General features: G+C 42.8%; 1 protein-coding gene across 2 annotated transcripts; it reads left to right on the top strand.

Annotated features, from left to right (window-relative positions):
* Nucleotides 1-24,097: 24,097 nt before the first annotated feature.
* Nucleotides 24,098-66,145, top strand: EGLN3 (egl-9 family hypoxia inducible factor 3). 2 transcript variants are annotated; one of them, XM_063118895.1, is made up of 5 exons: nt 24,098-24,425; nt 57,134-57,253; nt 59,451-59,587; nt 63,453-63,526; nt 64,483-66,145. In XM_063118895.1, exons 1-5 carry the CDS (start codon nt 24,138-24,140, stop codon nt 64,518-64,520), a joined length of 657 nt encoding a protein of 218 aa, XP_062974965.1. In that variant the 5' UTR covers nt 24,098-24,137; the 3' UTR covers nt 64,521-66,145. The 2 variants fall into 2 exon arrangements, with proteins under 2 accessions (XP_062974965.1, XP_062974964.1); XM_063118894.1 differs by lacking the exon at nt 24,098-24,425 and adding an exon at nt 26,145-26,501.
* The last annotated feature ends 5,944 nt before the right edge of the window (nt 66,146-72,089 follow it).

The raw sequence follows: 72,089 nt of genomic DNA, 5'->3' as shown, positions 1-72,089 counted from the left end.
AAATAAAAAGCAAAGAAGAAGAGGAGGAGGAGGAGGAGGAGGAGGAGGAGGAGATGATTTAACTTCCAGCCAGGCTGGTTTCTGTACATGGAATTGGGGATGTGGGAGACCAGTCTAAATGTGCTGTTGCATTTCATGTGGCTGTTGTGTGTATACAGCAGGTGCAGGATGGTGGGAGGATTTCAACCCTTTCCCCCACTCCCTACCATGGTCCCAACAAAAATGCTCCTCCCCTAAACCTGCTATTTACATTGGGACGAAAGCTTCCGTTGTGTAACCGTATGTACATTTTATTTCTTTATTTAGAAAATTAATGCCCTGCCTTTCTTAATAGCAACATACCTGGGGCTTCCAGATAGTCATCCATCAAAGTAGAATCATAGAATAGTAGAGTAGGAAGGGACCTATAAGGCCATCGAGTCCAACCCCCTGCTCAATGCAGGAATCCACCCTAAAGCCTACCTGACAGATGGTTGTCCAGCTGCCTCTTGAATGCCTCTAGTGTGGGAGAGCCCACAACCTCCCTAGGTAACTGGTTCCATTGTTGTACTGCTCTAACAGTCAGGAAGTTTTTCCTGATGTCTAGCTGGAAGTACTGAAGAGACTGCCCTTTGAAAAAAAGTTAGAACATCTGGAACTTTTTAGTTTAGAGAAAAAGTGAGGGGAGACATGATAGAGGTATACAACATTATGCATGGTGTGGAGAAAATGGCTAGGGAGATATTTTTCTTCATCTCATAATGAAGAATCCATGAAGCTGATTGGTGGGAGATGGAGGTAAAGGGAAGAACTCCTTCACACAGCTATGGAATCCACTTCCACAAGATACAGTGATGTTCATCAATTTGGATGGTTTTAAAAGGGGGTTAAACAAATTACTGGAGGAGAAGGCTAATCAGTGGTTACTAGTCCTGCTGACTCTGTTACTTCCAGTTTCAGAGACAGTATGTTGATGTACACCACTGGTGAACATGGGTGGGAGGGTGCTGTTGCACTCATGTCCTACTTATGGGTTTTTGTGGGCAGCTGGTTGGCCACTCTGTGTACAGAATGTTGGACTAGATGGACCCTTGGTCTGATCCAGCATGGCTCTTATGTTCTTCTGTTTCCATAATTCCCAGTCAGCATAGCCTTTGTTTTGTCCAATTCTTCAATGCTCCTTTATCATAACTTTCTCCTTTTCCTTGATTAGGACAGACTTTACAGACTGTCCCAAAGGTGAAGTTTCTGCAGGATCAACCAGTTTATTTCCTTTATCACAATCTCTCTCTCTCTCTCTCTCTCTCTCTCTCTCTCTCACACACACACACACACACACACACACACACACACACACACACACACACTCACAGACTGCTTTAGAATGAGGAACTAAAATCCTGGTAGCCTACTCACACAATGGTTGCTGGCAGTTTCACACGTCTGCACAGTATGAAATGTACTTTGCTACTTCAGCTTTTCAGAAAGGGCAGGGCTCACTTGCTTTTCCAGGAAAAGAACTATTACCTAAAAGGTGTGGTAACAAGTTATCATTAAACGAGCATAATTTTCATTATAACCTCAGGAGAATGGCAGTAGGTATAAATTACAACAGGTGAGCCTTACATACCTGAATGGTTAGGTCACTAGTGGTTCTACTTTGCAAGGGTCATGGGGGGAGGTCTAGCATCCTAGGACAGGGGTGAGGAGGTCTTGTGGGATTTACTGCAGGGATATGCCCAGGTAGACTCTGGGATAGGTTGCAAAATCACCAAAATGGAGAAGCAAGAGGCTTAATGAAGTGAAGTTTGTTTCGGGGGAAGATAGGTCCACACAAATGTCTACGTGGTGAAAAGAAAGCTGATATAGGGGGTTGGCAACTTAAATTTTGGTACCTATACAGGGCGAGAGGAGCAGAAGATGGAGCTAGTTAAGAGGCAGCAGGGGAGAGTGTGTGTGAGAGAGCAATTCCCACAGTGGCTGCTGACCAATCTCTGCCACTAACTGCTCTAACCCCTGCTCAGATCAGCAGAGCCTGTGACAGGCAGCTGTGCCCTCCCTCTGGGTGACAGTGCACCCCGTAACCTCACATGAAGCCGTATATGAAATACCATGCCGGAGCTGCATTCTTTCGATCACCTATACTATCTATTCCATAGAGAGAGAACATGGATGGGGAGAACTTTTAATCCTGAGGGCCAAATTGGCTCCTGTCAAGCAGGTCGTGGGCCACATGACAGCAGTGGGTAGGGACACATCTCAAAGTCAGTGGGGCCCCACTGCTGGCATGGGGAACCCCTGAAATGTTTGCTTAGACCCCATTCAGAATGGTGGCCACATCCAAATGCTTGACTCTGAGGTATCCTTCCTCAGAGTCAGGCTTTATGGAAGTAGGGGTGTCCCAGGAAATCGTGCAGAGTACAGGCAAACTCTAGGGACACCCCCTCCCACAATATCTGGCTCTAAGAAAGGACCCCTCAAACCAGGCATTTGGCCATGGATGCCTCTGAAGTAGGGCTGTGCACCCCCTACCCAAACTGATTCGGATCCAGATCGAGATCCGGAGGTCCGGATTGATATTCAGGGCCCATTTTGCCCCCCCCCTTCCCGACTTACTTGCCTCCGCGGCCGACGGTGGAGGCAGGTAAGTGGGGAAGGGGGGACAAAATGGGGCAAGAATAAGCCCCCCTCCCCCTTACTTGGCTCTGCCGTGCGCCGCTGCATGGATGAATAAGCCCCCCTTCCCCCCACTTACCTGCCTCTGTTGTCCGCCATGGTCTGAGCAGCGGCTTCAACTGCTGCCTGGACCGCGACGGAGCCAGGCAAGCCCCCCTCCCCCCTTACCTGGCTCCACTGCCGTCGCTGCACAGACTGTGGTGCCAGCGGCGCCAGGTAAGCCCCCTCCCCCCCATTTACCTGGCTCTGTTGCAGTCTGGGTGGCGGCTTCAATTGAGGCCTGGCTCGCCCCCTCCCCCTTACCTGGCTCCGCTGCCATCGCCTAACAGACTGTGGCGGCTACAGAGCCAGGTAAGCCCCTGTCCCCCCTCCCCTGGCTCGCCCCCTTACCTGGCTCCACTGCCATTGCCGCACGAATTGTGCCGCCACTGCCAGGTAAGCCCCCCTCCCCTCCACTTACCTGGCTCCATTGTGGCCTCACTTGAAGCCGCCACCCAGACCGCGATGGAGCCAGGTAAGCCCCCCTCCCCCCTTACCTGGCTCCATTGCCGTTGCTGCATGGACTGCAGCGGTGGTGCCAGGTAAGCCCCCCTCTTCCCCACTTACCTGGGTCTGGAGCTTCGGACCGTTCCGCGCCGATCTGGACCTCCCCCGATCCGCTCCAGAACGGGGCTTTGGAGGTCTGGATCAGCCCACTCTGCTTCAGTTCCGGGGATCTGTAACGGAGCAGAGCACAGCCCTACTCTGAAGGGCTATGCCAGCTGCTTTTCTAGCTGACATGTCTCGTCAGAGAGCTCAGGCACCCTGCAGAGCGGGCGGTTGGAGTAACAGTGACAATGTGATAGGGAGATAGGGGGCTAGAGAGGGAGCTTAAGGGAGATAGATGGGAGGCAGACCAGGCGGGTTGCAGGGAAAGGCAGACAGATGAGGTGAAGAAAGGCAATGGCAAGCGACAGCCTTAGAGTTTGCACCAGCACTGTCTAACATGGGTATTTGGAGGTTTTTTTTGGAGTGTGTGTGGAGCATTTCCTCTCATGGCAAATGCTAGCTTCAGAGGAGGGATTTCCTACAGGATCGCATAGCGGAGGGAAGGGATAATTCCCCCTCCACACCTCCTCTGATCCCATTAATTATCAACTTCCCGCTCCCAGCAGATGCAATTTGTATTTTTAAAAACCTGCAGGTTAGATGCAAAGATGCATTTATTATTACTTCTAGTTTGGCCCTGAATTGTATTGTATTCTCTTGCACTAGGATAGAGAGCTTAGTCTCCACTGGAATGGATCAGATCAGGCACTAAAACAGCCTTCCCTAACATGATGCCCTCCGGATGTTGAAGACTACAATTCCCATCATCCCCAACCACCATGTCTAATGATCAGCAACAATGGAATAAAGGCTACTACACCAAACAGTATTTTTACCCTTACGTCGAAGCAAACCTTTATTTTTGTACATATCTAATTAGCAAATATCTTCAATAGGATGCATGCATCACACATGACACGTATATCAGGACAGCATAACAGAGTTCGACAGGAGATTTCAGCAGATGATATTTACTTAACAAGGTGTACTCTCTCTTTTTTAATTATGAGCAAACCAATGTTTCTACCATTCTGAAGAAAGGAGATAACAACATGAAATGTTTGTCATTTAAGACTCAGCACTGACGTTCTGTTTGGCTTCTGAGTTTATTTGGAAATAGGTTCATTATTCTTGAAACAAAATCCCAAGTGTGTAGATGGAAGGATTAGAAGACAAGACAGGAAGGGTATACAGAGGGATTTAAGGATGAGACAAATTGAATAAGAGATAAAAGACAGAAAGAGGTGAAAATGAGAGTGGAGAAGTCTTGAAGCCTGACCTACCTTAGGAAGTAAATTATATTTATTAAACTTATCACATCCTATTTTCAACAAACTAAGACTGGAACAGCAGGTTATATGTGCCACAGGGATGCCAATCAAAATGGAATTCACAGGGCAAACTTCCTCCCATAATATGCTCTATGTATTGTCCATTTTCTCATGTCCAACAGCAGCAGCCAATGAGATCAAGTTGCCCATAGCATGTAGTTCTGGCCTGAAGCAAGCTAGATTGCTTGGAACTAAAGCAGCCTAAATAGGACACATTGGCCATAAAGAGAACAGGCACACTGAACACGCTCAATCTTCATTCGGCTGTTTTTCATGGGTCTTTCCTGCAGGTTCCACACCCACACCCCAAAGGATTTTTTGTCATTCTGTAAACTTTGGCGGTTTCTCAAAGCGTTATGCATGGATAGTGCCATTTTGCCTACATAGGGATCCACACTCACCTCTGATCTTCAAAAAGAGAGCATGATTTACATTCAATATTCTTGCTATCATTTCACAATCATCCCACAGTTCAGAAGACACCAAATTAAACCAACCTAAATATCACCCCCACCCCAAATCTTTTGGTTGGCCTAACAAAGGTATTACACTAACATGGGTTTTGGAATTTTACTTATGGTCAACACAGCTACCTTCGTTTTTTAACATCATCATCATCATCATCATCATCATCATCATCATCATCATCACATAGGAACCTAGGAAGGTGCCAAATACTGAGTCAGATCACTGGTCTATCTAGCCTAGTATTATCAACACTGACTGGCAGTTACTCTCCAGTCTTTCAGGCAGGAATCTTTCCTTACAATACCTGGAGAAGCCAAGGAGCCCTTCTCCAGGGGTCCTTCTCCGTGAGCCCCTGCCAAAGGAAGTGAGGCAGGTGGCTACTAGCAGGAGGGCCATCTCTGCTGTGGCACCTCGGCTGTGGAATGAGCTCCCCAGAGAGGTCCACCTGGCACGTACACTGTACTCCTTTCGTCGCCAGCTGAAGACCTTTTTATTCTCTCAGTATTTTAACACTTAATTTTAACTTAAATTTAGATTTTACTGTTCTAACTCTGTATTTTAATCTTATATCAATTTTTGCTGCGTGGTTTTATCCTGGTTGTGCTTTTTATACTGTATTTTGTATTTGTGTTTTTAACCTGTTGGTTGTTTTATTATAGTTTTAATTTTTGTGAACCGCCCAGAGAGCTTCGGCTATTGGACGGTAAAAAAATGTAATAAATAAATAAAGGAGAGAACCTAGGACCTTCTGCATGCAAAGCATGTGCTCTCTCACACTGAGCTATGGGCCCTTATTGACATTGGCCCTGTTCAGAAGAAACTAAGGCCCCTGTCATCCAGGACTTGTTTATCTCTAGGTCTCTCCACCTCCTTGCTCTTACTGAAACCTGGCTTCCTGCCCATGATACTGCCATCTCTGCTGCCCTCTCTCTTGGAGGACTCTCTTTCTCTCACACTAGTCGCCCAGAGGGTCGGGGTGGTGGTGTGGGTCTTTTATTATCTAGTTTGTGCCAGTTCCAGCCTCTTTCCATTCCACCTTCACATTGCTTCTCCTCCTTTGAGGTACATGTGGTGAGGCTCTTCGCTCCACTGCGACTGCGGGTTGCAGTTCTGTACCGCCCCCCAGGCTCGTCCTCAAAATTTATCTCTGATTTTGATTCTTGGCTGTCCTTTTTCCTCTCTGACAACTGTCCTACTCTTATCCTGGGTGATTTCAACATTCATGTGGATGACCCTCAAGATGCTGCAGCTCTACGATTTCGCTCATTATCTTCCTCTTATGATCTTAAGCTTTGGTCTGATGCACCCACACATTCCCTTGGACACTGTCTGGATCTTGTTCTCACCCGGAATTGCTCTGTGTTGGACTTTTCTACTGCTCACTTTCCGCTGTCAGATCATCACCTAGTTTCTTTCAATATTACTCATAATCCTCCTCCTTCACGTCCCGCTTCTCGCTCTTGTCGTGACTTGCAATCTATCAATTATGAGGCTTTTTCCCAGTCTCTAGCCTCCTCCCTTCCTTCTGTCTGTTCGGCTGTCTCCTTGGACTCAGCTGTCTCCTTCTTTAATTCCTCCTTATCTTCAACTCTTGATAATCTTGCTCCATCTACAACTCGGATAGCTCGCCCTTCTCAACCCCAACCGTGGCTCACCTCTTCCCTCCGCTACCTTCGCTCTTGTTCCCGGGCAGCTGAACGCCTTTGGCGTAAGACCAGGGACCGGGCAGACTTTGTCCATTACAAATTTGTACTCTCCTCTTTCTCTTCTGCCATCTCACTGGCCAAACAGCAGTACTACTCAACGCTGATCCAATCAAATGCTAGGCATCCTCAGCGGCTCTTTGCGTCCTTCAATTCTCTTCTGAAGCCTAATCCGCCATCTCTCCCCGCCTCTCTGTCTGCTAATAACTTTGCCTCTTTTTTCAATGCTAAAATCCAAACTATCCACTCTGATCTGGCCAGCTCTGCTCCTCTTCCAGTTCCTGTTCCTCATCTGTCAGCTCCTCCTGCAAATTTCTCTGCGTTTTCTTCGGTCTCTGCGGATGAACTGTCTACAATACTGCGCTCTTCGAAGCCTTCCACTTGTTCTCGTGATCCGATTCCTTCTCGCGTCTTTATTAATCTTATTCCTGCTATCCTCCCTTCCTTGCTACATATTATTAATCTTTCTCTGTCCTCTGGTTCATTTCCTTCTGCTTTTAAACATGCTACAGTCTCTCCCATTCTCAAGAAACCTACTCTTGATAGGCTATCTCTATCTAACTACCGACCTGTCTCTTTGTTGCCGTTTGTTTCAAAGATCCTGGAGCGTGCGGTCTACTCTCGCTGTCTTGACTTTCTTTCTAGTAACTCTGCTTTGGATCCATTTCAATCTGGATTCCGTCCTCTGCATTCCACCGAAACAGCCCTTACTAAGATCACCAATGATCTCCTTACTGCCAAGTCTAAAGGCCATTATTCCGTTCTTATTCTCCTTGATCTAACTGCAGCCTTTGACACGGTTGATCATGATCTTCTCTTAGATTCCCTTCATGACCTTGGATTTTGTGGCTCTGTCTATAACTGGTTTGCCTCCTATCTAGCGGGTCGCTCTTTCAGCGTGTTGGCTAATGGCAGCTCGTCTTCCTCCTTTCCCCTTTCAGTAGGGGTTCCGCAAGGCTCGGTGCTTGGCCCGTTGTTGTTTTCCTTATACATGTTGCCCTTGGGCAAGCTTATTCAATCTCATGGCCTCCAATATCATCTGTACGCCGATGATACACAACTATATCTGTCATCTCCGGAACTTTCTCCTGATGTTCACGATCGTATCTCGGCATGTCTTTCAGATATCTCAGCTTGGCTGCTTCATCGTCGCTTGAAGCTTAACATGGCAAAGACTGAATTGCTTGTTTTTCCTCCTAAACCTTCTCCTCATCTCTCATTCTCTCTTACTGTCAATGATGTTACGCTTACTCCGGTCAAGGAAGCTTGTAGCCTTGGCTTTATCTTCGACTCCTCGCTCTCCTTTATTCCTCATATTGAGGCAGTAGCTAAATCTTGTCGATTTTTCCTGTATAATATTGCCAGGATTCGATCATTTTTGTCTGTCTCTTCTGCCAAGACGCTTGTTCATGCACTGGTTATTTCACGGTTGGACTACTGCAACCTTCTTCTCTCTGGCCTTCCTTCTTCTCACATCAGTCCGTTGGTTTCTGTTCACCACTCTGCCGCAAAGATCATCTTCTTGGCTCGCCGCTCTGACCATGTTACTCCGCTTCTGAAATCTCTTCATTGGCTTCCAATTCACTTCAGAATCCAATATAAACTTCTCCTGTTAACCTTCAAAGCTTTTCATGGTCTAGCTCCTTCCTATCTCTCCTCTCTCATCTCACACTATTGCCCCGCTCGTGCTCTTCGCTCCTCTGATGCCATGTTTCTCGCCTGCCCAAGGGCCTCTACTTCCCTTGCTCGGCTTCGTCCATTTTCGTCTGCTGCCCCTTACGCCTGGAACGCTCTTCCAGAACATTTGAGAACTACAAGTTCAACCACAGCTTTTAAAGCTCAACTAAAAACTTTTCTTTTTCCTAAAGCTTTTAAAACTTGATGTTGTGCAGACTTCTACTGTTACTTTCTACTGTTAGTTTTTCCCTACCCAGTGCCGCTTACCCTACCCTGTACCTGTTTGCATTCTCTTCCCCTCCTTATTGTTTTACTATGATTTTATTAGATTGTAAGCCTATGCGGCAGGGTCTTGCTATTTACTGTTTTACTTTGTACAGCACCATGTACATTGATGGTGCTATATAAATAAATAAATAATAATAATAATAATAATAATAAACCTTAAACCACGTAGTTAAGTTGTTGTTGTTAAAGCTTTAACCACCGTGGTTTAAGGTGTCTTCTTAACAGGGCCATTGTGTTATTGCTCTCTTGTATTTTATGTTTTAAGCTGTACATTGCCCAGAAAACTTTGGTTATTGGGCAGTTTAAAAATGTAATAAACAAATAAATAAGCATGCTGCAAGAGAGTTGCTAGTGTGCCATAGTAAATTAATTAATTAAGGACTCTAATAAGCCTTAAGTACTCATCCACACAAACACCTGCCTGCTGCATTTCTTATGACTTATTGCTCTGGTCTGGCTCTTTATAGTAGGTGAGTAGGTATCACATAGAAAGCGGCCTTAGGTAAGGCAGGCCTTGGTCCCTCTAGCTGAATATCTTCTACACCAGCAATTCACAGCCTTTTTGGGTCACTGGGCACATTTGGAATTTTGAGTGTATCATGCTTACTTTCACAAAATGGCTCCCATGGCTTGCCCGTGCATAAAATGGCTGCTATGGTGAGCATGAGTAGTCACAAAACACTCATTTCCCAGAAGGCAAACTGGTGAAATGAAGAAGAAAAAAGTAGCTTTACCAAAAACTTAAATACAAAGCAGAGGTATCTAAACTCCAAAACACAAAACCATGCTTTTGAACCTGAATAAAGATGGTGCTGGAGAGCAGCACTTTGCCTTGCAGTATGCCAGCTTCCTAGTTAAAAAAAACCAATTAAAAAAAACTTAAGACATACGATAAAAATCAGGAAGGGCAGGGTAAGAAGCCTGTCGATGCCAAGAGAGGTGTTCAATGGTTCCCCAGTGGTCACTAATGTATTATGTCTGTGCTATGTTGGAATTCCTAGATCTGCAATGACTGACAGTGGCTCTCCAAGGTTTCAGACAGGGGTCAGCCCTCCCTGGAGATCCTGGGGATTGAACCAGGGACCTTCTGTATTCAAACCATGTGCAGAGAATGTGCTGAAGCCCTATTTCAGGTGCCTCCTTTATTGGAAGAATGGTATTCAGCAATGGTACAGTGCTTTTTCAGTGGTGGCTGCCAGCTATGTAACAACTTCCCTACCCAATGCCAACTTCACAATATTTTCAGTGCCAGGCAAAAATGTTTTTTGTTTACCCAGGCATATTAATCTACTGTAAATTCAATATTATTGACTTTAATCACTGATGTATTATGATGTCCATGCTATGATTGTTTATTGTACACCACCATGAAATCCAAATAGGAAGAAGGGTGCGGTCTAAAAATGTTTTAAATAAATAAATGAAATCACTGAGCTACAGCCCTTTCCTGAAAGGAAATTAATCCTGGGTAATTCTGCCCATGAATTGGTAATTCTGATGTATCTTTGCATTGGGTTATGTGATTGGATAATTCAGTTACACACTCTGCCATGACAGACAGGGCTGACCCTACCATTAAGCAGAGAGAGGTGGCTGCTTCAGGCAGCTGATTTGGGGTGGCATGAAAAGGCAGCAGCGTGCTAGTTGTTTAATTTATTATTGTTGGGTTTTTTACTGTCAGGGAAGGAGAGAGCTACTTCAAGGTTTAACCACCCCAGGTGCCAAAATAACTTGACCACTGTGGCAACTATGGATTTTAGCGATTTATTTATTTACTAAATATAAAGAATTAAGCATGCTAAATTAGATCATTTTTTAGGGCATCAGAAAAAAAATTCATTGCAAATGGGGCAGTTTTCAAGGCAAATGATCCTTTACTATTTATTTATTTATTTACTTACTTACATTTATATACCGCCCCACAGCCGAAGCTCTCTGGGCGGTTTACAACAATTTTTTTAGCCTGAAAATTCGTAATTTTCCAGAAAACCCACATCATTGTTTGGATGAGGGCTGCAGTGCAGGAAGAGAGTGCAGTCTAACCCTTTCCCTCTGCCCTGCGCCCCTGATCAATACTCAAGAGAAGATTTTGGTCAAGCATAGCCCTAGTACTCACAGTCTTTTAACTGACTCTTGAGTGCCCTCAAAGGCTTTACACACCTTTGCTAAATTTATTTATTCATTTATTACATTTATATACCGCTCCATAGCCGAAGCTCTCTGGGCGGTTTACAACAGCCTGGTAAAATATATTGCTACCCAGTTAGTTTGAGGCAACATTTTAAGTTGACCAAAAGGCTTTCAATTCATTGATCTAACCAAGCAATCAATTTAGTACTGCAGTTGTAATATGAATGTTAAATCCTCCTCTCTCAAATATATGCAGGAGTTCACCTAGCCTTTGTTGGCAGTTGTAAACCGGCAGTTGTAAACCGCCCAGAGAGCTTCAGCTATGAGGCGGTATATAAATGTAACAAATAAATAAATAAATTTTAGCTCAGGCTGGTTGTGGCCCCAATCCTATGCATTTTACTCAGACTTGTCCCTGAGTAAATATGCATAGAAGCAAGTTATGGATCAATTTTCAAAAATCCATATTTTCCTTGCCCAGGTACAATGAGGTGAAACATAAAGTGTAGTGTATTGGAAAGACAAAGGCAATAACTTTAGAACTATCATTTTCTAGAAATTATGGCATGTACAAGATGGCTACCTGATGACCCCCTTACACTCCCATTTACGAAGTTCTATGGTCTCGTTTTAACTTGCTCCTGCTTTTATAATTCCAACACTAATATTATACATGAAATAATGTACATTGTTGACTCAATGTATCTCACACGGAATTCGCAAATCCATCCATTCTATTTCTGTCAGGCATGACTGAGTGGACAACCTCTATAAATAAGCAAAGATGTGACATGAATAATTCTGCCTTGAACTAAGGCCCAATCCTATTCTCATGTGGCCTACATAAACCTGGGGCCATCACCAATGCCCCAGTGCAGGCACCAAGTGTCAGAAGTCCAAGCAAATACTTAACATTTATTTTCAGTCTTACTAGAACCAATGTATTCTTGGTACAAATTTAGTACTGGAGGAACTTCTGTTTGGGGGCCTGTTCTTCTAATGAAGCCTTTCTTTTACAGCATATATGAGTGGGTATTTCAAAATTATTAGATAGCTTCCCAGTTACATTGTCAGTTCAAAGCTTTAACCAATTTCCTTTGGTGTTTTTTCAGTTATACTGAAGCATCAGTTTATGCATATATTTGTACATAGCCAAAGAATGTAATATATTGTGCCTAATATAAATCACTATGGATTTTGAATATTCAAAATAGTAACTGACAGGCAATGTAATAAGAACTCATGGTGCAATTTTTCAAATTATGAAGCAAACAGAAATTGTATGCATCTCTGAATTCATCTTTACATGCTAGAGAAAGCATGTTTTATTCATGCCACAGTGATAAATTAATAAGGATATGACTTATTAATAAACATATTTATATCCTATTAATTTCAACAGGAGACATACAGTGCAATCCTATATATGTTCACTCTGAAATAAGTCACATTAATGGGACTAATGTCCAGATAAAAGTGTATAGGATCGCAGACTCAAACTTTCTCACTAAAATCGACAGGATCCCAAAGGGTTTAACATTGGCTGGATTGTGCCTGAAATGAAAATGAAGTTTAGCACAAGCCACTCATCTGAACAGACTTGAAATTATTATTTTCTGCTTTAACCAGAAATAGAATAAATTGAGTACTGTAGGTACAAATTTGCTAAGAACATTTTCTCATTGGTAGTATGGGTATGCTAATATGATCAAGATGTAGCCAAATAAGGAAACGTCTTGGTATCAGGAAGGACAATTTCTCTGGATCAGATGAATCATAGCCTATTTCTCTTCCTGCCTTCTGGTGTATGTTGCATGAGAAACAGGATGGCATCTTAATGGATCCAGCCAATTGTGGTCTTTTAGTTATCTCTTTTAAATGGTGGTGGAGGATTCAGAGTAGAAATATGGTCAGAAATGAGGAACATAAACAATAGCGTTCAGTATGCAGAGATTTACAATTGAAAAGATTACTTTTATTGCAATTCTATAGTATTAAGAGTAGCACAAAACTACTGATAGAAACAAACATCAGTTCAAAGCATGCCTACAGCCCATCTCTTCTGTGTGAATTTGCTAAAGAAAAAGTAATATAACGTGTCTGTTTTCCTGGGACCTCTTGGATCCTATTCTACGTGTCTGTCTTGTTCTCAACTTCTCTGGAAAAGGGGCACACATATTACCTTGTGCTTCTTTGGACCTACCAAGAGACTGTGGTGCACACCTGTATCTTCTCTAAGAAAATATGGTGCACACCTGTAAAGCTGTCCTCACTATTGGTCTCTAAGGCAAAGGAATATTCCCATTCTCAGTCTGTTCTGAAAGTACAATAGAAGACACTTTGATCTTTCATACAAGTTAAAGCAGCTGTGGAATAGATGCAAACTTGTCTTGGTTTTCCAGTCTTCCACCTAGCATCAAGGAAACTGGGAATTGTAAATGTAAGCTATGCCAAATATGTTCTAAGCCAGAAGCAGGGTTTTTTTTAGTGTGCAGTTGGGGAAAAATGTGCAGTTGGAAATCTGATAATGTGCAGTTGAAAAAAGTGGTGGAAAAAAATAAGACACGTGTTATGTGTTTATTAAGAACTTAACAATAGACAAAGTCAGGGATGGCATGTAACACAAATCATGTAAGGATGTAGGTGAAAGAGTCCTTGATGATGTGACTGAAGTTGTTGGGTCCTGTGACAGTTTTGCCTGAATAGATGTGGGGGCAGAGTTGGCACTTGGGTCTATTGCATGGTCTGGTCCCTTTGTCTGTGTCTTTGTCCTGTTGCTGGTTAGCATCTGCTTCAGGTTGGGAGGTTCTGTAGGCCAGGACTGGTCTGCCTCCCAAGGCCTGTGAGAGAGAAGTGTCTGTGCTGTTGATGGGTTGGAGTTCACTGATGATCCGTTGCAGTGGTTTCAACTGGGGGCCACAACCAGTGGTGTACTTCTCTTGGTCTGTCATCCTTCCTGGGTATCCATATGTCCCTGTCAATCTGTCTTTAAGTTTAAGGTTCTACTTGTGTTGGTGATAATCTGTCCAGTTGTGAAAGAGAAATAATGTATTTGGCTTGGATAGGGGTTTGTGTGTGTCTGACAGGGCATTTGTGCAGTTGGAAAATTTGCTTTTAAAACCCCCCTGGCCAGAACATGTAATCAATAGCCTATTGGACAAACTAATGTTCTTACACTTGCTAATTGCTTGAGCTGTAGTCATCAAGGATCCTATCTGAACTCTAGTGGTTAAAGTTTGAAACTCTAGATGAATGTGATCAATTCAAGTTAATAAAGGGGATGTTTTAATTATAACAAAGATGTTTTACATCTGGGTCTTGCTGCCCAGAGATAATGGCTTGGCTCACACAAAACATGAAACCCTAATTAGGCACCACAAGAATATGCCCTCTGCTCATGTCCTCCCTCCTCACCCACTCTCCTCCCCTCATGGCACCACTTCAATTAGTTATTTCCTCACGTGTTCAAAGCATAGTTTGCTGTCACACTCAATCCCAGAATCTACAGTTTGTGCAACAAACCAAGATCGTAAATCAGCTTGAAGCTGGTTCACAGAGAGCAGGGACGTTCTGTGGTTGTGAAAACTGAAAATAAATATATTCCTACTTGTTTATTTTTAACACAAACCTTCTGGATTTAGTTGTTCTTTACTCCTCCAAGGAGCAACCACCTGTTACTTAGGATATATGAAGACCACTGCTGGATCAGACCACAGGCCTATCTAGTCCAGCATCCTGTTTCCCACAATGGCCAACTGGATGCCTATAGCAAGCCCAGAAGCAGGACATAAGTCCAAAAGACCCCAAAACTAGAATTCAGAGGCATACTGCTCTGATTCTGGAAGCAGCACATGACTATTAAGATAAGTACGCATTGAAAGCCTTATCTTTCTTGAATTTGTCTAATCCTGTTTTAAATCCATCTAATTTGGTGGCTATCACCACACCCTGTGGCTGCGAATTTTGCAATGTAACTATGTGCCGTGTGAAGAAGTACTTCTTTTTTCCCCATTCTGAATCTCTCACTGTTCAGCTTCGTTGGATGACCCCAAGACTTCTTTCCTAGTCAGTCACCGCCAGCTCACACCCCATCCTTTTACACTAAGGCTGAAGGTTTATCCTGGGATCATCCAGCGTTCACCCCAGCCTGAGCACTGGATCCCCTGTGTGTCACCTAGATGAACAGGTTTGACCCCTGGACGATCCAGGGATAAACCTTAGGTCTAGCTATGGCCTAACATACACTGAACTGTGTTTTCCATTGTGTTGCCCATTCACCCAGTTTGGAGAGATCCTTTTGGAGTGCTTCACAATCTTAAAAAATCCTGAGTCTTCTACAGATTTTTCCATCACACTATTCACCTCTTGACAAGTTAAAAAAAACAAAACAAAAAACAGAAAACCCACTAAAATCATAGAATAGTAGAGTTGGAAGGGGTCTATAAGGCCATTGAGTCCAACCTCCTGCTCAATGCAGGAATCCACCTTAAAGCATTCCTGACAGATGGTTGTCCAGCTGCCTCTTGAATGCCTCTAGTGTGGGAGAGCCCACAACCTCCCTAGGTAACTGGTTCCATTGTCGTACTACTCTAAGAGTCAGGAAGTTTTTCCTGATGTCCAGCCGGAATCTGGCTTCCTGTAACTTGAGCCCATTATTCCGTGTCTTGCACTCTGGGAGGATCAAGAAGAGATCCTGGCCACTAGTCTCCATATAGATCCTAAGGGGACTTTATATCCTTTCATTATGAGAACTGCCCATTTATTCCTGCTTTATGCTTCCTAATCTTTTACCGGTTACTGATCCATAAAAGGATCCATGCTCTTAACCCATGACTGCTAAATTTACTCAGGAGCCTTTAATGAGGGACTTTGGCTTATTAATATTATATTGGGGGAAGGGTATAAATCACTGGATGAGAACCTGTGGCCCTCCAGAGGTTGAACTAAAACTCCCATCATCACTGACCATTAATCACAATGGCAGGGATGATGGGAGGAAATTCTACAGCACCTGGAGGGCCACAGGTTCCCCACTTCTGGTATAAACGAAAACATATATTCACATGTGAAGAACACAGTCTCAGTGGTCTTCAACTGGTCCAGACCTGAGATCCACCTTGGACTCCCGACTTGCAACATGGGACTCACTTTCACAATTTCACAATTGCCCAACATGGTGACAACAGCTTTGCTGTGACCCACCTGGACTGATCTTGTGACTCACTTTTGGATTGCAACCCACCAGTGTAACTGATCTCAAGGACAGCTTCAAACTCTTGATAACTTACATATTGTAAAGTATTGCACCTAAGAGTGCACATTTTAAGAACCATTTGAACAACTAAAGTATTTCTGATTCGAATATGACTCTTTTCTAATCTGCTTAAATAAGTCCATGGGATAATTATATTAACTCTTATATAATACCCCTTTACTTTAATAAAAACAGATTAATGCTTACTTGAATAAGGACATCATCAAATAAATTAATGGTGTGTTTTTCTTGTTATTTCTGTTGTTCTAAGAAGTCTTTATTTTTCAAAGCCTCATTTTTGAACTTGTCCCAATCCTGTCTGTAACATGTCAATTCCACTTTGTTATTAGAGGACTGTGATGCCCACTCTTCACTAGATTTACTCTGGATCAGTCTTAATCTTTCTAGAACCCAAAGGACCCAGCTCGGGTGCCTTTGTCAAGGGTTTGGGATGCTAAAGCCATCCGTGACACACCTACTTCTGCTTAGGCCCCACAGCTATACAGATCTGCACCCTCGCCCCAAACTTCTCCCTTCCGCTGCCACCATAGATCGACCTGTACCCTCCCCAGGTACTCCAATGACCACACCAGGTGTAAATGAATGTAATTTATTAACAAGACGTTAATGCAGGTTCAACAGCTTAATGGTTTCTCTCAGTTTACAAGCGTATGGTTTCAAAGTACAATGCGTAATGGTTTCAGATGGTAATTTCACTTCAACGTTTCAAATGTAACTGTATAAGTAGTCCTACCTACTCTACCCGTTCTAAACTACACTATTTTCCTTCCCACACACTAATTCACCAGAACAACAAAACACGCAGACCCTTCCTATCTGTATTCCAAATCTCTCTCTCATATATATCCCTCCACATACCTGTCAGCAGCAGCATATATATCACGCAGTCCTCCGACTCCTCCCATTCTTTCAAACCAATCCAGGCACTCCACACAAACATCCAATCAGCACTCTCCTTCCATCCAGCACTCACTCCCCCCTCTATGGCTTCATACTTACCATTCTGCTACACACACATAGTGAGTACCTTCTTTAAATATTCTTACTAACTAATAAACCTTTATATTAAATTTAACATCATAGCCATATGCAGTAAAACATCACAAGGACAAAATAAATAATTTCAGCACTTACAAAAAGCTATTTGATACTGATAAATCAATCATGGAATATAGTCTCTCTCTTTCTCTCTCTCTGTGTGTGTGTAATTTCAATGATCCACATTACTAGCAGTGGGTTGGGGTTTTTTGGAACCACATTTGAAAGTGACATTTATTAGTATACACGAACCACAGAATTTATTTGATGAAAGACAGGCTGTGATTAGCATCAATCATTTTCTAAGGATACTGGGGCCTACATGCTGAAAGGTGACATCATTTGGAAAGTCAACAGCCTGTGAACCAAATGTCAGAAACTCTAATGCTGTTTCCAAACCGTTTAAACATTAGGATAAGAACTTTGAGGTTTCTTATTTTTCTGAAAGTGTAATATTTGCTCAGCGTGAGTTGAAAGCTGTGAAAGCATGATAGCTGGCCCCAAGTGCTGGCTGCTAACTTTTTACTTATGGTAATTACCTAATAACCAATTGATTTCTGTTGCTAATAGGGCAATTTGTTAAAGCTCTTGAGACAAGAAAAGATTAAAAGAAGGGGAACGAGCCCCGTGGCTATCCGAAGATCACATTTATGAACAGTGGGGTGGCCAACAGCAGAATTTTCTGAAGTGCAGAAATGATGCCTTACTTTCAATCCAGGAATTTTTGGACACACCACAGAGTACTAACTACTGTGTGAGGACATCAGGCTTTTCATTAACCGAAATCGATGCGGCTTAATTTTAAAACCAACACTGCTGTCATTTATGCACAGTAAGCTCCATTTAGACTGTACGTGATTATTAAGGGCAGCTACTCATATTTAGTATCCATAAATTGGTACCCATTTGGAACAGATGTGGGGAGAGCAGGGAGGGAAATGGACGATTGCCTTGATGCTATGCTCTCTTGAGGTTTGGTCTGCATACCCCAAAATGAGGTGGTTGCAAGCTGCGATGCAGGGGAGGGGGATTTTTGAATGTTCTCCTCCATTAAAAGCTCCAAGCAAATAAAAAATGTGCAGGCAAAGGATTGGGTTAGAACTTTTCTCCCTGATGTGCTAGTTTTCAATCTGTGCAGACTTTTGTGTGTGTGGGAGGGGGATTGTTTTGATTTTTACGCGGAGGTGCATTCAAAAGTGGTATTCCCCACTATAATTTTAAGTGGTACACTCAATTCTACTGTCTCTCCTCAATCTACCTCCTCTTTACCACTTTAATATGCTATATGTACAGACCTGGCTTGAGACAGCACCTCCAAAGATCCAGTGAAAGAGTCCTTGAATACAGCCCAATGAGACCACTTGCCCCTCTGCACACACAGGATAGGATTCCATTTCAGCTACAGCAACACAAGGCATAAGCCTCAAGTCAGTGCAGCATAGTGGTTAGAGCAGCCTTCCCCAAACTGGTTCTCTCCAGATGTATTGAATAATCTTCATTCTCAGCATGGCTGGGAATCAAGGGAATCACAATACAGAAGGCAGCAGTCGAGAATACCAAAGTGGGATAATTCTAAGCAGCACACAACTGCTACAAGATCTAAGCAATGTCAGAAAAAGAGGTACACAGATTTTTACAATACCATAGTTATAATGTACAAAATCACATAAGCGTAAGTACATATATAATCCCGAAGTGAATATACATGAGAAAGGTTCATAAACATGATATACCATATTTCTTCGATTGTAAGACGCACACTAATTTCAGTACCACCAACAGAGAAAAAACCCTAAGACACACCCACGATTCTAAGACGCACCCCATTTTTAGAGATGTTTATATGGGGGGAAAAGTTCGTCTTAGAATCGAAGAAATAGGATAATAGCAATAATATTCAATAACTGAACAATGCAAAATGTGTTTTTCCCCAGTAACTGAGCAAACCAGAATTACAGGCCTGCAGTTTCTTTTAACCTGTTTCGCAGTCACTTCCTCAGACCATCTCAACTGTTTACACCATCCTAGTGCTTAAGTCATGGGAGAAAGGAGAGGAAATGTTTGATTCGCTCCTCAGTCTCAAAGATTTTTTTTCGTCCTCCAAAAATTGATTGACTTGAGTCCCAGGCAAAAATGCACATGTGGTAAAATTCCCTCTTCATCACGACAATTAAAGCTGCAGGAGCTATACTAGAGTGACCAGATACAAAAGAGGGCAGGGCTCCTGAAGCTTTAACTGTTGTGATGAAAAGGGAATTTCACCAGGTGCTGCATGCATACAAATGACACCTGTTGAAATTCCCTTTTCTGTTCAACTGTTAAAAGATACAGGAGCCCTGTCCTCCTTTTCATATGGTCACCCTAATTAATGTAATAAATAAAGAAGCCATGGCATTCATCACTGCCTCTTACGCCACTCACAGAATTCCTATGCTAACAGGCTCCTACTAAAGACAGTCACGTATTCTGCCCAACCATTATAATAAGCTTGTAATAATATCCCATATCCGTTTCAGGGGATTTTAGAAGTTTTGCAACTGGCTCCAGAGAAAGCAAGAAACTCCAAGTTGCCATAATATCTTCTCTACTGGTAATTCAGGCTCTGTTCTGCAAAAGGTTGAAGAAACTACTTTTATTTTCTTTTTTTAGTGTGCTGTGAAGGAAGTATTTATGACACAACATTTTTTTTTCTTCCTCAGAACTCGATGTGTGCAGAGGAGCACGTATTTGGATGGCTGCACTGTGTCTTTACTGTGATTAGACACGGTAACAGATCAATTGTACATGCTGTGATTATGAGGCCAACTATACCAAAGACATAAACATGCATAAGGCCACTGCAGAATGTATAACAGTTAGTATGGTCTGAAGTGAGATGCTCAGAAATCTATAAAAGTCTTCTGGAATGTAGTAAAGTAAATGTTCAGAAGGTCAGAGTTAGAACGGAGTAAGGAATTGGAACGCTCTATACAGTTTAATCAATGGAAAGTTCCGTTAGCTCCCACCAGTGAGGGAGGAAGCAGCAGCCAGGCCCCTCTCCACCGTGCCTGGGTCCAGCTCCAGCTGAGAGCCCCCTCCCTCCTGCTACCAACTGTCTCTGCAGAGGCCACCAGTGAGGGAGGAAGCAGCAGCCAGGCACCTCTCCACCATGCCTGGGTCCAGCTCCAGCTGAGAGCCCCCTCCCTCCTGCTACCAACTGTCTCTGCAGAGGCCACCAGTGAGGGAGGAAGCAGCAGCCAGGCACCTCTCCACCATGCCTGGGTCCAGCTCCAGCTGAGAGCCCCCTCCCTCCTGCTACCAACTGTCTCGGCAGAGGCCACCAGTGAGGGAGGAAGCAGCAGCCAGGCACCTCTCCACCGTGCCTGGGTCCAGCTCCAGCTGAGAGCCCCCTCCCTCCTGCTGTCAACTGTAACTGCTGAATTTTGCAACTCAGATTGTAGTGCCTGAATTTGCTTTCCTTCCCCCCCCTCCTCCTCCTCCTCCTCCTCCCTCCCAATCCCCTTTCCTTTTGTGTCATGTCTTTTAGATTGTAAGCCTGTGAGCAGGGACTGTCAAGAAATACCTTTGTAAGCCGCCATGAGAGCCTTTTTTGGCTGAATGGCGGCATAAAAATCCTTAAATAAATAAATAATAAATAAATATGTACTATATCTGTAGATTTAAAATTGCTGCAGGGAATTATGGGAATGTTTAAATGGTAGCTTCCTACCCACCTGATGCCATCTCTTGGTAAATTTGAGGCAACTAATGGAAGTGCCAGCAGCTGCCCAATGCCAGTTGCTGCTCTCGCCCCTGGTATTGTTGCTTGCCTTTGACCATGGTATTTAGGGTACCATACAAAGGTATTTGCACAACACTGGAGTAGATTAATTTGTTTGGAATCTGCAACAGCCTCCCCACAGCAGGTATTCTGAGGGCGAATACCGAGAGAGAGGCGTTCTATGTGTGGAGGAAGTGGTTTCAACACATATTCTCTGCAATGAAAACAAATGCTTTGGAATGCAGAGAATGTGTCTTGAAACCACCTTAGAATATATGTCTCTCTCTTCACACTGAGTATCCTAGGAGCAAATTGATCTGTACCTGAATAGTAAGAGGTTTGAACGGGAAGGCAGCTATGCCCTATTTGCCAAACTCAGGATGTTGCTTTAGCTACTAAGTGCACACCTCAGTTCACACTGCTGTGGCTCAAGGAGACTGATATCAAGGAGGCCCCAATGATTTTCTCTTAACTGGGGAATCTCATTTTGAGACACCCAGAGAAACTGTGAAATCTATTACATTACCAAATTAACATATGATGAGAAGTAGTTGTTGCTTAGGTCTGTTTTTAAGATACTGTTTAAAAATCAGTATCAATATATTTCATACCAAGTGCACATGCTAAGTATATAATTCATGGTACTTTGGTATCAATGCTTGATCTTTAAAAAGAAGTTTGAAAAGTCAAAAGCATTTAAAGCAACAACAATGAACATACCCAGTAATTATAACTACCAGGCTTCAGCACCTGAAATGATCTTCAGGTCCATCACGCTATCCGTGATGCTTATAAATAGAGGCTTTCATTGGTGAAGTATGTGCACATCCCAGCAGATAGTTTGTATGCTGCACCATATATCTATCAGTAGGATTTAGTGTTCAGTTTCTGAAACACTAGTGCACAATGCAGCAGACAAGGAGATTGAAGAAAAGCATATTTAAAAAGAAACCTAGATCTTAACACAATCAAATGTGATTTATAGTAAGCCTCTATTTCTCTCTTTTCAAATTTAAGCACCAGCGCTGGGACCTGTTCTTTAAGTTGCCACTATAAATCAAGAAAGACAGGCAAAACCCTTCAAAGACAAGGAAATACACTTATTGAATTTCAGCTGTTCAGATTCCAAATTGACACTATTTACATACAAGACATGATTTATTAATTGTAGATTTTTTTTCTATTTAATGTGCTGATACTTTTCAAGCCTGGAACATACCACTGTAGATGAGAACATTTGTACACCCAGTTGTTATGAGATATGCCTGTTACATTCACAGCCTTATTTTAAGCAACACTTAGGATAACAGAGTTCTAAAATGTGAACAGGACATAGAGGATCCAGAAGGTAGTTGAAGAGTAATAGTGGCCAAGGAAATAGTCAGCTCTTAAGTTTCTACCTACAGCACGACCATCTTTATGTCTACAAGATCATATATTAAAAACTGTGGAGGTAGTAAACTCACCACAGTGAAAATGTAGAAAAAAGTTGGGAGGCGTATGTCCTGCTATGGACCCCATACAGAGATTCCCCTAATGTAACTAAAAGCTTCCTATCATTCACTAAAGAAAAAAAGTGGTTGTGAAACTTGTTTCATACTGGATACCAATTTGTTTAATGCAAAATGAAAGCAGTATGTATGCTGCTTGTTTTGTTTAAAAGGCTGGCAAACCCTGGTGAGGCCTTGATACTTGTTTTGTTCATTTTGTTATTAAATAAAATAGGATTATCTATGTTGCACTTTATACAGTTGAGTTCAAGGCTGGTAACCAAAGCATTGTGGTACTCAACAGGATGTGTGTGTGTGTGTGTTTGATATGCTCTTATATTAGGATGTGTCAGATCCTGGATTTGTTTACAGTGAAACAAATATGCGAACTGGTGTTGCTTAATTGGTGAGGCTGGTATGAGTTTGAACGCCAAGAAAAGGCTATGAATCTTCAAGGCCACAGTTGAGGTCATAAGGAAGAGTGTCTTTGTGCATGTGCAGACTGCAATTTCATAACAACAAGAGTAAGTTATGACTAGGGGCTGAGTTCATGCACTAGGCTTAGTGGGCCCAGCTGAGAGAATGGTTTCCAGACCAGCATGCATGCCCTTTTCTTTCTAGACATCGAGAAGTGCCTCGTTTCCTTTAACTCCGGCGGAGTGACTGTGAAGAAGTGCCCAGAAGTATTGCGTTTTTCAAGCCCGCCAATAAAGTCATTAAGGGCGCAATCCTATGCTTGTTTTGATTGGGGTGGGGGGGAGAGTCCTACAGCTCCCAGTATTCCCCAGCCAGCCACGAATGGGATTGTGCCCTAAAGGCACTTTTGTCTTCCGTCTACACGAGGAAGAGAAGTAAATTGTGGAGAGTAACTACCTTTTCTTGATCTCCAGAAAGAACGGCGCGGGATGGGGTTGGGGTGGCGCCTGGGGGAACATGTTTCTGGGACAAAGGCCGGGTTCATCCAGGTGAATGAATGGAGACAGCTCCAGTATTTTGGAGCTTTCTTTGTGACTCACGTCCGTCGTTCCCAGCAAGAGAGGGCACGTAACAATCCCAGACTCCAGTCATTCCCTGCACGTCCAGCACTTGCCCGGGAGCTTTTTCGTGCGCTTCGTTGGATCTCGCGTGTTCCCAGCCCGTGTCCCCAAGGGATGGCTGGGGGAGGGGGAGGAGGCAGCAGGAGAGGAAGAGAGGAGGGAGGCGGGGAGACGCGCCGCTCGCTCCCATTGGTACGTGTGCACGCTCCCGAGCGGCATGTCCTCTGTAGTATCCGGCGGTGTGGGGCGAACATGGCATTCCCCGCGTGGCGCTTGCTCGGGCAAGGCCGGGCTCAGAGGCAGCAGCTGCAGCAGAAGCAGCGTGTGGTCGCCGTGGTGAGGCGATGCCGCCTGCCAGGGGGATCTGATCCGCCCGCAGATGGCCTCCGGCGGGGAAACAACAGCAGCAGCGGCGGCGGCAGAGCAGCCCCCGGCCGAGCTCAGTGGAGACTCAGTAGAAAGCATGAGGAAGATTTTCATCCGTCGCCCCGAGGATGGCGGCCGCGGCGGGCGAGAGGAGCAGCCCGAGGGGCCGCCGAGGGGCTCCGTGGGAGCCGTCCGACGCCCCACCGGCTCGGGAGAGGCCCGGGACGCCGAGGACGCGTTGCCTTCCAGCCCTCCGCCCCCTAAGCGGGCTCCTCTCCGTGAGCACCGCAGAGATGCTCAGAGGCTAGTGTTACACTACATAGTGCCTTGCATGAACGCCTATGGCTTGTGCATTGTCGACCGCTTCCTGGGGCACAGGATGGCCGAGAAAATCTTCCAAGAAGTCCTGGCTTTGCACCTGAGTGACAAATTACAGGACGGCGCCCTGGCGAGTCAGAAAGCAGGCGGCAGCAAAGCCATTCGCGGGGACCAGATTGTGTGGGTAGAGGGCAGTGAACCTGGCTGTGAACACATAGGCTACCTCCTGAAAAGAATGGACAAACTCATCATGTACGCAGATGGGAAGCTGGGGCAGTACAAAATTAGAGGAAGACACAAGGTTAGTATCTTCAGGCATCAGGACTCCCAGGTCCACCTGTGCAAAGTTCACTTCTTGGCTTCTGCAAAGTTTCCGATCTCTGCCATGTCATGCACTCAAGATCTTAAACTGGGCACTTTCTGGGCACTCTTGCACGCTTGGCATTCTCTCCTCCCCCCGCGCCTCCGCCTCCTTTTTCTAAATCCCTCTCTCTAGTTCGATCGCTTTTAAAATACATTTAAAATCTGGCAGCGATCACACGACGTCTCAGGACACGTGTGATTTCGTATTTGTGAACTGGACAAGACACAGAACTATTGTTTTTTGGTTCTCTCTCTCACGCCACTACAGCAGAAGTTACTAAAATTTCTGAAGAATAGCTTTAAAGGGGAGAAAATCGAACCCAAGCCACCGGATATAAAAGCCTTGCTAACGTTTGTATATAGTACCGGTCGTTATTCTTTCGGGCTATGGAAGTGAGCGTATTTTCCTTCCTTTTAAGATTTAAGAACCCGAGCGGTTACAATTAAAGAGCTGCTTTCAAATACGTTATCTGTAACGAGCAACTTTTAAAAACCGAGATTTGTTACTACGGACGGCTGACGTTGTTTGCAAAGCAATTTCCAACTGCCTAAAACGTTTCGTCTACAGACAGCCAGGTGTGAAGAATGGGGAGGACGCCTCCCGAAAAAGAAAAGAAACTGACCATAAGCACTTGTAAATTCCTTCCCCTTCCCAAGAGTTGCCAAGAGAAACTCCACGGGCACTTGCGCACTTTACACCCTTTCTCCCACCGTTTGTTTACATTGGCCTGTAGTATGTGACCGTAGTAGAAGCGTACATGCTGGGGGAGAATTCCTCAATGGCGGAGGCCACGCCCCCTTTGGGTGTGGGGGCGGTGCCTGCTGATCCATAAGACACGCCTCTCCCAGACACGCTGGTTTCTCTCCCCTCTCCCCTACGGGTTGATTCCAGCCGTGAACTCTGCGGGGGTTGGACATTCTGCGGCCAAGCCGCGCCCCGTCTCTCCTTTGATTGGCCGGGTTCGCGCTCCCGCGAGCTGGCGGGCGGGCGCGAGGAGAGAGATTGTCCCTAGGTCGGGGCTCCACCCACGTGCCGCTCGCGGTTGAAGTGGGAACACATTCTGCACGTAGCAGACGTATTAATCAGAGAGGGGCCATCTGCTGCCTTGGTAAATAAATTGAAAGGGGTTTGCCGGACACGGCTCCAAAAAGAGGGGGGGAAAGGGTGGTGGTGATCCCATTAGCAAACGGGGTGTTCACTTCACACAATGATCTTCCGTCCTCCGCGCAAATAGAAAAGAGCGTCAGCGGCTGGCATTTGCAGCCATTATCTTTCCGCCAAGGTGTAACTCCTGCGTATGGGTGGAGGTCAGTTCGGGGGAGGAGCGTAGTCACCGTTCACGCCAGGATCAGCCCTGTGTTGCCAGGGGCTGGGAGGAACTGAGAAGGCGGCTTCTGACTGCGCTGAAGACAAAAGTAGTAACTTCAGCAAAACTTTTGGACCCACCGAACTCTTACTATCCGGGTGCAGACTCGCGTTGCTCGCTGGCTTTTCTTTGAAATCCAAGAGTTCAGAAATGCTGGCGCTTGTGGCCGGCCCGGTTTGTTAGAATTCCTCATACACCCGCACCCAACAACTCCTGGGGCGGGCAGCCCACTGCTTGGTTGCTCTCTTGGCTTTATAGAGGGGGCAGAGGAATTGTTCTCATTTGCTAAAATGCCTTTGGGCCATATCATGAGGTTAGATCTAGAGAAAATTGCCCTGGACTACATTGTACCTTGTTTGCACGATATCGGCTTTTGCTACCTGGACAACTTTTTGGGCGAGTTAGTGGGGGACTGTGTCCTGGAGCGCGTGAAGCAGATGCACTATAACGGGGAGCTGCAGGATGGCCAGCTGGCCGGCCAACGCAATGGCATCTCCAAAAGGCATTTGAGGGGAGACCAGATAAAGTGGATCGCGGGCACTGAGGAGGGGTGCGAGGCCATCAACTTCCTTTTGTCACTGATAGACAGGCTGGTGATGTACTGTGGAAGTAGACTGGGCAAATACTATGTCAAAGAAAGGTCCAAGGTAAGAGTTTTAAACGGGCTTCTTGAATGCTTGGTTTAAGGGGGTCATTCTCTTTGTTTGCTTTAGTGTGGCTGCTGGAATTAATCTTTTCATCCTGAAGTGCCAAATGCAGGTAACTAATACCAGACATCTTTATAATGACCCGTTTCCTCCCCACCCCCAAGTCCTAAGGAGCTTCATATAAATAAGCTCCATTGTAGCCAGTAGGACTACTTCCAAGTAAATGTTCTTAGGGTTTTAGAATCTTCCACTTTAATTGCAACACGTGTAGGCATGAACTCAGTTTATAATTCATTCTAGGGCAACCAAGTTGATTTTAGGGAGACTATACTAGTGTGATTGGCAATCTGTCTCCTAGAAGTACAAATGCTGTGTGTTTTTAACCACAAACAAACTTTCTCTTACATAGTTAGCAGGAATTGCAATGTAGCTTTGCCAATAAACCAGTAGAAGGTTTTTCTAACTCTGTTTTGGAAAGCAAAATGATTTTGAATGGTGTCAAAAGTTTGTAAAAGTCCATTGCATAATTAGATTAACAAGTTTCTTTCCTGTCACTTTCCGCTAAGCTCCAGGTTTGTTCATTGTGGTGCTCATATGCTGTCTACTTGTCGGGCTCCTGAGCAGCTTTATCTTGTCTTTAGAGAGGTAATAAAGTTAATCCCTAATTTATGCACATATGTACCAGCAGAGGCCACTGCACAGCTGAGTAAATAAACAAAATCCACAGCAATTAATAAATTGATTTCTGCTGTAAAGTGACAGAAGTGTGGGTCCAAAGCATGCTTTGCTTCTGGGGTTTGATGTTTGCATTCATGGAGCTACTGTACTACTTCAATCTATTAGTTTCTTACATCCTGAGACTATGCATGTTTACTCAGAAGTAAGTACCACTGAGTTCAATGGAGCTTATTCCTTAATTGTGTGTTTAGGATAGCAGTTAGAAAATGTTGGGAGATATCTAGAAAGGGTTAACACAATTCCTGATTAAATGGGCATGAGAGAGAGGCTAATAATAATAGCTATATTGGTAACTTCCTCTGTTTGTTTCAAACTTTGTTGAAGGTATCAGATAAATCTTTTCAGTGATTTTGCTTCCTTTACTATTGAAGAGGATCACATAGAGACTTGAACAAATGTTCCTCACTCCTATATGGTGTATCATTTTGGGAATCCATGTGCTAATGAACAAACAAAAAGGAGTTACTGCAACTCTGAATTAGGTAGGAACCAAGTCTGCAGAAGGGTACCCATAATTTTTATTTAAAAGTAACTTTTTTAGGTGAATGCTGGGAGTTGTAGGATTTCTGACTAAACATGCATAGGATTAAGAATATAAGGGCCATGCTGGATCAGACCAAGGGTCCAGCCATCAGCCAGGGATGAACAAGCAGGACATGGTGCAACAGCACCCTCCCACCCATATTCCCCAGCAACTGGTGCACACAGGCTTCCTGCCTCGAATACTGGAGATAGCACACAACCATCAGGGCTAGTAGCCATTGATAGCCTTCGCCTCCAGGAATTTATCCAACCCCCTTTTAAAGCCATCCAAATTGGTGGCCATCACTACATCCTGTGGTAGTGAGTTCCATAATTTAACTATGTGCTGTGTGAAGAAGTACTTCTTTTTATTTGTCCTGAATCTCCCACCAATCAGCTTCATGGGATGAAAAATGTCTCCCTATCCACATTCTCCACACCATGCATAATTTTGTACACCTCTATCATAACCTTCCCTCATAGGGGAGATGCTCCAGCCCCCTTAATCATTTTAGTTGCCCTTTTCTGCACATTTCCCAGCCCTTAAACTCACGTGTGGAACCTTCAACGAAAAGTTGTGTGGTGGTGTCCCAGCTAGCCATACCCTTTCTCAGAATGTTCCATTCCTTTCTCCCCCACCCTCATTTAATTCTTCTCCTCCTTAAAATCAGCCTGCATTCCGTTCACATTGCTCTTGATTGGGCAGTTTATGAATTTCCCCCCTCCCACCCATAGGGATTCCCCCCTCCCACCCCCACCCCACCACGAAGATGTTTTGTACTTTGCAAACCTTGGGGTTTCCCCAGCCTTATGATTCCTCCCTCTTGTACATAGTTAGTGCTGTTAGGGGTCATAAGGATCCACACTTGGGGAATTGAATTCACTATTAGTAAAAGGGGTACTTTTTAAAGTCTACTTACCATGGGAATAGAATTGAAGTTAAAATAAGGTATGCTGGAAGTTTCATTCCCCAGAATGGTATGCTGGAAGTTGTAGGACTTTTTTCTGTTTAAACTTGCATAGGATTGCACCCTTAAAGTCATAAGTTCTCAGGCTAGGTTTGTGCCAGCATGGCCATAATCTCTTCATGTTTTCAGCTATGGAGAATTACCTAAGGTGGCAATTTACTAGGAATAGATCCCATTGAATTAAATGGGACTTGCTTCTGAGGAAAGGTTTTTTGGTTCTCTCTCTCACGCCACTACAGCAGAAGTTACTAAAATTTCTGAAGAATAGCTTTAAAGGGGAGAAAATCGAACCCAAGCCACCGGATATAAAAGCCCTGCTAACGTTTGTATATTCTTTATTCAAAGAATAAAGGAAACATTACTAGGAATAGATCCCATTGAATTAAATGGGACTTGCTTCTGAGGAAAGGTGCTTAAGATAATACTGCATGGGAGGTGGAAGATCCAGTGTACAGCAGCCTTCCAGATAAAGTTTCCCAGTGAACAAAAAAGTTTTCCCATTGACAAAAAGATCTGCCTGTCCCATATACCTATGTGTCACATGTAGCGCGACTTACCTGAAAAGAATTCTTAAGCTTACTGAGTAAATAGATGAGTAGCTGATCTGCAGTCATTTGTGCATACAGTATCCAAATACATTTGATTGATTTGGTTGTTCGCAGTAGTTCATCCATCTGTTCCAGCTAGTTGTTGCTGATCAGATGTTTCAAATGCAATTCCATTGTCATAAAATGTGCTGTGTATCACAGTTTTCCACAGATCATAGGTGGAGCATACGAACACACAGAGAGGACAAATAACCAGTATTGAATTGCACAATGCAAATAAGCTCCTCAATCTCATGTTAGTATGTTCTTCCAATCTGTTTCAGAATTAAATATTGCTGTTATAATATATCAGGCCCCTTTCTTTGTCAGAACTAACGGCGGTGCAGCATTTTGTTTGTACCACCAGCATTTTTACTAACCAAGCAAAGTCACGTTATTGTTTGCAAATTCTATCACTTCTAACCGTGATAGAAAACTGGTTTCGATTTTACCATGGCTAATAAAATTTTTAGTGCAGATTTAACATTACACCATGGTTTACCCTGAAAATGGAAGGGAGGTGGACTTCATGCATGAGAAGGAAGGAAACAGTGGGTATGACCACTGGGTGCTCCTATTCTCCTAAGCATGGATAGGAGATGGGTCAATGTTACATCTTTACCAGACCTCAATATAGTACATCATTTGCAGTGAATTTACTAAATTTAGATCTACTAAATTGAGATTAAAGTCTAGAGAATTTTTAATACATGATTTTTAAAAGCACCCTTTGAGTGTTACTTTTTTGGTGTGTCAAATCAAATGTACATTGCAATCAACATAGGTTTTATATTCATGTTAGAAACTAATTTAAGACTCGATTGTGAAAATACCATAAATTTAAGGGTTCTGCTTTCACCTGCAGCCCTATTGGGAATAAGTCCCATTGAATTCAATAGGACTTACTTCTGAGTAGACATGCCTAGGATTGCAGTGTTACAAACCACATTGGGGTTTTATATGAAATGAGTACTGCCAACTAACCTTTATGACAGAGGTGGGTTGCATCTGGTCCTCCAGTTGCTGGACTACAACTCCCATCAACCATAGCCAGTGGTGAGCGATGATGGGTGTTGCAATCCAAAAACATCTGGACAGCCACATCTGGACAGCCACATGTTCTATGTCTCCCACTCCAAGAATTCAAGAAAATGATTTATACCATCAACAATTACAGATGGAAGGCAGAAAATGCAAGCATTCCATTGTAAAAACTAAACAGTGTACAGAACTGCAACAAAAATATGCAGTTCCTAATGTGGAAATTGCCTTAAGGAGACTGTCTAAAGTAGAACTGAACACAGAAGTTAAATCCCATATTCTCACTAGGTGCGCAGAGGAATGTTTTAATCATGCCATTGCATCTCCTAATATATTCTTATGGTTTATACCTCCTACATTTCTGTTTTGTTTTTTCAAAACGCAAATCTCAACCATCACTTCAAAGTGTCAAAAACCCTGTGAAACATTGGCTTAGATGGGACAACCATCCAAACTATGGTTTGGAGAACTGGGCATGCATACTCCTTCCTCCCTCACACCCTTTTTTCTTGTGCACTTACTCATTTTTCCATTTTCAGGTTGCAGTCAAACCATAATTAGCCATGACATACAACCTGAGCAAACAATGGTTACTGCTAACCACCAAACTATGGTTTGGATCCAGGGTAGGTCACTCATGTTTTAGTCCCATTGAAATGAGTGGGACAAGCTATGACTAGCTTAAGTCCTATTGATTTCAATAGGACTAAAGAAGAGTAGCTTAATTTGCATCCAGCCCTATGATTTGAAGCCATCCTTTGAAGTGGGTTTGCAAACCATGGTTTTTAGGTTAGTGCTAACTGTAATTCCTATAGCTCAGTGGTAGAGCATATGCTTTGCATGCAGAAGGTCTCCAGTTAAAGCATCTCAGGTAGGATGAATGGGCTAGAATAGCTGTTTTTATAAGGATACTGTTTTTTTTTTTGCTTTTTATGTTTTTAAATTTTGTATATTTGTTTTTAATGTTTACTGTTTTTAACTTTTGTAAACTTCCCGGAGAGCTTCGGCTATGGGGTGGTATATAAATGCATTAAATAAATAAATGGTCCCTCATGCATATCTGAAGTGATACAGATCTCAAAAGTTGATGTGAAATGCTTTTAAAGCTGTATCTGCACTGCAAAATTGTTTATTTTATTACATTTCTATACTTTCCCATAGCTGATGCTCTCTGGGTGGTTTACGAAAATTAAAACCACAGAATACTGCATTAAATACAATATAAAATATAGAAGCTTAAAAGTACGCTATAAAGTACAACCAGAGTAAGACCTAGCAGCAATGCAGAGATACAACAGCAGATTTAAAATGAAAGAGCTAAAACCCTAAAATGTTAAAATGCCTGGGAAAATATAAAGATCTTCACCTGGTGCCCGAAAGAGCATAACGTAGGCTCCAGGCAAGCCTCTCTAGGAAGTTCCTTTGCACAACTGGGGTGCCACAGCAGAAAAGGCCCTCTTCATAGTACTTGGAGAAAATGGGGGCGGGGGGGGGGGGAAGCATCACAAAAAAAATGCAGAAAGAGATACGCTGTTGTGCTAGTGAAAAAAATCTTATCTTTAATAAATTCTTCAATACGCTCTATGCGTTTTGGATAAAAATCCTTTCTCGGGAGCTGAAGAAAAACACACAAGTTGTTGAAATTTAAAACAATAACTAATAGATCCTCAGCTTTTTCTTTCAGGTGTTCCGCCAAGAACTGTGTTATCTTAAAACAAACAAACAAACAAAAAACCCTCTTCCTAGTGGCCACCAGCCTTTGTTCCTTTGGCAGGGGCTCCCGGAGTAGGACCACGGAAGCTGCTCTTATTGTTGCATCCCTACTTTATGTAAAGTCAAACCTTAATAGTAGTGCAGATGGATGTTAAGTGGACATTGTGCAGGCGCTCCTGGTCAGCAGTAGCATGTGAGAAAGGTGTAACACAGCATTTAAAGGATTCCATAGCCTCATATGTAGTAGCCTACTTCTATTACCGCACTTGCCATATGTTGAAATGACTCCTTTTCTATTATCAAGTCCAAGGAAAAGTAATCACTGCACAAAGGGTTGCATCCAGAATAATGCTCTAATTCTATATCCACTTATGTTTGAGTAGACACATATAGGATTGCACTGTAAGTTAGTTGCACTATGGTCCCACTGAAATCAATGGGACACACATTAGTCAGTACTAACTTCTCACATTGATTTCAGTGCGACCTAAGTACGACTATCTTAAATTGAGCCCACTCCATAATGTCTGCCTCTCAGTGGCAGTTATATTTGTCCTAATTTTGGAAGTGAGGAATTAATATTAATATATGGCCCAGTTCAGACAACATGCTAAGCCGTGGTTAGGCCACGAACCCTTTGCAGCAAATGGTTAGTGAAGCATGTTTAAACTGTGGTTATGTAGCCACCACGGTTAGGAATGGTTCACACGACACATTAAGACATGTTTAGCTCAAAGTGCTTAACCGCCGTGTCTTAGCGTGCTGTCTGAACAGGGTCAATGTTTAGTCACATAAAATATATGCTGCAGAAGTGCAAGGATATTCCTGTTCTGGGCCTGAAACCTCAGCAGTGATGTGTGAGAGATTTATTATTGGGTTGTTGAAGAGTACCGCCTTTGGAACTATAATTGTTTATTAGAGGTTACAAAGGATTTTGATGATACTTGCAAAGCAGCATGCTTTGCAATTAGTTTACAATGGAAGGTCTGATGAAAACTGCCATCCTGGAGAAATATGCATAATTTGTCTTTCTTTTTTCTAATCAAATGCACATGTTCTGGCATAAAGGTTGGGTTCAAATCTGTTCTCCTGGGTGACTGCCAGGATGCCCAGTGTTCATCAGACTGGGTCCAGAGCCACTAGAACTGTAAATACAACAGACAAGTCATTTTATGATATCAGACGGAGGAATTCAGCCTTGGCAGAGATCCTGGAGCAGTTGCCATGGCTCTGTGTCAGAACCCATGTTTATATCTATGTTTGTCAAGCACGATTAGTTAGCCTGGTTGATTATATGCAGGAATACTTTTCTTCTTCTTTTTTTGTATTACGTTTTAGCAATTACAGTTGAAGCATTAACACGGTGCAAAATTTAATGCACGCTTATTCACATTTCTTTTATGTGATAACGTACATCTCACTTTTCAAAAGCATATTTTTGAATAGCTGAAGTTATTTAAGGTGATGCAGAAGTTAGACTGTTGGATTTAGATACAGGAGACCTACGTTCAATTTCCAGAGTTGCCAAGGCGTTGTCATGTGTGTATGCATATATAATACAACATATATATATACACACACATATACACATATCAATATAAATGCACTTTGATAGATGATACAGTGTAACATCAACAAAAATGACAGGCTCCTGTCCCAAGGGGGTTACAGTCTTAATTTTGACAAGAGTGGGAGATAATAGGAAAAGAAAAGAAGGATAGACACGAATAAAGATATCAAGAAAACATGGGCAAATGTGGTTACACATATTGAAACTTAGGTTTTGTCGGAGACGAGGACTGAAGGATTAATTTGAAAACTTCACAGAAAATGGAGATTTGTTGGGCCATGTTGAAGTCCTGGGAGGGAATTCAAGTTATAAGGGTGAGTCTTGGACAAATCTCTCTACCGTTCAGCCTGACCCACCTCACAGTGCAGTTGTGGATGATATATGAGATTATAATTTGCAAAGGAATGCGTACAGTGGCATTTGCTATAGAAATGATTGATCAATATAAGTCACGGGATCACATTCTGTTGTGGAACATTTTGCATGTCAGCAGCTTGTGAAAATGAATATTGGCGCTAGAGTAGAAAAATCTCCCCCAAATCTGATTATCTTTGTGGTCTGCCCTCCAACAAGCGCCATGCCAATGGAATGTTATTTGAGTAGAACTGATTATCCCAACGCTCTGGATTTCTCACCAACATAAATTGCCCTTCTACTATCATGCCAGTTGGTTCCACTCTAAAATGTTTAGGTCCTCAGCTTTGAACTGGGTCATTAAAAGGTTTGCAGCAATGCACTGCTTTCTATTCTGTTTCTGTTAGATCCAAAATATAGGTTGCCTTAGGGCCTCAGCGGAAGCAGGAAGACTCTGGACTCTTCCCATCTACTTGCTTGCTTTGTTTTTAATCAGGTTGTTAATCAGGGCCCTGATCAGTCACATTGCCATTGACGATTCTTCTTTTTGACTTCCGTGAAAATGAATTGGGTAAATTGCTTAAACTCTATCTGACCTTTCCTGTGAACTAAGCTGAAAACATGCTTTGCTCTTAGTCATCCTGGATGGCAATTTAAAATGTAGGAAAAAGCAAAGAAGAGCATTAATGGACTCCTGAATGCTTGAAAGATCAGAATTTTCAGTATATCCAGGACTCAACTAAACAGATGTAAGTAACTACATATTATGCAGGAGATATGTAGTTACTTACATCTCTTTACTTGAGTCCTTCTTGAGGACCATTTTTGGTAGAAAGGCAGCGTACAAATAGAATAAATACATCTGAGTTTCTAAACCCATGTTTTTGTTTTTTAAAGAAACATGAATCAAGGGTGTAGATATGTAAGGAATAATTGGCAGGTGAGAGAGCCGATTATTCTGCACTCTCTGATTCTGCCCTGCAGTCTCTTCCTCCAGGCCATCATGCTGACCTTACTTCCAGTCTCAGAGCTCAGCTGGAGAAAAACTGTTGAAAAACGGCAGATTGCAGGGGAGAACTGGTAGGCAGGCTACTGGTTACGCTCCCCTCCTCCCACCAATCAGTTTTCCCCTGCAAATGCCTCCCCACCCCAGCAACTCCGCATTAGTGCTACAAGGCAAGTGTGACTTTGGGAACCCTGAATATCTTGGAGTGCAAAAGGTTACACAGATAATTCTTAATTACTTTGGGCAGTATCCAAGGCTAGTCCTAGTTAGATTAGGCCTATTCACTTCAATGAGTCTACTGTTTGGGAGTACAACTGGATATTATCCTTTGTTTTCATGTGTAGGAAGATTTTAAAATCAGAATTTAAGTTGCAAATTGATATTCCTAATCTAATGACAGTTTCGGCAAACCTGGAAACTTTAATGAGCCACTCTTTTATTTTTAAAATTGTGGTCTTTTCCCATCTATTGAGCCAGTACAAACCTGGTTTCTAACAAGCCCCCCCCCCCCCGAGATAAGTGGCACACTGATAGGTCTCATTCAGGAGATTCAGTAATATAATCAATAGATCAAAATGCAAACATTGGGAAATAGTCTTTTGATATTTGAACAGAATCATACCTCCTTCATAACTTCCAAGAATTCTGGCTAATTGGCTAAACATTTCTGCTACTCAAAGCTATTAGCGAAAAGATAATAGTTTATTTTGCAAGTCAGATCTGCAACAAAATATTGCAGTGTGGAGAACTGTTCAGTGTTCGTCAGTCAGTCATGTCCTCCTATTCCACAGTATTCCTTAAAGTTTTTCTTCCTAAAGAGTTTTTTGTTCTTTGGCAAACCATGCCCCCCCCCACAATTATTATTATTATTATTTATTTATATAGCAGCCTACTGATGCCTCATCTTGTGTGTGGGTGGTTCTGTTTTGGCTACATAAGCACTGGAACATTGCCTGAACATTGAAAGTGGAAGGAATGATTTCATAATATTTAGTTGACAACTTAGGGGCTTATAATTCACATTGAATCTTGTTGAATGCAGATACAATGGCTGATTTTGTCCCCACCTGATACCACTAATCTATCAAGATGTCCAATGAGTATGGAAAATCAGAGCATTCCATACAGGTGAGAAATAGAAGATCCATTGCTTCCCCTCCAAATGTGCAAGCCCTTGTTCACGTGGAAGCACAAACAACTCTGCTATCTTCAGCCTGCTTAGCACGTGGATGTTTACTTCCCATAGCAAATCCCTATCTGCCTCTGATCAGCGTGCCTGCATCCTTCAGCACACACGACTACTAGCACGCAATATTTTTTGGCACATGAGAACTCCTGGATGGAGGCCAAGTGTTGAAAAGTATGATATGCAGAACAAACCTAGATATCTTTACTCAGAAGTAAGTCCCAGCATATTCAGATGAGCCCCAGCTAAATGTGCATAGATTTGCAGCCTTGGTCTTCCATTTAGAATTTATGAAAACTATTTATATACTCTAAACGTTTTCTTTAAAAATCCTTTTTTAGTGATACTAAGTGATGTTGAAATTATCCGGTGAAATTATACCAGTGCAATATGGATTTATTCCTCCACTTTCCACAAAGCAGTGCATATATGTTTTGAATCAGTACATATATGCTATAACCCTGTACATGCTTACTTGGGAGTAAACCCCATTGTACGCAGTGGAGCTTACTTGTTTCTGAATAAACGTGCATAGGACTGCACCAATAATCCATTAGGTGGGTGCCTGCCTTTTGTAGAATTTGCTGATCTGTTCGACTCCTTTCTGAAGAGCTTCCATATCCATTTATTTTTATTGTAAGCAGGGTTTTCCTGTGTGTAAAGCACTGCTAAGAATTCCGAACTGTTGAAACCCCAAAGATTAAGGTTTAGTCCGAGAAACAGTGGCTTAACCAAAGCGCCTTTCAACAGCTTCTGATTTAACGGTGCATCTTCAGGGGCCATTCATTTACTTGCAATATTTTAAAACCACTTCTCAATTGAGACAAATCTGCAAGTACAGTGCATTAGATATTCTCAGGTCATGCAGCAGCCCCATTGCATATTGCGTGCTAATCCCTTGGAAGGGAGGGGGTACCGCAGTCCACAGGAAGTAAGGATATGCAAAGCCCTGCATCATCATGGGGCATCTTCTCCTTTTGAAGACAGCTTCTCTTGAAACCAAGTTCCAAGGCCGAGGCGTGTGCCCTCAGGTGCGGTTTGAACCTAGATCTTCCAGATCTGACAATCTATGTTTACTATGCTATGCAGGCCCCACCAAAAGCCTTCAGGGGAAGGGCGTAGCCCAGTAGTAAAGTGCATGCTTTGCATGTAGGACAGCCTGATGTTTGGGACGACAACTCCCATAATCCCTGAGGCTGATGGAAGTTGCATGCCAAAACAGTGGAGGCTGGCAGCTCCAACGTCAGTGAGACAATGTGCTCCAGGTTTCAGTCAGAACCAGTCAGAGCTCCTTCATGAAGCACCTTGGACAGCTCCTTTAGAGTTCTGATTGAAATCCAGCACAGGTTCACCATTCCACTGACATCTGAGCCACCAGCCTCCACTGCCCCAAAACATCTGGAGGGCACCTTGTTGGGGAAAGGCTGGTGTAGAAAGTCTCAGGTTCAGTCCCGGGCATCTCCAGATAGCGCTGAGAAAGACCCCTGCCTGAATTCCCAGACCGCTGCTGCCAGTCAGTGTGTAAGACCAATGGTCTTTGTGTAAGGCAGCTTCCTATGTTCCCAAACATGGATAATTTGGCTCTGCTTATATATTTTAATGTAATTCATTTCACACACACCCCAGAAATCTTTTTGAAATGAATAATGCATTAAAAATGTCCCTAATGAACGGAAAGGCATGGATGTTCATTACACTGATTGATGCAGGCAAGTGCGTCTGCTGAAAGGCAAACCTGTTTGTTTGCAGAAGGAATTCCAGGTGTCTAATTGAGTTAACAATTTACTTTGGTATCTTTATTTCCTTCTCGAATCAGGTGCCTTTGGTAAATGTCATTCTTTCTTTGCAGGCTTATGGGCACGAGGGAGTGAGGAAAACAAGGCTTGCTAGGGGCACCTGTTTCTGCATAGATCTTTCATCTTGGGTCAGACAGGAATTAATTAGGTGTTAGTAGCAGGTGAAAATTAATAGTTCTGTTATTTTAAGTTCTGATTTTACAGCCAATGTTGTTACAGGGATGGATGCCATTGGCAGTTTGTATAGAAAGCTAGTCTAGTCCCCACTCAGCCATGGAAGCTCGCAGGGTGACTTTGGGCCAGTCACATACTCTCAGACCAACCTACCTCACAGAGTTGTTGTGAGGAAAACATAGAGAAGAGGGTTATGTATGCTGCCTTGGGTTCCTTGGAGGAAAAAAGCTGAGATATAAATGAAAGAAAGAAAGAAAGGACAATCCTGTGTGTATTGCTGTGCATTGATGTTCCTGGGCTTCTCTCCTTGCACATGCCTGTATTGTGCATCCTCAGCATCCTTGTACTTGGTTTCTGACCAAGGTCAGTAGGAGAAAACACTGAGTAGTTGAGATGGCAGTCTTCTGCATATTTACGTGGAAACAGTGAACATAGTACAAGGCTGGCCCTACCGTTAGGAAGAGTGAGTCCCCCACCTCAGGCAGCTGACTTTGAGTGTCATGAAAGGGCAACTAATTTTTAGATATTACTATTACTATTAAATATTAATATTTATTTTTATTGTCAGAACATGGGAGAAGTAGTTGTGTCTCAAGGGGCCAAAATAACTTCCACCCTTAAAGGCAGCCTAAAAATAATTTTAATTAATTAAATAAATAAAAATATACTCCATTCTTCCACCTTAAAAAAAGTTATTCAAGGAGACTTAATCCATAAAATATTGTGTGTGCACAAGTTCATAATAGCCAGTGGGCAGCTGTTGTGTGCTACAACTATCCTGAAGCCCGAATCCAAGTCGAGGCGAATCAGCTTCGTTATCAGAGTGGGCCACCTCAGCCTGAAGCAGCTGAACTGCTTTGGGTCAATTTGGCCCAATAGCCAGCTGGGACTCCCTGCCTGCTCGCCTGCATGTGTGATGTACCTGAGGCCTTGTGTACCGGTGAGCTGCCCAGCCTGTTCTTGGGCTGCCATGGATCTAGTGTTGAAAACTATGACAGCTGGAAAATGTCCTGCTCACCCCCTCCCCGCTGCCCCATCTTCCTCGGTCAAATGTGATCATGTGTAATTGGATGCAGGAACCCCCATAACCTGTTGAGTTTGATCCAGAGAAATGTGCCATTCCAATTCCACGTTACTTTTTGCCTCTGCTTTCAAATGGCAGTGAGGTACAATACAGTGACAGTGGAGGTGGAATTACTGCTATTTAGAAATCAACATCAAGGTCCACTCTGCATTTGGGCCAATCCTTCTTTGTGCTTTAACAGGCAGGCTGGATTGCAGGCACTATTTCATAAAAGGTTTCGTTGAAACTACCGTGACTTAATTCCACTTAAGCTATGTAAGATTGGTAGCAACAAAGCCATTTTTGACAATACAAATCTGACAGCTACCTAATACTTTCATTAAAATAATTATTTCACTGATTGCAGTGTTTAGTTAGAACTTGGTGTTTGGCAATGTTCACATTAGGTTAGAGATGCTTGATTACCAGATAGATAGGTAATGCTACCACCTGTATTTGCAGTAGTGCCCAGGATGCAGAATACATGGGGGCGGGGGCATTATGCCGCACAAAGAGATAGATAGGCATGCTTTGGGCTTACAGTCTGTTTCTGTAAGTATATAAACAATTGGCAGATACTTAAGTATGAAGCAAGGCCTTGATGTGATCAGCTGTTCTGGGCGGGGGCGGGGCGAGCCTCTGCTTGTCAAGAGGTTTGCTGATAGCAGAGCTTTTTGAATGTTCCCCTAGGCCAGTGGTTCTCAACCTTCCTAATGCCGTGACCCTTTAATACAGTTCCTCATGTTGTGGTGACCCCCAACCATAAAATTATTTTCGTTGCTACTTCATAACTGTAATTTTGCTACTGTTATGAATCGTAATGTAAATATCTGATATGCAGGATGTATTTTCATTGTTACAAATTGAACATAATTAAAGCATAGTGATCACAAAAACAATATGTAATTATATATTGTGAAATATTTATTTCTAATTACAAATAAATGAAATGTCTCGGTTCCTAAGACCATCGGAAATATGTGTTTTCCAATGGTCTTAGGCGACCCCTGTGAAAGGGTCGTTCGACCCCCAAAGGGGTCCCGACCCACAGGTTGAGAACCGCTGCCCTAGGCCTTCAGGGAGTTATATTGATCTGATTCATAAGACACAAAAGCCCACCAGGGGTTAATTAACCTTCAGAGTGCTGCAGCGTGTGCTGTGCCCCCATGATGAATGATGTGGTGGTGACCATGGCTTGTGTCATCTGAACCTGGCAGCAGTGGTTATGTGAGGGTTAAATAACCCTCACATAACCCACAGTCTGTTTTAGGGCTGTGTAAGGGTGTTTAAACCCTCAAATATCCCCTGCTAACTGCATTCGGTTGACACAACAAGCCATGACAACCCCCAGCCAGGGCTTGCTTATACAGAATGGTGGCTAGCATGTGCCGCAGCTCCTTGTGAGTAAATGAACCCACTGTGGGCTGTCATGTCATGCAAACTGGCCCAAAGTGAAGTGTTGGCTTAAGTAACCCCCAAGGAAACAAGAGTTGAACGTGGTGAATATATGTTTTTTCCTTCCTTCGAATGGTGAGAGCGTTTGGTCAGCTTTGGAGGTTTGGTTGCCATTAGATGATGGAACACATTAGTCTTTATGGTGCCATTGTAAAAATGCCATTGGCAAGCTAAGGAGCAGCAGTTCAGAAGCAATTAGCACATGATACCACTGCAAAGTGGTATCAGACCAATGAACTACAGTAACTGCAAGCCTTTCCTAACAGGCCTCTGGTTCCTTAGCCAACCTAGCCTCACTGAATTGTTCATTTCATTTGTCACAAATGTTTTCTTCTGAATAGTTTGAACATAAATGGGAGCCTTTTTCACTGGGTGCAGTTTGCCGTATCAGTAGAATATGGGAGACTGTTTCTCCCCCACACACTTTGACTTGTCAATGATATGGTTGACTGGTTCTAATACTGCCTTATCCAATCTGGTCCCCTGCAGACATTTTGGAGTCCAATTCCCATCAGTCCCAGTCAGCATGGCCAATGGTCAGGAATGCGGGAAGTTGTAGCCTAAAACGTCTGGAAGGCAGTGAGTTGGGGAAGGCTATTCTAATGTGATCTCTCTTTTTAACCCATGGCATGATCCTGTTCTGAAGTCTGAATGCAGCCTGAGCACATAAAACACAGTTATTGCTGTCAGATGGTGGCAGCATCTCTCCAGGGTCAGAATCCAAAGGACAAAGCATGTATATATCAATGGGGGGGGGGGGGACATCTCTGTGGGAAAAAAGGTTGGGAGGCATTGCCTCTTGGGTTGGAGATTAATACTCTTGCTTTCCTCGTGTAGCAGTTTCCAGTGTGATCGATGAACTAGGAAATAATCAGGATTCCTCCATGGTAGGTTATACATCTTAAGACATTTATTTCTCATTGATTACACAGGTAACACCAATGAGCCATTGATATAAATCTCATTGCATTAGCAACAGACTTGACCCCCTATCTAGTCTAGAGCTAGATTTTGTAGCGTGGCTTTAACACAGTTAACACCATTTGTAATTGAAGCCGAAGAAGTTCATTAATAGCTAGCAAGATGCCTGTCATTAGGACATCTGTGCATCGCAAGGCCTTGTATAACTCAGAGATGTCTTTCATCCCTCTGCATGATCCTGTTAGGGAAGGTCAGGCCATCCAGCGTCAGAGGTGGAGGGGAGGTTTTGTCCTCACCAAATGTATCTCAGAAGAAGAAGAGCACTGCTGGATCAGACAAAGGGTCCATCCAGTCTAGCATTCTGTTCACAAAGTGACCAAGCAGCTGTTGACCAGGAACCCACAAGCAGGACATGACTTTAGTTTCCCTCATAAGCCTGAATGGCAACAATTCATTGATATGAGAGAGAGTAAAGAGATACACTTGGGGTCCTGTCGAGGCTAAACTTCTTCCATGGTCCAGGTTAATCTTAAGTGCTTCGCCCCACTGTTTTATCTGTGTACCTTCATCCAGAATTCTTTTTCTTCGTCACTCTACAGCAGGGGTGCAGAACCTCAGGCCCAGGGGCTAAATGCAGCCCCAAGGGCTTCCCCAGAAGGCCACACGTTCTCCTCTACCCCCAGCCCAGTTCTCCCAACCACCAGGTGGTTTCTTGACTTTATGCATCCTTTCCTCATTCTCAAAGTTTGAAACGCGTCTCATAAGCCTTAATCACTGACAGTAAGAGTTTTAAGCTGAAATATGCTAGCATTTTTGGTTTTTATAGCCTTGCACCTTTTGCGTTCATTCTCCATCCAGTGATGGAATGTGGCCCCCGAGAATTTCTCCGAAATGTAATTCAGGCCTTGGACTAAAAGAGATTCTGTACCCTCATGCTATTATTATTATTATTATTATTATTATTTATTTATTTATTTATTTATTTAGCACCATCAATGTACATGGTGCTGTACAGTGACTAAGTGGCTTATATATTGCTTTTATGTTGGGTATTTTTATATTTATTCAGCTGCAGTATTGTGTGCTGTGCTGAAAACAGTTGTGATTTGGATCCTTCTCATGTAATCAGATAACTGCTAAAGCAAATTTGGCCTAAATTAATAGAATGTACTTTCAAACAGGTTTGCTTAGGATCGGAGCTTAGAAACATAGATCGAAGAAAGGTAAAAAGATCAGGGTTGGAATAAGTAAAAGGATTCTAGGATTTTCAAAAAACCACACAACTTTTAAGGAAAGTGGGAAGATTTAAAACTGAGTCAGGTTAGAGCTTATTACTGCTGTGTTAATTCTTGTGCTTTTTGTGTTGTATGGAACGCACAGTACTGTTGGTTGTGAATGTTCCCTGTGCATTTCTTTGCTTTATACAGAGAATGGAGGTTCCTATCCTTTCTTGTTCACTGTGTCTGAGTTTGCTATGGCCATTCAAAATTGCAATTCGCCCACTGCACATATATTTTGCCATTTAAACCTCAGGTACTTGCATCTAACTTTAAAAAGTAAAATGTGAATTGACTATTATGTCTGCATTGGGCAGCAATTATTCAGACAGAGCCTATTCGCAGAATATCTGCGAACAATATAAACCTTTGTGATTTCTTCTGGGTAGCTTACTATGTGCAAAACGTGCCGTTGAATTTTTGTAATCTTGCCCAGTGGCTAAAGTTGTGTTTCAGGAATCAGCCAGTCTTGCTTTGCTTTTAGACTCTTGTCACTAGCTTGTTGAAAAATCGCTTACTTTCCCTGGGTTCCTTCACACCTCTGAAGTGATTAATGATGATCAATCATGAGAAGCCCTTGGGAATCACTTTGTATTTATGTTGCATCCTGAATTTGAAGATTTCGAAGCCGAGCAGCTGGATTGACATTTTGTTGTGTTGGTATGTTCTTTCTTCATATTTCAGTCTTTTTGCTGATTTTCTATATAGCTCAGAGATGGGCAAGTTGGGGCCCTCCAGATGTTTTTTGCCTACAACTCCCATCATCCCTCATCAATGGCTGTGCTGGCTAGCACTGATGGGAGCTGTAGGGCAAAACATCTGGAGGGCTACAGTTTGCAAATCTCTGATATAGCTGAAAAATGCCCCCATATTCTCCTAGTCCTGTATTGCCCTTATGGAGCATCTGAATATTATGGAGCATCTAATTCTTGCTTGAAGAATCCTGCTGTGAGTTGACCCATGTGCAGGAAGAGAAAGTGTAAAAACAAGCCGAAGGCAGGGGCGGAACCAAGGATAATCTTTGCGAAATATTATTGGTATGAAAACGGTTTAATGAAGGTGCCTACGCGTTTCGGACAGACAAAAAAAAACCCATCAGGGCGAGGAAGGACTTTTTTGTCAGAAATGCATAGGCACCTTCATTAAACCGTTTTCATACCAATAATACTTTGCAAAGATTAACCTTGGTTCCGCCCCTGCCTTTGGTGAGTTGACCCATGCTCTGTTCCTCACTTACATCAGTCACTGGAAAGATGGGTTAAGCCAGCCCTCTTGAACCTTCAGCCTTAAACACATTAAGGCTCAGATGTTTCATAAGGACTTTTCTGGTCATTGGCCATCCATCCTTCCTATCTGGATTTGGAACTGAAAGACCAAGGAAAAGTGTGGGTGCATGGTGGGTAAGTTGTAAAGAAGCACAATTTGTGACATTGCACAGCATCATTACTGATCGTGGGGCATGTCTTCTAACCTAAGGCATGATCCTTATCTTCCAGTTTCCTGGCTTTGTATAGCCAACATGAGATAGCTTAATTCTGGTTCTAAAAACCAGGGTTTTTAAATTGTTGAATACTTATGTGGTTATTTTCCTGCAAAGATGAGCACTTGGACACTGTTTCTCATGTGCCTCATCACAGAAGACTCTTTTCCTTCTCTGTCTGCATTATTATTATTAATGGTGACTACGTTGGGCACAATCCACTGGGAAAATCTCCTGCACAAGTCCTGTTGGAATGAATGGGAACTGCACAAGACCATAAATTTCTTGGAAGCATTTGCAGGAGAATCTGCCCTTTCTATTTATTTAATTTCATCCCACTTTTCCTTCCAAAAGGCAAGCCAAAGCTATCTTACCATACATTAAAAATACCACGATTAAAATATAGCAGTAACTGTAAAATAGCATGGTATAGTGGTTGTAGTGTGTGACTAGGGCTGAGGACCCAGGCTCAAATCCATGCTCAGGCACCATATTCACTGGGTGACTTTGTCACTATCTCTCAGCCTAACCTACCACAGAGGGTGGTTGTGAGGATAAAATGGATTAGAGGGGAACCTTGAGCTCCTTGGAGGACAAGTGAGTTATTCAATTTGATGCACTGGGACTGCCACATTTGATGGAAGGGTTGTGGCCAAATAAGCACTCCCTGCATTTTTGTTGGAAATGTCCTACTGTGCAACAGTTTAGAAATATAGGAAGTACTGAGTAAGACCATTAGCCCATCTCATTCAGTATTGCCTTCTCCCACTGGCTGCCATTGTCCAGAGCATCCCTCCCATCCTGGTGTTCTCCAGATGTGTTGGACTACAACTCCCATCATCCACGACCATCATGGGGATGGCCACTTCAGTATGTCTTTTCCAGCCCAATCTGGAGATAACAGGGATTGATCCTGGGACCTTTTGCATAGAAAGGCTGTGCTGTGCCAGTGAACTAACAGCTGATTATTGCCAAGAACTGTGCTATCCTAAAGCCACACTACTCCATTTTGAGTAAAGTGAACCTGGCTTCCTATAGGAAAGACCTCCTTAAGTATCATAGAATCATAGAACAGTAGAGTTGGAAGGGGCCTATATGGCCATCGTGTACAATCCGCTGCTCATTGCAGGAATCTACCTTAAAAGTATACCTGACAGATGGCTGTCCAGCTGCCTCTTGAATGCCTCTAGTGTGGGAGAACCCATGACCTCCCTAGGCAATTGGTTCCATTGTCGTACTGCTCTAATGGTCAGGAAGTGTTTCCTCATGTCCAGCCAGAATCTGGCTTCCTGTAACTTGTTCCCATTATTCCATGTCCTGCACTCTGGGAGGATTGAGAAGAGACCCTGGCCCTCCTCTGTGTGACAGCCTTTCAAGTATTTATAAAGAGTGCTATCATGTCTCCCCTCAATCTTCTCTTCTCCAGACTTAACATGCCTAGTTCTTTCAGTCTCTCCTCATAGGGCTTTGTTTCCAGACCCCTGATCATCTTCATTGCCCTCCTCTGAACCCCCTCCAGCTTGTCTGCATCCTTCTTGAAGTGTGGTGCCCAGAACTGGATGCAGTACTACAGATGAGGCCTAACCAGTGCCAAATAGAGGGGAACCAGTACCTCGTGCGATTTGGAAGCTATACTTCTATTAATGCAGCCCAAAATAGCATTTGCTTTTTTTGCAGTCACATCAAACTGTTGGTTCATATTCAGCATGTGATCTACAACAATTCCAAGATCCTTCTCCCTTGTAGTATTGCTGAACCAAGTATCCCCCATCTTGTAACTGTGCATTTGGTTTCTATTTCCTAGATGTAGAACTTGGCATTATCTCTATTAAATTTCATTCTGTTGTTTTAAGCCCAGCACTCCAGCCTATCAAGCTCACTTTGAAGTTTGTTTCTGTTTTCCAGGGCATTAGCTATCCCACCCAATTTTGTGTCATCTGCAAATTTGATAAGTTTTCCCTGCACCTCCTCGTCCAAATCGTTGATAATTTTTTGGAAGAGCACTGGGCCCAGGGCTGAGCCCTGCCAGTACCCCACTCATTACCTCCCCCCAGTTTGAGAAGGTACCATTGATAAGCGCTCTTTGAGTCCAATCCTGTAGGCAACTGTGGATCCGCCTAATAGATGTTCCACCTAGCCCACTTTTAGCTAGTTTGTTAATCAGAATGTCATGGAGCACTTTGTCAAAAGCTTTGCTAAAGTCAAGATATATTATGTTCACAGCATTCCCACAGTCCACAAGGGAGGTTATACAATCAAAAAAGTGAGATCAGAGTAGTCTGACAGGATTTGTTCTTGACAAATCCATGCTGGCGTCTAGTAATCACTGCATTGTTTTCAAGGTGCATATAGACTGACTTCTTTATAATCTGCTCCAAAATTTTCCCAGGGATGGATGTCAGATTGGTGCGGTCTGTAGTTCCCAGGTTCCTCCTTTTTGCCCTTTTTGAAGATTGGGACAACAATAGTCCTCCTCCAGTCATCAGTCACCCGTCTTCCATGATTTCGCAAAGATAATAGACAGTGTTTCTGAGAGTTCTTCCGCCATCTCCTTTATTACTTTAGGATGCAGCTCATCAGGCCCTGAGGATTTGAACTAGTTCAAAGAAATTAAGTATTCATTGACCTTTGTTTATCAATCTCAAGCTGCAATCCTACCCCTTCAGCTTGTACTTCACTTTTTCCAGGGGTGTCACAGATCCGTGTTTGGAAGAAGACTGAGCCAAAGTTTGATAGTAGGGCTAAACTATGCATAGCTAAGAATTGGAAATATACCCATCAGCCTTCCAGGCAGCAATGACTAGATAAGATACAGGAGGTGATGGTTATGCACGAATGTACTTATCAAGTCTAACTTGCTAGGAATCCTGCTGACAAGAGAAATGCCTTGAGTCATTACCAACCAATAAGTGCATTCTTTTAATACAGGGATGTGTATATTTAAATCTGAGGAAATATATGTAATATGTTCCACCCTACCCTTTGTTTGTCAACTATATCAAGTATTTATTTTAAAAAAAATGTTCTTTGTTGATTCCTCTTGTTCCACATTTTGCTTAGAGGATTTTTCTTCAGTTATACACCCTTTCAGTGCTTTTTGTTAGGTATCTGTTAGTTTATTTCCTTTTTTTTACTTCAGTTTATATTTGTGTATTTAAGACTATCTTGTATACTTTAGAATAAATTATATAATGCATGTGTAAAAAATACATGCTCTCTAGAGCAATCCTATACCTTACTATTCAGGAGTATTGAGTCCAGTGGAATGTACCCCCAGGTGGGGGAGTTTAGGACTACAATTTTGAGAAAGTCGTGGTAGCATAATTACCTGCCTAAAAAGAAAAAAAAATCACCTGTCTTTAAAAAGATGCCCAGATGGGGCTTTGGGAATGAACTTCCTTGGGACAGAGGTGCCACTGCAGAGAAGGCCTCGCAAGCTATGAGCTAGCAGTGTATTGCAGCTGCTACAAAAGCTAATGGAATCTTAGTTTACATGGTATGCAGACCACAGAAAGTAATATTTCTGCTCTATTCAGTGCTGGTCAGGCCGTACCTTGAGTATTATGTCCAGGTCTGAGTGCTAGATTTTAAAAAGGACATTAATAATCTAGAGTGTGTTCAGAGAAGGACAACCAGGATAGTGAGGTGTCTGGGAACTGTAGTCTATGAGGAACAATTGAAAGTAGGGTATTGATAACTTGGCGAAGAGAAGGTTTAGGGGAGACATGAAAGTGGTTTTCAACTATTTGAAGGGTTGTTATGGAGAAGATGAAGGAGGGTTGATCTGTATTGCTCCAGAGAACAGGTCAGGAACCAGTGGGTGGAAAGTACATGGCAGCAGGTTTTGACCAAACAGTCAGGAAAAACTTGCTAGTAGTAAGGACAGTTTGACAGTGGAATAGACTGACTCTGGGGATGGTGGGCTCTCCTTCGCTGGAGGTATTTAAGCAGAGGGCTGGGTGGCCGTCCAGGGATGCCATAGTTGCATCCTGCATTACAGATCCTACATTGAACAGAGGAGTGGATTAGATTATCCCCAAGGCTCTGTTTTGATGATCTAGTCCTGTGGCCACAAGAGTGTTAAGCTCTGTCAGCAAGGCCCTGCTCCAGATTGAGGAACAAACATTAGTCACCCAGCAGGAGTGGGGCCTTTTCTGTGGTGGCCTCAGAGCCATGATGCACTCCCTTCCCCCACATGTGCATTCTTTTCTTTTCAGAGGCAGACAGAGTCATTTTTATTCCACTAGGACTTTTTGGGACTAACTTGGAGATTAGAAAGCAATCCTATGCATGTTTAGACAGAAAAAAAACCCTCCTACAACTCCCAGCATGCCCCTAGCCATTTCTTTCTTTCTTTCTTGAAACTATCACAGCTGCTACTAGAGCCTAATTTGAATGTCTGTTACATCCTCTTGAATTCCAATTTAAGACTGTAACTTCAACATCAGCCAGCTTCCACCCCCACCCCCACCTCCTTTGTTTACCATCTAGCTGGATTAGGGAGAACGTGAAAGCTTGAACAGTATTTTGTAACATTTTGGCTGTTGCAGTAAAGGTATTGCCTTACTGTGGATTTGTGTGTGTGTTGAATGTAATTTTAAATGGTGTTTGTGCTGTTTTAATTGGATTTACTTTCTATTTATATATTTTTTTTAAAAATGCACACTTCCTTGTGAACATTATCGTTCCAAGGAGATCTAGAAAAAATAGTTCATTCCATTTCTAGCCTCCACCCTGGTTGCTTTGTCATCGGGGCTGGGGAGGGGGGGGGAAGCAGCCTTGTGTGTTTGGAAAATAGTTGCCGCCTATTTTTCTCACAAATTCCTCTGTCAGCTGCGCGACAGACAAGGCATTCAACAGGAGTAGCTTTTTCTCCTTGCTGGGGAAAGGCATTGAGAGGGAAAGTTTTCCCTCTTGAGTTTGTCATGCAGCTGCTAAAGACACATGATCCCTGCCTGGAGAAATAAAAGCGGCAACTCTCCCCGGAATGCTTAAAACAACGTCAGAAACTGGTAACGCTGGAATCTCCCTTTTTCACTCCCCCACCCCCGCCCTGGTTGGATTTGGCTTTAAAAGCATGTGGAAAACACAAAGGAACTGAAGGGTTTTGTATGTGTGGGCTTTTCATGGGGAGGGGGGGAATTCAAAACAGGCAGCTTTCAGTGAGAATCAGCAGTCAGAAGTGCTGTATGTGTTGTATGTGCTTTTTTCCTTCCCTCTGTGAAGTTTCTCTGTGAAGTGTACTCTGGAGTGAAGTTTGTGTTTGATTGCTGATAGCCTCACGCTCTGCACGTAGCACTGTCATTAAGCCATCATCTTGCTGGCAGAGAGCCAGATCACACAGCAATTCCGAGGAAGTCTCCCTAAACCGAAAGAGCTCCCATTGATGTGTGTGCGCGCGTGTATACATCGATGCACCAGGAATGTTTACTTCTGCTAATTGGAGGTTAACTCTGACTACCCCGACAGAAAATAAATTAATTTTTCAACAGCCTCTTACGTTTGTGGCTGCGACGGCACGGCTGTTCTCGGCGTGCACTAGATGGGCTTTGGAAGGATGTACACTTCTTCGGACTTAAAAAGGAGCATCCGCTGCATGCAATTTCAACCTTTTTATTCATTTATTTTTAAAGGGAAGTTTAACAATCAGGATTGCCGGAAAACCGCAATTGAGAGAATACACAAGCAGCAGGATTTTTGCAGATAAATAATTCATCACTATCTATGCTGAAATTCGTGGGGCTAAAAGAGCAAGACAACACCCTTCTGACAAAAGAAAGATTAATTGTTTTGATAATTAGAAGAGATGGTGGTGTTCATGGCAAGCAGAATTATGAGTCTATTACTAGCAAATTCCTCTCCGCCTCAGTTTTATTTTTGTAGCCTTGAGCATTTTGTTTTGTGCTGCAAATACAAAGGGACCAAATGCAGCCAGTCTGGGAGAACTGTTTTACAGCCGGGGTTGCCAACTTTATTTATTTATATATTTCTTTTATATTGTAACCTAAAAATAAACCCACAAGCTTGAGATGTGTTCTAGCTAAAGCTAAGCGAATGCAAGTCTCATTGATTTCACAGGGCGAATTAAGCGTGTTGCTTGCTCTTTCCCATTGTAATCAGTGGGATTTTAACTTGATCTTGATTGTGCCCTTCAATGAGCCCTGCTTCCTCCCCCCCCCCCACCACCACAACGCACATACTGCTACTCACCCAAGCGTATGTATTGTGCAGGATGAGTTCAAGAGGAAATTCCCACCAGGAGTCCATTAAGCCTCTGCCTCCGTGTGCATTAGACCTTGATCAGTGTTAATCACTCCCCAATTTTAAATTTGTTTTTCACAATACTTCTTGCATTTCCTGGAGACCCCTAGGAAGGGATTTGGGGGACACCTTCAATGCCTCATGCTATGGGTAAACCGCCAAGTAAGTCTGACTGAGTCAGGCTCCTGGCCTGTCAACCCAGTAAAGGAGCTCTAGCTGAGAGCAGATCCCCAAAGTCTTAGGGCCCAACACTCCTAGCTGAGATCCTTTTAACTGGAGATGACAGAATTTGAATAGGAGAAGGTTTGGAGACCCCACATTGGTGAGGTGCTGTGCCATACATTGTTGTGCCTATGTTGAGAGCAGACTTAGGGCAGCCTTCCCTGTTATGGTAACTTCTGGGTGTTTTGGCTTACAATTCGCCAATAGGTGAATTGTAAGCCAAAACTCCCACCATCTCCAATGGACTGGAGATGGTGGGAGTTTTAGTCCAAAACAAAACATCTGGGCTGCACCATGTTGAGGAAAGCTGCGCTGAGTAGGTTGTGGTCCCAGTGCTACACCTGGAACAGCCTCATAGCTTGTTTCTCATTGCAGCACCGGCCTTGCGTTGGCAGAAGGCAGGACCTACAAGGGAGACCTGTTTCTTCTTACAGAACTGTTTTGCTAATCTGTCACATAGCACACGTAAGCAGTTAATACATGCAGTGTCACTGGGCTTCATTCAAAATGAGGCATTCCTGCTGAGATTTTGCTTTAGTTACCACTGGGGATGAACAAAATCCCCGCTCTCTGGGTGATGACCTTGGAAATGAGCCAATTTCTGTCTGAAAAAATTCATGAGAATTTGTCTCTTTATTCAGGCCAGGCCAGGAGTCTTAGGTTATGAGTGGGAGTCCCCCCAGGCATTCTCCACCATCCCGAGTTAAAGGAGATTGTGAGAAAAATGCTTTCAGAAGGGGTGAGATCTTTTTCAAGCATGGACATTGATCTGACACAGAAAAGGGGTTGGTGAGGCGACAGTGTTTTGAGGGAGTGGGGGGAGGTTAAAGACCATCTCTCCTTTGAAGTGGGCTTTTAGGAGCCCTGGAAGTTCTTTTCCAAGGCAGGCTTAGGCAAACTCTAGTGACCCCCCTAGTTGCCATTGACTTCCTTGATCCAGAAAATGAGTGGGATACTCATGACCTCCACCCCATGTGTTTTGGCCTACAACTCCCATCAGTCCTAGCCATCCTAGCCAATGATAAGGGATGATGGGTGTTGTAAGGCAAAACATTTGGGAGGCACAAGTTGCCCACCTCTGATTTAGGATAAGAACACACACCCAGTCTGTTTTGGATACACATCACTTTTTTTCTTTTTGAAATGTACAAAATTATTTGGCATAAGGTTGCACCCTTCTGTTTGTCTCATTTATTTTTTTAAAAAAATATTTTTATGCAATCCTTTCTTAAAAATGGATTGCAAGGTGCTTCATGAGAATCCAACCATTAATAGCACAACTCCAATCGCTGCCTATACCCTATTTCTTTGATTGTAAGACACACTTTTTTCCCCATATAAACATCTCTAAAAATGGGGTGCGTCTTAGAATCGCGGGTGTGTCTTAGGGTTTTTTTTTTCTGTTGGTGGTACTGAAATTAGTGTGTGTCTTACAATTGATGGCGTATTACAATCGAAGAAATACAGTAATACAAAGATAAATACAGGAGATAAGGTTATAGTAAGACTGCGCCAGTAATTACAGCTATCAAAATGCAAAGGGAGTTATTTCTGTCTTTGGGTTGGCTCTTGGTTTAACTGTATGTTTGTCTTTGGGGCAGTGATGCTATGTGGATCCCATTAATTCAGTCACCTCCCCCCCCCCCCCCGTGCAACTATTCTAATCTAGTCTGGTCTACAATACATTTTGATCATTCTACTAGGCCTCTTTTCCTTATTTGCTTCTGAATTAATCAAAAAGAGGTGCTAACAGCTAGAAGGCCCACATGGAAGCCAGCTTCTTCTGTGCTGGAGTTAGTCCATCCGATAAAACTTGAGATTGTTTCAACAGGCTCTAGGAGGGCCACGATGATTTCCCTTAATTGTTTCAGCCTTCATCCAAACCGTGCCAGTGGTTGGGGAAAGTGTATAATGTTTCAGCACTTCTCTTGCCTGCTTTCATTCTGCTGCCAGGGTTGACTGTCACTTTTTCACATGAATATACAAGCACACACACATGCAGAGGTGATTGTTCTATTTATCCGTCCTTTGTGCAGTTGCATATTTAATACACAAAATATTTATGTATTTAAATGTATATCCCACCCCTTTTTTAAGTGATGGGCTGATAACAATAAGATTGGAAATGTGTGTGTGTGTTAAAATTCTAGTAGAAATTCAAATAGAAGGGCTATAAAAATATAATACTCCTTAAAACCCAACCTTTAATAGCATAATCCCAGGCTTCAAATGTCACTTGAAATCCTACACATCAGGGGTGGGTATCTTGCCCCATGGACACTCCCCTCCCCAGTGTGCCACACCTCCCCCCCCCCGCAGCTCTGTTTTTTTTTTAAAAAAAAAATGGCGTCTGGAGGAGCAGCAGGAGTGTCACCATAAGGCTGTTTGCAGGTCAAATTGACTGCTCTGGACCCCATTTAAAATATTACTTTTTTACAATTGGGAGAGGCAGTGGGAGATGTCTGTAGCTTTCTTGGGAGTAACTCCCATTGAACTCAGTAGATGTGCCTAGTGTTGCACTGTTGCAGCATTTATAGGTGGTATTCAGTTTCTGTAGTTGGTAGTAGAAACAACAGTCAATTGAGAATCTCATAGTAAAAATAAAATATTTATTTACATTCCACTTTTCCTCTAAGAAACGCAGGATGGCACATATAAATTTAATAAATTTATAATAAATATAAATTTAATAATAATAATAATCCCCCTTTTATCCTTATGTGGCAGGACCCCATGAGCTTCAAGACCTAGTAGGATTTGGATGTCTGCAAGCCCTTATCTGGCACTCTAAGCCAGGTCTGGGGAACAGAGTTAAAAACCTTGCATCCAGGGTTCACACACATAAGGAACCTTGCAGGTTCAGATCTTGATGTGTAATCACTGTACAGATGGTCAGTGAGGTCAGCTGTGAATACACCAGTCGCCTCTTCAAGACGAACTGAATCGAGGCCCTCTTTCTTCCTCAAATATGTAATCAGCCTCCAATATGTAATCAGAAGGGTCAAGGTTTATAGCCAAACATCTGTTCAGCTAGGAACATGTGCAGGAGCATGTGGAAATCGGTGGATTGGGACTTTGGAGTGAAATAGAAGAATGATCAATTGGATTTGCAGTCCTCCTTTCAAGTATTAACTTCTAAGAGTTAATGATTTCATCTCACAACAAAGAGCTAGACTTTACTGGCTCTTGCTTGCAAAATTATATGTGTATGGTGTATCTCTCTCTCAATTGCCAAAAGCAATTTTGGTTTTGCTCTCTGTTATTTGCATTACAGAAATCCTTTGGTGATTTCTAAGCAATATTGGAGATAGCAGACTTGCCTAACTGAACCACTATTGGATTTTTGTTTGGAGGTTGGGTGGAAAGGAAGAGTCAAAGGGATATTTTGGCTGCTGCATGCTTTCTAGAATTCTAAATCAAAGGGCTTTTGCATATGAGTCTAACACCACTTCTGTACGGCAGGCTGTATGAAGAGTAATTGAATGAACACAGCAATAGGCCAAGACCATTTCCTTTGTAGAGTTCGTTGGCTGTATGTTGTCCCAGATTGCCGTGAGGTATCCAAAAATACATGTATAAATTATCTGTGTCTACTATCAACCTAGGCAACCACATCCTCAGTCGGGGTGAGGTATTGTGACCCTTCAGATGTTTTTGGACCTTGACTCACAGCTCTAGTCAGCACAGTCAAGGGTGAGGCATGATGGGAGTTGCAGTCCAACCACATCTGGCGACCCGCACTTTCCCCATCCCATGTAGTAATATAAGACATCAAGACTTTGCTTGTTTTAATCCATTACGAAGCCACTGTTAGGAGGACTAACTTATCTACCAGTCTCTTTTGACTATCACAGGAAGCATTTGTGGCATTGGCATGGCGTACAAGAGCAGGTTGTATGTGTAGACCAGTCTTTCCCAACCTGGTGGTCTCCACATGTGTTGGTCTGCAGCTGCCTTCATTCCTAGCTGCCATGGCTAATGCTGGCTGAGAGTGTTTGGAGTTGCAGACCAACACATCTGGAGACCTCCAGGTTGGGGGAGGCTAATGTAGATACGAAGAAGTGAGGGAACATAGGAAGCCATCTTATACCAGTTCAGATTATTTTTCCCCATCTAGCCCAACATGGCTTGTTCTGTCTGGCAGAGTCTTTTAGGCAGAGGTCTTTTCCATTAACGGAACCTTTTAACTGGACATGCCAGGGATTGGACCTGGGGCCTTCTGAACTCAAAACATGCACTCTTACCCCTGAGCTACAACCTCTGACTACAACTTCCTTCACAGCCAGCTAACCAGATTATGGTGAAAGGTGGTAACACCGCTTGCCTCAGGGGCAGCTGTTTATGTTCCCCCACAGAGAAAGGTGAGGTGAGAATATGCCCTTGTGACTACTAACACCTGCTGCCTCAGACAAGGAGGCCCTTGAGCTCCAGTCATTGGTGGCGGTGATTACTATCACCAGGAATGGTGGCCCTAGGCTTCCAATATCTTTCTAGTTGTAAAAACAGGCTAAATGTGTACGTGCTGTGAGGAACTCCCCCTCCCCACCGCCCCGTGCTAGACGTGCATTCTTCCTTGTCATCTTCAGTGGTGCCTTGTGGTTCTTAGTGTGGGTGGATTCATTTTCGCTTTGCTGATAAACTAAACCAAATGAGAACTAATATTCTGAACAAATATTGAGAACAAGAAATATAGTTCTGAAAAAGTCTTTGGCTAATTCTGTGGCTTGGTCACAGCAAACATGCAACCACAGTGTGAGAGATTTGCATAACTTAGCAGAATTGTTGGGACCTAAGATGGTGGAGTCTTACTCCCTTCCGGGCATTAGATATGATACATCCTGAGGGAGGGAAACTGGATTGCCTCAGCACTTTTTAAAAAATGGGACTATGGGAGAAATAATCTGGCATTATGGTACCTGAAATAAGTGCCATTCATAATATTTTGTCTCGAAGATTAGGAATATTCCTTCAAATACAGGACACCTGGCAAGAGAGTGAACCGCCCAGACAGCTTCAGCTATTGGGCGATATAGAAATGCAATAAATAAATAAGCTCATCTGAGCTTTAGGGAATTGAGTTCACAGCCTGTTTTTCATAAGAAAAGTTAAACTATGGCTATTTACGCTAGTCTGGACTTTCAGTTATATGCTCTGTTACCACACAGTTTGAGTACTGATCCTGAAATTTCTCCTACATTAGCCCCAGTAAAAAGAAAGCTTTCCACAGCAGCAATCTTTTCCAGCAGGGTTTCCTCAGGACAACTTAGTAGTGCAGCTTTTCTCAACCTGGTGTACTCCAGATGTTGTACTCCAGCTCCCACAATCCCCACTGAGGGCACCAGGATGAGAAAGTCTGTCTTAGTGGACTGTGCCCTTTGGTTAAAAATTACTCCAATAGGCTAAACTACATGTTAGAAAGAAATGTATGTGAGGGGCGGGGGAATCTTGGATGTCCCTATTTTCACTATTTAAAGCAATTTGGGGGCAATTCCAGCATGTAAGTAGATATGTTGGGTTGGATGTTGCTTGTATTGTGTTACCTTTTAAATTGTGTTAAAGTATTTGTTTTATTGTTAGTTATGATTATAAGCCACCTTGAGTGCCATTTCTCTTGGTAGAAAGGTGGAGTATAAATCCACCTTTCTGCCCCTTGTCTGCTCCAAATTGTCCCCTCATGATGCCAGTTCCCCATCCCCCAGTGCATATTTCGTGATGCCAATCATTTCTTTCTGGTGGAGGGGAAAGCCAGTTGTGGGTTTACTGCATGCATGTCTTTGTAATGCATAGGTTGGCCCTTCAAATCATAGCACTGTATAACTGGAACAGGCCAGAAGATCTCAAGCCAACCCCCCGCTCTCACACTGTGCTCGCTCATGTCTCATTTGTTCCAGTGGAGGCTTGCGCAGAGACAACTATTCCTAAATTAATTCTGCTGATTTTTTTTTAAAAAAACAAATTCAGTCCTCTGCAGCCCCCTCATCGACTATTCCTCAATTTTGCCTGCCTCTAATCTCCAACCTAAATTTATTAGTGAACCAATTGAAATAAGAATTAGTTTCACATTCTTCACCAGGAGCATTACTCTTTAAGAGCATTGCTCTTGATTTCACAGGAGCGGGATTACCTTGGAGAATAGGGTGTATATGAATAATCTTGTTAGCACCTACAGGAACCATTCCATGACAGTGTGAAAAGCTTGGAATTGTATTTTGATTCGCACCAAAAGAGTAAATAGAAAGCCTGTGAAAGTTATGAAAAATCTGACTAGTGTTTTTTCTCTTCATATTTCTTCACTTAGGCAATGGTAGCCTGCTACCCTGGGAATGGAACTGGCTATGTGCGGCATGTGGACAATCCCAACGGTGATGGGCGCTGTATCACCTGCATTTACTACCTGAACAAGAACTGGGACTCAAAGGTATGTAGGCCATGACATTTTGAGAAGTAAATTCCAAGAAGACTGCTCCAGAAACCCCTTGCCAGTCTTTCATATTTTACTGGACAATGTGGAATTTCTGATTCCAACACCATCGCTGTTGGATAGCTAATCACCATTGATAATAGTAAGCAACTTGGGAGAACAAAGCTAAAATTCATCTTATTTTTATTATTTCTACTGGACACACTGCTTATGGAATGCAGGCAGTTGTTCAGAGGTTCTGGGTTGCCAGTGTGGCAGTCATTGTTTTAAAGATATGGATAATGAAAGCTTTAGCTTGATGAAAATAATAAGCAGATTAATTAAGGAATGTCAGCATAGTTTGGGGTCCTCTCATCCTTTGAACTATCCCTTCATCCCATGAAACAACCTTTGAAGAGGAATGTTAAAGGAACATTTGTGCTTGCAAGGGGTATTTTTCTCACTCCTCATCTTACATTCTGTATAAGAAGGACATGCAAACTTGTATTTGTAGGAACAAAGCCGTCTCTTCCTGCCCCATGCCGTAACCTTATAAAAAGCAATGTATTTGTTAGCATCATACCTATGTAGGGATCGGAGGCGGTTTGCTGTGATACACCTGAAGAGAAAGGAGTTGGCATTGTGCCCTTAGGGTTGCTACTTGTCAAATCATTGCTTTTCAAAGGCCTGAAGTTGGGGGGAAATGCCCACTACAATGAATGTGAACACCCACCCCTCCAGGATGCCAAGGAAATCTTGGAGCATCTGCTTTTTTATACGACATAATCAGATTCCAAATGTCTCTCCGAGTAGGAAAGGGAAGACTCATGCATTCATTTTCCTTTTTAAGTAAAAAGCAAGCAAACAAACAAAGGAAATAGGTTTCTGCATCCTGGAGACTTGATTGTAACTCTCAAACTTTGAAATCAATAGGGCCAATTTCCTAAAATATTTTAAAGTTTCTACCTTAAAAGTAAGAAATATGAATGTGACAAACTGTGATCTCCTGTTAAATGTGCATTTGGTAGTAAACCTGGCCTTATCTTGGAGGTTCATAGGTGGCCATCAAATGCCTGCAAACTCAGTGGTCTTCATGTGTTAAAGGCCTGAGGTGCCATTGGTCCCCTGTCCTCATGGTTGACTATGGGGCTGTGGAACCAGAGCTGGCTTTGAAGTCTGCATGGTTAGATTCCTGGTATCATGTAGGTGTCTCTCAGAAGAAAGTACTTACCTTTTCCATTAATACTTCCCTCACTCCTTGTGAAGTAAAGCCCAGAGCCAAAATCATAAGCAGTGGCCTTGTGGATGTGCCTGAAAGTCTCCAGCTGAGTCCTTGTATAAGTGGCAATGGCAATAGTGAAGAGCAATAAACAGAAGTATGGTATAAATATATTACTCATGTTTTGTGTGCCAGAGACAAAACCATGAGGAATCTTTGTTATAACACATTAACTACAACTCATTGTAGCCAGCTTGGAAGTTTACGAGAGAATATCTTTGAAGCGCATGCAACATCATGTTCTGAAGGTTTGGCAGAAGGAGCATTCTTTATCTTTATTTCTTTTTTGTATTAATAGTTTATTCATTTTAGGGAAGGTACACGTTAGTATGAAGCATTGCAATGGTAAACGAAATGGAAGAACATCAACAATAGAATGGGCATTCTCTGTGTACCTTCATCATACATCTTTTACAGTAATATTTTTGCTCTCACTTGCTTCTAAGGATGCAGTCCGAGGCCTGCTGGAAAGCTGGCTGAGAGGCCCTAGGACATGGCATAAGTGCTGTTTTATCAGCAGAGATAGAAGAGCACCGTCAGAATCTCATGGCGTCCCCGCCATGTGCCACTGGAAATCTCTACCAGCATGTATATTCTGCTGGCACTGTTACACTGAGAGAAACAGGGCTTGGCAGGGGCATGGATTTGCCACGTCAAAATCCCCTTTCCCCATTGCGCCCACCAAAACAGCGCAATTCTGTGCCGCCCCTGTGGGTGCCATAGTTTCCATCCCAACCCCATCCTGCCCTACCCACAGCAAAACAGCAGGGCAATGGATGTGGTGCTGGCTTTGCCAACAGATGTTGTCCCTTTCCCAGCATTTTCTGGGAAAGCATTTTCTGTCAATCAACTCTTCTAAAGAAGAAAATTAGCCATTTTAAGATGCATTGTGCAACATGAACACTGTTCTCTCTCCCCGCCCCTTCTCTATTTAAGCTGCATGGTGGGATTCTACGAATATTCCCCGAGGGCAAGTCCTACGTAGCAGACGTTGAACCCATATTTGACAGATTACTTTTTTTCTGGTCAGACCGAAGAAATCCACATGAAGTGCAGCCTTCCTATGCAACAAGGTAAAGAAGATGTGGGTGGATTTTGTTTGCATGTGTACAAAGGAATGAGCCTGTTGTTCACTTCCCAGCCTCCCCAGTTAGATGATCTCAGGTAGCAAATCTGGGAAGGATATTTCTCTACTTTGGAGAATTGCTTCCAGTCAGGATAGATCAGCCTTACCCAGCCTGGTGTCTTCTAGATGTGATGGTCTAGAACTCCCAACATCTGCCAACCAGCATGGCCATTGATGGAAGATGTAGTAGGAATGGATGCACCCTGTCAATTTCAGTTTCTCATTTTTCCAATCTTAAGCTCTTTAGTACATTTTTAAAGTCTTTAAGTGTGGTGTGACCCAAACTTACATAAAAAATTGCATGAAAATTCATAAGCTTTTTTGTGCATGTTTCTGCTACTTAAGACATGCATTATTGTATGCACTTTGGCCTAATTTCCTCATAAACAAAAGTATGTCATTAAATTTTTTTTTTTTTTTTAAAAACCATAATAATGAATAAAAAAGTGTTTTTACATTAGCTCCATAGAAGTTTCTTCACTGCTTATATGAGGTGCAGTTTTTCCCCTGCACATTTGTCCAGTAAAATTCCTGCTGACTGACTTGAATGTCTTGCCGGAAGCTTGGTTCATATAGCCGCTTTTGTCGAGCCCAACTTGGTGTCCACCAGATGTGCTCGACAACAACTAGGAACAGGGGAGAAATTAGGTCAGTTCACATTTTTAATGAGAACTACCCTAAATTAGCACTTTCAAACTACTATGAGAACCGAAACTCAGTTATCCTTCAAAATACGCGCTTTTCACAATTTTGCAATGGAGTTCGCGAGTCAGAATATGTATACAAAAATATGTATATTAAAGAAAATAATATTCATGCTTGGCTTTTGGGTGGTATAGGAATGCAGAAAATAAATAAATAAATAAATTCTTAGGTTTTTTTTAAAAAAGCAAGGTATCGCAGAATAATTGTACTATATTGACCACCTACTGATTGGCATTCAGTATTCTCATGGAAATGATATGCATATGCATGACTCTGTAAAACAGTATGCAAATTAGTTTTGGCCTGCTGGCTCAACATATGTTTCCATTGTGGATCTGGAGGCTGAACATGTTGTCCAGCCCCATTCAAAAAAGCGCCTCGTGCTGGGAGATTTTCGTAACCAACCCTGGTAAATCCAAACAAGCCGTTGTGAGATGGATGCCTTAAACACAACCCCATAAAAATAGACCCCGAGAGCAAACTGTGGACAGTAGCTTCCCAAGGAAATCCAGAGATTTCCTCTTTGTCTCTCGGAAACGTTTTTGTTGTGCTGAAGTGAGCCTTAGCTTTACCACTGTGGTTGCTGCTGCCCCTGTTGTTGCTGTCATCCCCATTTGGATATGTGTAAAGATTTCTGGCCATGTGAAAGTAGGAAGCTGCTTTATTATTATTATTTATATAGCACCATCAATGTACATGGTGCTGTACAGATAACACAGTAAAAAGCAAGACCCTGCCGCATAGGCTTACAATCTAATAAAGTTGTAGTAAACAATGAGGAGGGAAAGAGAATGCAAACAGGCACAGGGAAGTGTAAATAGGCACCGGGTGGGGTGAAGCTAACAGTATAGAGTCAGAACAAACTCAATATTTAAAAGCTATAGGGAAAAGAAAAGTTTTTAGCTGAGTTTTAAAAGCTGTGATTGAGTTGGTAGTTCTCAAGTGTTCTGGAAGAGCATTCCAGGCATAAGGGGCAGCAGAAGAAAAAGGACGAAGCCGAGTAAGGGAAGTGGAGGTCCTTGGGCAGGCGAGAAGCATATCATCAGAGGAGCGGAGGGCACGAGCGGGGTAATAGTGTGAGATGAGAGAGGAGAGATAGGCAGGAGCTAGACCGTGAAAAGCTTTGAAGGTCAACAGGAGAAGTTTATATTGGATTCTGGAGTGAATTGGAAGCCAATGAAGAGATTTCAGAAGTGGAGTGACATGGTCAGAGCGGCGGGCCAAGAAGATGATCTTAGCAGCAGAGTGGTGGACAGAGACCAGCGGACTGATGTGAGACGAAGGAAGGCCAGAGAGAAGAAGGTTGCAGTAGTCCAACCGAGAGATAACCAGTGCGTGAACGAGAGTCTTGGCAGAAGAAACAGACAAAAATGATCGAATCCTGTCAGTATTATACAGGAAGAAACGACAGGATTTAGCTACTGCCTCGATATGAGGAATAAAGGAGAGCGAGGAATCAAATATAAAGCCAAGACTACGAGCTTCCTTGACCGGAGTAAGCATGACATCGTTGACAGTAAGAGAGAATGAGAGGTGAGGAGAAGGTTTAGGAGGAAAAACAAGCAGTTCAGTTTTTGCCATATTAAGTTTCAAACGACGATGAAGCAGCCAGGCTGAGATATCTGAAAGACAAGCCGAGATACGATCGTGAACATCGGGGGAGAGTTCCGGAGATGAGAGATATAATTGTGTATCGTCGGCATACAGGTGATATTGGAGGCCATGAGATTGAATAAGATTACCCAAGGGCAGCATGTATAAAGAAAACAACAACGGGCCAAGCACCGAGCCTTGCGGAACCCCTACTGAAAGGGGAAAAGAGGAGGACAAGCTGCCGTTAGCCGACACGCTGAAAGAGCGACTCTCCAGATAGGAGGCGAACCAGTTATAGACAGAGCCACAGAGTCCAAGGTCATGGAGGGAATCTAAGAGAAGATTGTGATCAACCGTGTCAAAGGCTGCAGTTAGGTCAAGGAGAATAAGGACGGAATAATGGCCTTTAGACTTGGCAGTAAGAAGATCATTGGTGATCTTGGTAAGGGCTGTTTCAGTGGAATGCAAAGGACGGAATCCAGATTGAAAAGGATCCAGAGCAGAGTTACTAGAGAGAAAGTCAAGACAACGAGAGTAGACCACACGTTCCAGGATCTTTGAGACAAGGGGCAACAGAGAGACAGGTCGGTAGCTAGACAGAGATAGTCGATCAAGAGTGGGTTTTTTGAGAATGGGAGAGACTGTAGCATGTTTAAAAGCAGAAGGAAATGAACCAGAGGACAGAGAAGAATTTAAACTGAGTCAAACCATTGGTCTATTTAGCTCAGCACTGTTGACCCTGGCCCTGTTCAGACAACACGCTAAACCATGATGGTTAAGCTTTTCGAGCTGAACATTATGGCTTAGTGTGTCGTGTGTTTAAATTGTTTAAACTACAGTTTAAACATGCTTACTAACCTCTTACTGCAAAAGGGTTTGCGGCCTAACCATGGCTTAGCGTATTGTCTGAACAGGCAGCAGCAGCTGACTGGCAGCAGCAATCCAGTTTCAGGCAGAAGTTTTTCCAATCCTATCTGGAGGTACCAGGGATTGAACCTAAAATCTTCTGCATGCAAAGCTTATGCTCTACCATTGAATTATGGCCCCTCCCTAGGTGCCTTCTGATGCCATGTTTACATAATAATATGCAAGTGACACCTGGCACCTTGGGAGTTTTGCTTTAGAAACTGTGTACCAAGTGGCTTTAGCTGATTGTCTTCATGCTTCAGAATATTGCCATGTAAAACCTAGAGACAACTTAGGTAAGTTGCTATGTGCTCTGTTAATCTCTGGAGGTGTCTATCATGGGAGGGAGATGAGGGCATAAAAACCAGCTATATTTGCCTGCCTATTTGTAGCTGCGTGCCTTGCATGCAGATGAGCAGAGTTACGATGTGCGTTCCTAGACTGTCACCTACTGACCAATTTGGTTGTTTAGTAATATATTTCTAATGCAGCAGTAAATCACTGTTTCTGCCGTTGCCTGTTTTTAATAAGAGAGGGAGAGAAGTCTAGCATTCTGCTCTCAGTTGGGTACCATTCAGAAATGTAAATCAATTTCTTCTCCTTTGCAGATATGCCATGACTGTGTGGTATTTTGATGCTGAAGAAAGAGCAGAAGCCAAAAAGAAATTCAGGAATTTAGTTGGTACGATCATTTATTTACGCTATCCTCAAATCCGCATAGCTACCATTCACTATACTGTGATATTAAGAGCTGCACAACATTAATTACACAGGGGCACACCTATGGCCTGATCCAGGAATGCAGTCCAGATGGTGGAAACAGGTTTCTGCAGGCAGATAGCAATTGAGTAGTGTGTTCAGAGTGGTATACATTTACCTCCCGTGGATCTCCCATGCAGTAGCATCACTGCAATCTTTGCATCTTCAGAAATAACAGCGTTCATGCAACCTTGTGCTGGGCCTGCAGTTCTATTTCGGACCTTGCATTTAAATAAATATTTGGGATGGTATTTCTCTCTAAGTAACTTCCAAAATACACATTGCAAGAATGTGCGACTGCAACTCTCCTGGGTAATTAACATTTGAGAAATTTTACAAAATATTAATGAGGAAAGTGCCATAATCCAAAGCAAGACCAGGTTTTGGCTGTGGTTTTCAAGTGTATGATGTAGTAGTTAAGAGTGTGAGACTGAGACCATGAAGACCTAACTTCAAATCTCTGATTAGCTGCAAAACTTACCTTGAGCAGGAATAATAGCTCAGGCTAACCTTTCTCACAGTGTTGCTGTGAAGATAAAAGGGAACCTAGGTATGCTACTGTGAGCTCTTTGGAGGAAGGGCGGGATAAAAATGTAATCAATAAATATAATAAAAAAATGATGCAGCCCTGCAGAAAGTGGCAGAAAAACACCTGCCTGTTTCATAGGGAACCAAAGAGGTTGCAAAAGGCACGTGTGGTTTCAGCACAGCACTAGTTTTTATTTTATTTATGTACACCTTTGGTGATGAAGGAGCAGTATTAAAAGTTTTAAAATAAATAATCAAGGATATGGTGAACATTTGGGCTTGTAAACATGGCATAGTCTGTCCCCAGTATTTCTTCTGGCATTTAACCGTGTCTTCAATTCTTCCTTGTAGATACAGGGAAGACAGAAGCGGTTCTCAATGAAGACTGAGCGGCGGTTTACTCACCGCAATTGTTCTGTAGTGATGCTTTGGGGACTGTTTGCAAGCAATAAGATCCAAAGACAACACGGTTCGTTTCTGGTGATTATTGGACACTCTTCTTACTTGCAGAAATGCACTATTTTGGGGGCACTGTCTAGTATTTGCATATTACAGCGATGGTACTCCTGGCAGCTTCGTATCCACCCCTCTTTGGCATAAAGCACCCCCTATTTTCTACTTGCCTTTCACTGAAGAATGCCACCAGGGTTTTAGGAAGCGAAGATGATCACCAAGCCTCCCGCTAATGTCAAGACCAAGTTGGCAATATACCGGTAATAAAGATACGGAGAATTCGCAAAACAAAAACAAAAAAGTAGTTGGGGAAACCCAAGTCTTATTTGCACTTTATTTACACGTTCTAGTTCAATGGGAAGGAGCTTTACAAAGAATCCTCTATGGTAAGACTGCAGATGGGCAACGCAAGCAATTAGCGCTGCAAAATGGAGCTACGCGCTTGTGAAGAGCCACGTCCCTTATGCTCCACGTGGGGCCTGTCGATGGGCTGCCCTCGTCACTTCGCTGCACAGACTATTGGCTTCGTGGGCCTCTGTCGTTAATTTCTAAGCCTCCTACTTGCCATAAAATTGCCTGGATTTTATCCATATTTCTAAAGCCAAGCAGCAGCAGTGGTTCCGTCGCTTTGCCTTTTAGAGCCCCGGAACAGAGGTGGAGGCAGTTGTGCAGCTGTCCGCTGTTTTGTGTGAAAAGCATTTTCTTCTTGGCATGTGATAAATCCTCCATGTATGGTTTTCATCGATTTTTTTTTTTACAAAGCAGCCAGCCCCATCAACTCCTGCCCACATTTGTAAACTTTTAGGAGAAGTTGATGACAAACTCAGTGCACATATGCCAAGAATTCATCTAGTCCAGCTTTATTTTTATTTTTTTATTCTTTTTAACTGATCTTCCACCAGCCACATTTTGTATGTGAGAAATGGAACTCTGATAACCAACTGTTTTGTGTGTGTGTTAGACTGGCAAAATGGATGATGGATAACTGCGGCCAACTGAGAGACATGGGATGCCATCTTGAATCACTTCGTAGCTGTGATTAACACTGCATTCCTGCATGGGAGTAACTTACGTGGGAGTAAGCCCCATTAAACCCAATGGCAATTACTTCTAAGGAGGCGTGCATACGATTGCACTGTCAATTTCTGATCTGGCATTAATAGGGCTAGGATTGTACAACTGAATCTCAAGCTTAATCATGTTGTTTGTGATCCTTGAGAAAGTGTGTTTAGTATTGCAGACTTACAGTTCAACTCTAAGATTGGTTGTGCCAGGAAAAAAAAATGACCAAGGGGATATACCAGTTTTGTACCTATGCAATATGATAAAGCATTACTTTGCTGGCAGACACATTATGATAACATTTTGGACTAAGATGCCCGGTTGCTAGACTGCCAAGTCAGAACTCTGCTGCAAGTGAGACGTTTGTGTAATTTTATCTCGATGTATTTGTAATTTGAATGAAAAAAAATATTTTGTCCCAGATGTTACATTACTTCAGGAAAATATATCTCTCCTTCCTGCATTTGAGCCATGAGTTGTACAGATTAGTAATGATCAAGCACACAATTTCTTAACTTAGTTACACTTTTTTAAAAGAAAATAACAACAACATCCAACTCAAATGAATTACTTTTCTGTTCTAAGTAACAGAAATCTAAACACTCGGCACTTAGCATGGACCATACTTAGGATGGGAGAAATATATTGGTTATTTCACAAAGTATTCTTGTTTTCACTAAAACATGTAATATAAGCAACCTCTGGGGATAAATTCACTCTCCATTGACGTCTCTTGCGATGTTGTGAACATTGTATTGGAGATTCTGCTTTGTTCTTCCATGTATATATATATATTTTCCTCCATGTTTTAGATCCTTCCAGTAACTTAATTGACTCTGGCAATTTTCATTTTTCTTTATCATGCTAACTAACATTTGCTTCCGCCAATTCATCTTCAGATGTTACCCTTTCTATAGATAAAGAAGGGTTTGGCCCTTTTTATAATCCCTTTTTCCTGGATGAGCAGGCTTGTTCCCCAGAATTTGAGCCAGTGAGCAAAACTAATATTTAGGTATTGTCTGGGCTTAGCACATCTGTTTGATGCAAGCCTGTGTGCACCAGTTGCTGGGGAACATGGGTGAAAGGGTGCCATTCTACCATGTCCTGCTTGTTCATCCCTGGCCGATGGCTGGTTGGCCACTGTGTGAACAGAGTGCTGGACAAGATGGACCCTTGGTTTGATCCAGCATGGCACTTCTTACGTTCTTATGTGTTTTACATGATGCACAACATGTAAAAACCCATTCTATAGCAAAATGACAGTTCCATTCAGAAGAAAGGAATCTATTCCTGTCTGCACTTGAAGTCTAAATTTTTAATTTTTGACTTTGGCACACATTTCAGGGTGATTTGATCAGCACGGATGAGACTCTCCTAGATAAGGCATGGGAGCCAATTCATTAAATTGGTGTTAATGAGTAATCAAACTCCTCCTCCCCCACTCTTGTGGATGATGCCTAAGTGGCTCACATCGGTTGGAACTGTATCACGACGTTTTACATCGGTCTTCTCCAACCTGGTGCCCTCCAGATGTCCTGGACTTCAGTTCCTATCAGCCCCAGCCAAGAGTCTTGAGAGTTAGGAACATAGGGAGCTGTCTTCTACCGAATTGGACCATTGTTGTCGACACGGAATGGTCGCGGCTCTGCAGGGTTTCTTTCAGGCAGGATTCTTTCTTAGCCTTACCTGGAGATTGAACCTGGGACCTTCTGCGCTACAGCCCTTGCCCCAAACATTCACATTTTGGAGTTGTGGTCCAAAATATCTAGAGGGCGCAAGATTGTGGAAGGCTGCAGATCCTACATCTACCTGCACCAGCAAAGTTCTATAGACGTCAGAGTGAAGCTTATGAATCAAGAGAAGATTAGAATATTAATCCAAAGAAAAGCAATAAAGAGTCTTGTGCCACCTTAAAGACTAACAAATCTATTACGGCATAAACTCTGCACTTTATCAGATAATAAATTTGATCATCTTAAAGTGCCAGAGATACCATGGCAACAGGCTAACACAGCTACCCCTCTGGAAACTTGTTCAAAGTCACCACCATAGGCATGCTTAATTCTATTGCGCTTATGTCAGGGTTCCCAAGCTGTTTTACGGCCGAGTATAGTGTCTGAGGTGCTCCCACAAAGACTGCTCCGTGTTTGTTCTGGGACATAGCAGAATCTTTGGGGGGCAGGGGCATCTGTGGTGCATTCTAGGCAATTTTGGGGAATTGCAGAAAGCTGGGGAACAATGAAGGATTATCTCACTACATGTCAGCACCGCCAAGTCTGAGTATAAATCATAATCTGAGGGCCACTTTACAGGCACCTGTGTTGCAGCGAATGGGTTGGAGTCAGGCAACACTCCCGTCTGCTTTGCACGTGACATTTCCCTGTATGGGTGTATTAAAAAACAAACAGGTATGCTAGCATATGTGAAGACCGCACTCACATCTCTTTGTGGGCTGGGAAACCCACAAAGGTTGTATCCTATGGCATCCATCTGCCCACACAAGGATTTTTGATCTAGTAGAGGTTTCTGTGAATGGAAGGGTGGGGGTGGAGAACTTTTTTTTTTTTTTTTTGCCATTCCCTCCGCAGCTCTTGTAACCCCAAAACTCTGTTCAAGCTGTTTGGGAGACCCACCAGAATGGCATGAGAGGGTTGGCACGGGGCTGCTGAAGTAAAGGGAATTTATGGAAATCGTTTCACTCCCTCTTCAGTTTGTGGAAGCTGGATCAACGAGACAGCACAGGAAGGGCAATCCCAGGGTTGGGAACTAGTTGCCATCCAATCCACATGTGCCAGAAACCCTTCATTATTGCCACATCACATGCTGGCAGGCATTTGTACTCCCAGCCATGCACCTGTATAAGGAAACTGTCATCTGTGAATCAGTCTTAATGTTCCCAGCTTAATCTAAATACAAATCAAAACAGAAAATGGAGGCATGGTTGTAGAAGAGGGTTGCCTCTCAGCAACTGCTCATGTCTTGTCAGGGAGAAGTACTGCCTTTCTGGAATGGTTTGCTGGAGGCCTATTTGCATACAATAACTATGTAATATCACCCTGTGGAAAGGCAAGTTGCCTTGTTTTCATTTCTGTAAAATGACTGCCCTTGTCAAGCCTAGATAAGCAAAGTCCTGTTTGCTCATCCCTTTTAACCCCGTATGCATTTCAGAACTTGAACTGCTGGTGTGCTCATCAGGTTTTAGGGGCAGTGAAATATTTTTTTTAATGTTTTATTGTGCTATATTTATATTCATTTCCAGATTTTTACCAAAAAAGACGAAAAAAACTTTTTTTTTATAATAACTTTTCCATGTCCAGTTTCAAAAGGCAGCCTGCTAGGGAAAGTGTAATGGAGCTCCAATGAAATTGTTGGATCAACAGAAAAAGTTTTTATTCCCTTGTTTATAGAGTCTAGAGGTCAAAAGTACTTTGTACTGTCACTGTTCTTGTAGCCACCAGTTGGAGTCTGGACTTGGAAGGGGTGTGGGGGTTGAGACAGCTGACTTGGATAATAAAATACAACCCTATTCAGACAACTCGCTACGCCATGGTTAGACCACTAACCCTTTTGCAGCAAATGGTTAGTGAGCATGTGGAAGCCATGGTTATGTAGCCACCATGGTTAGGAGTGGTTCACTTGACACGCTAAGCCATAATGTTTAGTTTGAAATGCTTAACTACTGTGGCTTAGTGCGTCATCTCAACAGGGCCTGTGATTACTAGACACTTTAATTTCAGATCAGATCTTGCCTAAGATAAAGTATTGCAATTCCACATGACATGGAGTGACACCATGGGCCTGTGTCCAAAAAAAAGTAGACGCCATATTGTGTGTACACCATTAAGTTCACAGAATTGCAGCCTTTATTGAATAGTCTAATGGTTAACTCAATTAAAAGATTGCAGTCCAATAATTGTCTTTCCTAATCTGATCTTTTGCACATTAAGCAACATCATTGTTTAAAACAAACTATGTTTACAGTGGAATAAATGTTGAGCAAAAAAAGGTCAACCAAATTCTCACAATCATGGAGGGGGAAATGAGCCATGGTGGTTTATTTCCCCCACCACTTGTGTTGGTCATGTGCCAGGGGAATTTGCATAATTACCCTTGCAGGGGCAGATGGTCGTGTCTTGCAAAACTGGCAAGGGTGGCTTGCTGCCATGAATAATAAGCTACCCAGAACCTATGGGCTGTTTTAGGGTTCCATGATTATGTGAAGAGGCCCATGTCAAAAAAATGCTATTCATATGTTGTTGTTTCAAAAAACTGGATGCATACATGGGGACTTGATATGCTGAAAGACCTGTTCTTAATCTCAAATTCCCTTCAGTGTTTCCTTTGTTTCCACACAGTGATTTCTGGAAAAAAGAGAGTTCAGAAATTCTGTTTTTGTTTTTGTATCTCAACCCAGTCAATTAGATAGTATTGGTGTTACTTTTCAGCTTAATTGGTTCTAATACTGCTTGCATGGAAAGTGCATTTATTTGCTGGCAAATCTCTCTTTTAACTTCTTCTAAAACTTGCTCTCCATCAATCTCTCTGGGAGTGCATTTTTTTGGCATACCTTTTGCCAGGTTGCATGCTGGTCATTGTTGCTGGCAGGTGGGCTGGGTACTGAAACATACTGTGGTATTTTACCATCCAACCCACATTTTATGTTCATGTTATTTAAAAAAACCCAGAATGGAATAAAGGGTTGCAGGAGTCAATAAACACTGGGTCACATCATATTCTGTACTGGCTCGATAATTCTTTTCTGTGTTGTGTCTATTGTGAAGCCAGGAGCATACCTGGATTTATCGTGTTAGGCATTTTTAGTGACACATGAAGCTGTCATTCATAATCATCAATTTATCGTAGACCATTGTGGTTGAACCTTGGGTTGATAGGAAACTCGGAGAAGTTGCCAATAATAATAAAAAAAGCTTCTATCACTGAGAAAGCAATCCTAGGTTTGCGGGGACATATGAAGAAGCAGAACTATTCTGTCTGCGGAGAGGGTGGTTCATTGCTGGTGCAGCTGTGGAAAGGTTCACTGCTATTGCTGCCCCACCCTGACTGCTCTGAAGATTGAAAGAGGCATGTCGGTGCGGTCCTTGGATCCGTCAGCAATAAAGCTCTCTTGCTACAGAAGAACTGCCAGTCTTGGACCTGGCATAGTGAATTCCACTCTACTATTTGTACCCAAAATGGGGGAAGGAGAAAGCTGTTTTATTTATTTATTACATTTCTATACCGCCCAATAGCCGGAGCTCTCTGGGCGGTTCACCAAAATTTTTACCCCTTCCTGCCTTGCGTTTGCCTGGCTGCTTACTATCGCCTCAAAATGTCAATACATTTCCATACTTGTGGCTGAAGTTTTCTATTTAATTACATTTGAATTGGATTAGACACCACACACACACACACACACCGATGTCCCATCATTTTGCATTACATAGTTCTGGTTCAGACAACATAACAGTCCATCTTGGGCTAATCAACACTTAGGATGCTGCAGCATCTGCTATCTGCCATTATTAATATGCAGGTCCCAGCTGGGGGTTGCAGTGGTTTGTGTTGTCTGACTCTGGTTGGTAGGGTTTTTCGAGGGTTAAACAACCCTTGCATAAGCCACTGTCTGTTTGAGTTATGCAAGAGTTCTTTAACCCTCAAATAACTCCCATTGCCTGAGTTTGAATGATACGATAAGCCACGTCATCCACCCAGCTGGGGCTTCCATATTTGTCAACCTGCAATTGATTGTTGTTTCATGCAAATTGGCCTGTAGTCTCCTTAAAGCATGTGCCTCATTGAACTCAACCCCTCCCATCTCCCCCTTCCATTATTTTTCCTCCCCACCATGTTATCAACCTCACTCCTCTAGCACTGTTTCCCTTATTCCTGTTTTTTTTTTAAAAAAAAATCCTTTGACCATTAATAAATAATGTAGCAACGACATAACCAATATTCCATGGATGAATGCACTCCTGCTTCAATTTCTGAAATCACACACACACAAAATGGAAATTGGGACTGTCTACACTTTTTTGTCTACCTAGGGATCATTGCGTGGAGGTTATTTGATCATGTGGAGGATCTTTCACATGTGTGTGCACAGACAAAGGGGAGAGAGAGTTATGTCCAAATTTAGGCCATGCAAAGTGGACTCTCTTCTCCCCACAGCACCGCTTCCAGCCCCAAAGTGTCACAGCCTGGGACCTTGCTGAACAGTTGCATCTGTTCATAAAAGATCCTGGAATGTTTCAATTGTCTCAAGATGAGGTGTCTGATTAAGAAGCCATAGTGTTGGCACTGAGGGAGCTGTGCTTGTCAATATAGATTAATGTTATCCATCCAATCAGATGATTCTCAACAAGGCTCTTCATTTTCCATTCAACATCTCTTAAGCTTTAGGGCAGCTCTAGGTTCATCATTTCTTTGAATTCTGATCAACAGGT

The sequence above is a fragment of the Elgaria multicarinata genome, chromosome 2 (assembly GCF_023053635.1).
Source record: "Elgaria multicarinata webbii isolate HBS135686 ecotype San Diego chromosome 2, rElgMul1.1.pri, whole genome shotgun sequence".
Lineage (NCBI taxonomy): Eukaryota > Metazoa > Chordata > Lepidosauria > Squamata > Anguidae > Elgaria > Elgaria multicarinata.
Note: the sequence above shows the minus strand (reverse complement) of the source record. Positions and strands in the feature narration are given on the sequence as shown.

What these genes read in the sequence shown, in the direction of transcription:
- EGLN3 (XM_063118894.1), top strand. Translation starts at nt 26,145, where the DNA reads ATGCCTTTGGGCCATATCATGAGGTTAGATCTAGAGAAAATTGCCCTG. An exon ending in ACAAGAACTGGGACTCAAAG is followed by an intron (nt 57,254 to 59,450) that starts GTATGTAGGCCA and finishes TCTCTATTTAAG; the next exon opens with CTGCATGGTGGGATTCTACG. An exon ending in CAGCCTTCCTATGCAACAAG is followed by an intron (nt 59,588 to 63,452) that starts GTAAAGAAGATG and finishes TCTCCTTTGCAG; the next exon opens with ATATGCCATGACTGTGTGGT.